The sequence below is a fragment of the Chlorocebus sabaeus genome, chromosome 28, assembly GCF_047675955.1.
Source record: "Chlorocebus sabaeus isolate Y175 chromosome 28, mChlSab1.0.hap1, whole genome shotgun sequence".
Lineage (NCBI taxonomy): Eukaryota > Metazoa > Chordata > Mammalia > Primates > Cercopithecidae > Chlorocebus > Chlorocebus sabaeus.
In genome coordinates this window covers 20,246,645-20,316,216 of record NC_132931.1, presented here as the reverse complement: position 1 = coordinate 20,316,216, position 69,572 = coordinate 20,246,645, and the positions used below count along the sequence as shown (strand labels likewise).

General features: G+C 60.3%; 1 protein-coding gene across 5 annotated transcripts; it reads right to left on the bottom strand.

Annotated features, from left to right (window-relative positions):
* Positions 1-31,097: 31,097 nt before the first annotated feature.
* On the bottom strand, positions 31,098-59,337 carry MICALL2 (MICAL like 2). Of its 5 annotated transcripts, none has more exons than XM_008018880.3 (17): positions 58,967-59,334; positions 49,712-49,760; positions 48,208-48,349; positions 47,122-47,312; positions 45,447-45,562; positions 43,825-44,607; positions 40,324-40,616; positions 38,610-38,703; positions 37,940-38,100; positions 36,306-36,461; positions 35,758-35,822; positions 35,566-35,689; positions 35,359-35,449; positions 34,922-34,995; positions 33,753-33,867; positions 31,745-31,791; positions 31,098-31,365 (listed from the first exon to the last, which is right to left on the bottom strand). In XM_008018880.3, the coding sequence occupies exons 1-17, from the start codon at positions 59,107-59,109 to the stop codon at positions 31,283-31,285; spliced, it is 2,727 nt and encodes a 908-aa protein (XP_008017071.3). In that variant the 5' UTR covers positions 59,110-59,334; the 3' UTR covers positions 31,098-31,282. The 5 variants fall into 5 exon arrangements, with proteins under 5 accessions (XP_008017071.3, XP_008017072.3, XP_008017073.3 ...); XM_008018881.3 differs by having other exon boundaries at positions 40,348-40,616; positions 58,967-59,333; XM_008018882.3 differs by lacking the exon at positions 58,967-59,334 and adding an exon at positions 54,773-55,917.
* Positions 59,338-69,572: the final 10,235 nt, after the last annotated feature.

The window sequence follows — 69,572 nt, the reverse complement described above, 5'->3', positions numbered from 1 at the left end:
CCACCCACCCAGGGCCCCAGGTGACTGCCACCGCCACCACCCAGGCCTCGCTGTCTCTGGGAGCCGTCCCGTCTCTGCACATCTGTGGAATGGGGGCACAGTCTACCTCGCTGGGCCAGCCCTCAAAGGCCAGGAGCCAGGGTGTGAAGAGCCAGACCAGTGCAATACACAGTCGGTGCCAAAATACAGGGGCTCAAGCATCTGCCGCCTGGGGGCCCAGGTGGACCCCTGGATGGGACACCCACCCAGACCCCTGGGATGAGCTGAGTCTTATAAGGGGAGGACACTTTTTGTGAATTTCAGATCAGGGTTATTCATTCCGGAGAAAAGGAAGCTGATCGACTTTGCTGTCACAGGCACCCCAGCCCCAATGAAGAACTCCTGTCCCCAGAGCGGGGCAGGGGACGCAGGCCCACTCTACATCTGCCACAAGCCCACCTTCTCACCTGCCTTGCGGAAACCTCTCTCTACCCGGTTCTTCCTTTCTCATTTCTCTGCGGCTTTCTTCCCTCACCGACACTTTTATTCCATTGGTTTGTTTTCTAACTTGTGGTTCATTTAAAATAGATCTGTTCCGGCCGGGCGCGGTGGCTCACGCCTGTAATCCCAGCACTTTGGGAGACCGAGGCGGGTGGATCACCTGACGTCAGGAGTTCGAGACCAGCCTGGCCAACATGGTGAAAAACCCCTTCTCTACTAAAAATATAAAAATTAGCTGGGCGTGGTGGCAGGTGCCTGTAGTCCCAGCTACTATCGAGGTTGAGGCAGGAGAATCTCTTGAACCTGGGAGGTGGAGGTTGCAGTGAGCCGAGATCATGCCACTGCACTCCATCCTGGGCAACAGGAAAAAAAAAAAAATATATGTGTTCCCATCCTTGTTCCAAAGAGAAAGCAAAGTACTCTTGCTTACCAACCTGCCAGCTGCAAGCTGTGCCCCTCATGGTGGGCACCTCACCTCAGAGACCCCAAGACCCCTGGCCTCTGTCCCTGGCTTTGCAAAGCCTTTCCGTGTGCTGCAGCAGCTGGGAGATGTATGTACTCCGGTGTAAGCGTGGGGAGTCTAGTGGGGGACATGAGCAGGGGACAGGGAACCTTAGCAACCTGGGGGTGTCGGAGGAGCGTCTCAGGAGGTGGCAGAATGACCAGGTGAGTACCCGGTCAGTCATCCAGCAGTAGGAAAGCAAGGGGCTGCCTGAGGGGCTGGAGAGAAGGGCTGGTAGGACCCTGTGCCCACCACACTACTGCACCCCAGGTCCAGGCTCCTCATGTCCCTGTGAGCTCACGGGGCCACAGAGCCCTGCAGATGGTGCTGGGCTGCTGAGCAAACCCCTAGCCTGGGAGAGAGGCCCGTCCCCAACCCCAGCCCCACCAGGCCGCGCCCATCCTCAATTCCTTTGGGCCTCCTTTTTTTTTTTTTTCTTTTTGACACGGAGTCTTGCTCTTGTTCTCCAGGCTGGAGTGCAGTGGCGTGATCTCAGTTCACTGCAACTTCCGCCTCCCAGGTTCAAGTGATTTTCTGGCCTCAGCCTCCCAAGTAGCTGGGATTACAGGCGTGTGCCACCACGCCCGGCTAATTTTTGTATTTTTAGTAGAGACGGGATTTCACTGTGTTAGCCAGGATGGCCTCGAACTCCTTGACCTCAAATAATTTGCCCACCTTGGCCTGCCAAGTGCTGGGATTACAGGTGTGAGCCACCGCGCCTGGCCTGGGTCTCCATTTTTAAACCTGCAAAGTGGGGAGATCACAAGCTGTGCTTTCATTCTATTTATTTATATTTATTTTTCATTCAGAGACAGGGTCTTGCTCTGCCTCCCGGGCTGGAGTGCAGTGGTGCAATCACAGGTCACAGCAGTCTCCATGCTCCCGGGTTCAAGAGATTCTCCCACCTCAGACTCCTGAGTAGCTGGGACTGCAGGCATGAGCTACCACACCCAGCTAAATTTTTCTTTTTTTTTTTTTTTTTTTTTTTTTTTGAGACGGAGTCTCGCTCTGTCACCCAGGCTGGAGTGCAGTGGCCGGATCTCAGCTCACTGCAAGCTCCGCCTCCCGGGTTTACGCCATTCTCCTGCCTCAGCCTCCCGAGTAGCTGGGACTACAGGCGCCCGCCATCTCGCCCGGCTAGTTTTTTGTATTTTTTTTAGTAGAGACGGGGTTTCACCGGGTTAGCCAGGATGGTCTCGATCTCCTGACCTCGTGATCCACCCGTCTCGGCCTCCCAAAGTGCTGGGATTACAGGCTTGAGCCACCGCGCCCGGCAAATTTTTCTTAAGACAGGGTCTTGCTATGTTGCCCAGGCTGGTCTCAAACTCCTGGTCACAATCCATCCTCCTATCTCGGCCTCCTAAATCCCTGGGATCCAGGTGTGAGCCGCTGCACCTGGCCAAAGCTGTGCATTTAAGGAAAGAAATCCTCAGAGTTTCAGAACCAGGGAGCCCTGCTGTCACCCAGGGCCACCCAAGCCACAGGCCCCGCAGATGGAGCCTCACACAGCGCTCAGGGCGAGTGGGTGGGGCACGCCCACCTCTGGGTCACAGCGTGTGACCACTGCGGGTCCAAGCTCTCAGTCTCAGACCTTGCTTTGTTTTACAGATGGGAGAGTGAGGCGTGGCCAGGGGCCGGTGACCGTCCGGGACAACTCAGGTCCACGCTGGCCTGCCTGTGGGTTTCTCTCGAATGCCAGGACCATCACCTTCGGATGTTGCTACAGGATTTCATCTCCCAGAGGAGAAACGGGATTGTTTTGCTGCAACAAGAACTCCTAGGAGCTTTTTACTCCCTGAGCGGGGTGAGCCCCAGGGGGCCGCAGGGGTGGCAGGCGCTGGGGCCGAGGCAGTGTGTGGAGCTAGCCATCCCCAGGACCTCCAGACATGTCCTCCGCCGTGGCCACCCGCAGCCTGCAACTCCCAACACGGGTCTTCTGTGGACAGGGAGAGCCCTGTGACATCACACCTGGCCTGCAGTGCAGGTGCACACCGCACACTCATGGCCACGTGGCCGGGCCCCGGGCCGGTGGGAGGGGAGGGCAGGCCAGGCCTTGGGGAGCTGGGCCGCCGCGTGTCAGGCACACACCTGGCGCTGCCCAGGCTCCTGGCCCATGCCAATTAGAAACTCACTTTACGTTATTTTAATTTATCTCTGGGGCCCTGGAACGAAAGTCATGCAATTATTATTATTATTTTTTTTTTGGCTGGAAACTCCAGTAGCCATTATATAAATTACATATAATTGAATACATCGGAGGCTGTTTCCTTTAAACAATCACGTTTTCCCTTCACCGAGAACGGGGCTACCCTTCCCTAAGAACTTGACTCAGGCCTACGATATGAGAAGGTCCTGACCCGTACGGGGAGAGGCCTCTGGGCCACCCAGGCCATGTCACCCACAGGCAGAGGCCCAATGAGGGGACAAGAGGTTTTGAAATTAGACCACCAAGGGCTCCAACCCCGGCTGCACCACAAGCCCGCTGTGTGACCTTGGACAAGTTGCCTAACCTCTCTGAGCCTGTTTTCTCATTAGTAGCAGCCTCTGCCTAAAGAGGCTGATGTCCTGAGACTATGCCTGGGGATCCCTCAGACTGGCACCCATGTTGAGTGTCCACTTGGCACACAGTGTTGGCACCCAGGTCATGGGTGTTTTAAGGGTACTTGGGACTTGTTTTAGTCTGGTGTGGTGAGACACGCAGATTTGGAAATGCTGTCACGGAGAGGAAGTTATGATGCTCACAGTCCCCCGGAAACAGGAGACAGGGCTCTCAGGGCCACCCGGGTAGCACCAGGCTGCATCAGAAGGTGGCAGTAGAGGGGGTGAGGGGACGAGCATTTCCTGGGGTTTCCTCGGGAAGAAAGAGACCAGGCTGGGGAAGCAGGTTTAGGACTGAATGGCTGGGATGATGTTGGCAGGTTTTGCCTGTAGGGGCCGCCTCTTCCTGCCTGGTGCCTGGCCCTGAGTGATTGGGGCAGCTGGGTGGTGGCCTGCGGGTGACAGCCCCACCGAGGAGGTGGTGGAGGTGGGCTCTGGACCGGGTTCTTGTGCATATCAAAGGTAAGTTTTTGAGGAGCTGTTTGCTGTCTCTAGGAAAAGGAAGCCCCTGAGTCCCCAATGCCCCAGGTGTCAGAGTATCAAAACATGGAAAATGGCCAGGCACAGTGACTCGTGCGTGTCATCCCAGCATTTTGGGAGGGGGAAGGATTCCTTGAGACCAGCCTGGGCAATGTAGCAAGACCCCCAATACAAAATTAGCCGGGCATGCTGACATGCATCTGTGGTCCCAGCCACTCGGGAGGCCGAGGTGGGAGGATTGCTTTAGACCGGTAAGTTGAGGCTGCAGTAAGCCATGATTGCACCACTGCACTCCAACCTCGGCGACAGAGCAAGACCCTGTCTCAAAAAACAAACAAACAAAAAACACAGAACGGAAGTTTATAGTTCCACAGTCTGGAGGCTGGAAGTCCGAAATCAAGGTGTTGGCAGGGACCCGTTCCTCCAAGCACTCTAGGGGAGCGTCTGTCCCAGGCCCCTCCCAGCTTCTGGCGCTGGTGGTGATGCTTGGAGTTCCAGGGCTGGCAGCCGTATCACTCCAGCCTCCGCTTCCACCCTCACGATGCCCTCTCCTCCCCGTGTGTCCGTCGACATGTGGCTTTTTCCTCTTATAAGAACGTCAGTCGTGTTGGATTAGGGCCCACCCTACTGAGCTCATATTAACCTGAAGACAGCTGCAATTGCCCTGTTTTCAATAAGGCCACATTCACAGGTATCAGGAGTTAGGACTTCAACATAGTTTTGGGGGGACCATTCAACACGTAACATGTGAATTACAGCACAAGAAAGCTACTCTTTAAAAAAGTTTTGCTGATGAGACGGCTCAGGCCTATCATCCCAGCACTTTGGGAGGCTGGGGCAGGAGGATTGCTTGAGCCCAGGAATTCAAGACCAGCCTGGTCAACATAGCGAGACCCCATCTCTACAAAAATTTAAACATTAGCCAGATGTGATGGTGCACACTTGTGGTCCCAGCTACTTGGGAGGCTGAGGTGGGAGGGTCCCTTGAGCCCGGGAGGTCGAGGCTGCAGTAAGCCGAGACTGCACCACCGCACTCCAGCCTGGGTTAACAGCAAGATCCAGTCTCTAAATAAATAAATATGAAAAATAGGCCGGGCGCTTTGGCCCATGCCTGTAATCCCAGCACTTTGGGAGGCCGAGGCGGGCAGATCACCTGAGGTCACGAGTTTGAGACCAGCCTAGCCAACACGGCAAAACTCTGTCTCTACTAAAAATACAAAAATTAACCAGGTGTGGTGGCGCATGCTTGTAATCCCAGCTACTCAGGAGGCTGAGGCAGGAGAACTGCTTGAACCTGGGAGGCGGAGGTTGCAGTGAGCCAACATCGTACCACTGCACTCCAGCCTGGGCGACACAGCGAGACTGTCTCAAAAATAAATAAAATAATTATGAAAAGTTTTTTTTTTTTTTTTTTTGAGACGGAGTCTTGCTCTGTCGCCCAGGCTGGAGTGCAGTGGTCGGATCTCAGCTCACTGCAAGCTCCGCCTCCCGGGTTTACACCATTCTCCTGCCTCAGCCTCGCGAGTAGCTGGGACTACAGGCGCCCACCACCTCGCCCGGCTAGTTTTTTGTATTTTTTTTAGTAGAGACGGAGTTTCAGCGGGTTAGCCAGGATGGTCTCGATCTCCTGACTTCGTGATCCGCCCGTCTCGGCCTCCCAAAGTGCTGGGATTACAGGCTTGAGCCACCGCGCCCGGCCGAAAAGTTTTAAGTAATAAACTATTAAAAGAGAGAGAGAGAAAAAAAACCAGACCCCACTGGGGGAAGCACAGCGTCCTAATCTACCCTGAGTGACCTCTTAGAGCAGACTGGGTTCTGCCCGGGGAAGGCTTTGCAGTCGTGGCTCCTGGGCTAATCTCTGGACTAATGTTCCAGGGAACAACAGTGATAATAATATCCTGAGCCTGTCTGTGTCCCCTCCCTCCCTGAATAACCCAGGCCTTCCTCTAAGCCAGCGCTGGCCTGGCCCTCAGCTCTAACCCCCAGCGCCCCTCCCCACGGCTCCCTGGGGGGTTCAGATTCCGCTCAGAGCCGCAGCAGGCAGGCCTGTCACGTGCCCACTTCCCCAACTTGTAAAGTAACAACCCATGGCACGCACAACCTCTTTGCACCCAAAATGTTCTCTGATCTGTGTAAACTGCAATTGATGCTGTGCCGCTTGATATTAATATCTTTTGTTTGTGTGTCAGGGTTCTGCAGAATCTAATTAAGAAGTGTTCTCTGCGTATCCGGGGTGTTCGAACAATTGTGCGGCGCCGACAATGCAAGCTGTTGACCTGCACAGATAAATGGTGCGTGCGGAGGATTCGCGGGGCGGCAGACGGGGTGGCGGGGGAGTGTATATGGCTGTTCGTTTCTGCCGGGGCGCCGAGCGGGGCCTGCCTGTGGTCCACCCTGCATGTGGGCGGCGTGGGCATCTTTGCTGCAGGGTGCTTGTCATAGCAGGGGTTCAATGTGTGTACCTCTTTGTTGACATGCGTGCACACCCTGAGCACATACACACGAGCGAGGCCTCCCTGGGCAAGCGACTCCTGTCTCAACAGCCCTTTCCCAGTGTACGTGTGCACCTCCCTCACAACAGCCCTGTAAGGCGGCACCACTGGCCCATTGCACAGATGGGAGGTTGAGGCTGCTGGTGTCGGGGAGGTCGCGTGTGCAAAGGCAGGCGCTCCAAAGGGTACCAGATAAACCCACCTATTGGGCTTGCCCTGGACAGATGATAACACAGGAACAGAGCCTGCAGTCCGTCCTCAGGGGTAGGCTAGGATAAGCACTGCAGTCCCACTGGACAGACAGGGAAACTGAGGCCCAGAGAGGGCAGGAGCTTGCCCACCCTGTGCTTTGGGCTGGAGGCAGAGCTGGGCCCTTCCTGACCTTCTAAGCCACACCCTGGGGTCCCTCTGGAGGGAATCACTTAAGCCCACGAGGGACCCAGAGGCCAAGGCCGAGTGTCCCTCCATCTAAGGTAACCTGGCTGTCCAGGGTGGCTTTGGAAGCCGCTGGACCTGGGGTCTTAGCCCCACCCATGGGTAACCCTGGCCAATGCCCACCCCTCTCTAACCTCAGTGGTGACCCCTGGGAAGCAGTGAACACCATTCAGGCACTTGGTAGGTGCAGGTGCTGGGGCTGATGTCACAGCTCTGGGGTCAGGGCCGCTGCCCTGGGATGAGTCTGATCTGTGCACGGCATTGCCTGGTGCCCTCCCAGCTCAAGGCCTTGCCTGACTACAGGTGCCGCCCCTGCCTCGGACCCGCCTTGCTGACAGCGGGCATCTGGGCCAGCACTGCAGTGCTGCCAGGTAGAAGTGCTCCCTCCAGGCTGGGGGGACCTGCAACTCCCTCAGACTTGGAGTGCTCTGAAGAAAGCCAGCGGCCAAGTGGGCTAAGGACCAGGTGGGGGAAGGCTCCAGACCCGGGGCTGCAGTGTTGGAGGAGGCGTGCAGCAAAGGCCTGGCGACAGCCGGAACCAGGGATTCAGGGTGGAATGGGTCTGGGTCAGGGAGCCAGGGTGACCGTGGGCTGCACAAGCCTGCGCGCGTGGGTGCACGTGCGTAATGGATGCGCACGCATTCAGCTTGTGTGCGTGCAGTCGGGCGCACCTGTAACCGGTGTGCACCCCACGTCTGGTGTGCACGTGGGAGCACCTGGTCCAGCGCCCAGCGGGGCCTCGCCTGCCGCGCGCTTAGGAAACGCCGCAGCGCCACCTGCCGGCTGCGCGGGATCAGCTGGACGCGGGCGGGGAGGGCGCCAGGCCACGAGGCCCCGCCCCTAGAGGCTATCCTGGTGCCCCGCCTTCTCAGACTCCGCCCGATTCCAGGCCACGCCCCCTGTGGGCGTGACCGAGGACCCTGGTACCCGGACCGGGACTTCGCAGGGTCTTGGAGGGGCGGGCAGTGGGGGGTCTCCTGGCTGCAAAGCAAGGACAACTATGAGCCTTAAACGCACACCAGGAGTGTAATAAGAGCATCTGCTGCGTCACTGACTCCTCCCATTTACAGATGAGGAAACCAAGACAGAGAAGTCAAGACACCTCTCCAGGGTCACGCGGGAGAAAGGCGTAGGCCGACTTTGAGCCCAGCATCCTAGTTGCAGAGTCTGTGCAATCAGCGTCTGCCTCCAACTCCTAGTAAATTCATCTTTATTTGTTAATTAATAGTTATTTACGAGTATAAACCCATGCAACCTCCCACCCCTTGCAATAGATACCTGGGAAGTGACGGAGACAGGACTCGCCCCCGGCATTCTTACCAGTCTTACACGGCCAGAAATGTGGAGTGCAGGGAGAGGAGTCTCAGGATTTCGGGGCAAAATGAGTTAGGAAACAGGACTGGAGTGGGCAGCCACGTCCCGGGCAGGCTGGGAGGCCAGGGTCCTGGGCTGCAGTGAAAATTCACTGAGCAGCCTTCAGCAGGTGCTTGACTCCCGTGGGCCTCAGTTTCCCCATCTGTACAATGGGCGGGGCGGGAGATAGAATATCTCTTTTCTCAGTTCTTCCCCCAACCCCAGACAGTACAGGATTCCAGGAATCCCTGAAGGTCTGAGCCAGTGCAGGGACTGGGGGCTCAGGGTGGTCCAGCCCCACGTGGGGTCCTTCCTGGTGCCTGTGGCTGTCTTGGGTGGGAATCGAGTGCCTCTGTCTATGGCAGCCGCATCTCCAGCCACGCCCCCTGCGCCCCGCCCCCTCCTCCAGAGTCTCACTCTAAAGGGGAGGCATCTTGGGTGGAGGGTACAGGGCTGCCAGGGACAGATGGCATTGGCTCGGGTGCCAACCCAGCAGGAGCCCCCGGACCAGCCGGGCAGAACCCACTGCTGTCCAGAGCCTCTGCCAAGCACAGTGACAGGCCCTGAACTCAGGCTGCACCTGCCGGGTAGGGATGCCTTGCCGGAGGACCCTGGGGCGGGGTGCAGAAAAGCAGCCTGGCTCAGCCATGTCCCTAACAACCATGACCTTGGGCAAGGGCATCCCCACCTCTGCCTGGCCTCCTCCCCACCTGCTCCCCACCAGGCTACTGCTGTCCTGAGTCTCCTGTCCTGCCCCCAGGACACAGTCACACACAGCTCTACACACACCTGGCTGTGCCCCCACCTGGCTGTGTGACCTTGGGAAAGTTGCTTCCCCTCTCTGAGCCCTGTTAGCCTCATCTGGAAAATGGGCCCAGGTGTGGAGCATAGGAGGGCAGATCTGCAGCCCGGCCTGCACACAGCAGGGTCTCAGGGACCCTCATGTGTTGGTGATACGCGGGATGCCACGTTACTACTTCATTCCATCCTCACAACCAGCCTGAGGCCCAGGTCACGTTGCCTTCTGTGGTCCCGTTGTGAATCTAGGGAAACTGAGGCTCTGAGAGGGGAGCCTGAAGTGGGCCTGTCCCCGAAGACCACAGCAGGCTGGACACGCCGTGGGCAGGAGTGGCCACCCCCACTCACTACCACAGGGCACAGGGCACCCACAGTCACACCCCCACGCTGACGCATGCACATGCCCCTCGGGGCCACAGTTAACAGCAGAAGCAGAGTCAGAAACTTCTGTTCTCCATCCTTGGGTGGGGGTGCTGGGGGCGTCAGACCCTCCCCACAGTTCAATCCTCAACTCTCCCCAGGGTGAGAAGGCCTTAGACCACAGGGCTCAGCACTGACCATGATGTCCCTTTGGGCTATCACCATATGCCTGACCCCGCCCCTCACACACACACCAAACACACACAAGGGTATCCAGGCTGACACTTGTCCACCCACTTGGTCTTGGTCAGGTGTGCCTGCTAGGCTGAGCTAAGTCAGGTACCTGCTTGTGTGTGTTCAAATGCTGGGCAGCCAGGATAACCCTGTGAACATCCACTGCAATTGCTGGATGGGGATGGATGGATGGATGGATGGATGGATGGATGGATGAGTGGATGGATGGATGGATGGGTGGATGGGTGGATGAATGCATAGGGATGAATGGATAAGTGGCTAGCTGGCTGAATGGATGGGTGGATGGGTAGATGGGTGGGTGGATAGGTGGGTGGGTGGATGGATGGATGAGTGGGTGGATGGGTGGATGGATAGATGGCTGGCTGGCTGGCTGGCTGGATGGATGGATAGGTGGGTGGACGGGTGGGTGGATGGGTGGATGGATGGTTACATGGATGGATGGGTGGGTGGATAAATGTGTGGGTGGATGCATGGATGGATAGATGGATGGAGGATGGATGGATGGGTGAGTAATGGATTGATGGATGAGTAGAGAAACAGAAACCAAGACAGTCTGAGTGCATTACCAGTAACTCCCCATTGCTGAGTAGTGGAGAGGGGTTGCTCGCCGGCTGCAATGAGCCGCACTCACCGATGAGGAAACTGGTGCAGGAGGCAGGAGGGAACTGGTGCAGGGTCACACAGTGGGCTCTCAGTGGAGCCCAGGACCCTGTCCTCATGGAGGTCCCTGCCTGACCCCAGGTGGCAGAAGGCATGCCAGTGCCACACAGACCCTCAGAGACCCCAGCTGAGATCCTGGCCTCAGACAGCCCAGGCTCAAATGTCATATACAGAAGGGGTGTTGGGGGCACCCACACCTACGCCTCTTGCAGTCCCACCGGGGGCTCCCACCTCCAGATCTGTCACTTCTCCCCAGCCCTCATTTCCAGCCTCAGTGGCCTTGGGGAACCAGCTGCCCCACCTGGCTCTCCAGACCCCCCCCCCCCCCCCCCCGTCAACTGGAGCTGGACACGAGGTGGGAGGGTTCCCCAGCCCCAGGTAATTAAAGCGCATGGTTATGTAGAAGTTTGTAATTAAACACTCGCACATCTTCAGACATCCCAGCATGGCGCCTGATGAAATAATTACGAGGATGCCAGACCCTCAGGTTTTCCTCCTCACTGAGTGTGGAGGGTGGGAAACGAGTGGGGGGCAGGATGTCAAGGGAGCGGAGCCAGCTTCCACCGCAGGCCCTTCTCCTGGCCTCTGGCTCTGCCAGCAGCCCAGCCCCACCCAAGTACCTAGACCAGAAACAAGACATCCTCCCCAACCGCTCCAGACTCAAAGCCAGAAGTTCCAGACCCGATGCCCTTGACCAGCACCCACCTGGCCACCACCCCAACTCCTCCTTCAAGGCCCTCCCACACCTAAGTCTTATCCACCCCACCCCTCTAAGGCGCCCACTCTCCCACCCCCTTACTACCCTTTCCTGTTGCCCCTTCTCCCACTTTCCCAGAACCCAGATCCGATGATGCGCTAGGAAGGGCACGTCACTTCTGTGGTCTGCCTCCCCAAGCCCAGAACCTCAGTCAGACCATGAGAAAAGTCTCAACAAATCCAAGTCCAGGGACATTCTGCAAAATACCTGACCAACACTCCTCAAAACCGTCAAGGTCATCAAAAGCAAGAATAGCCACAGAACAGAGAAGCCCCAGGAGACTCGACCATGCTATGTCGCGTGGCCTCCTAGAGGCGGAGCTGGAGCAGGAAATGGGTATTAGGAGACACAGGAAATCAGGAGAAAGTGTGGAGTTTCATGTGCTGATGTGGGTTTCTTAGCTGTGACAAACACATCCAAGGAATGTAAAATGTTAGCATTAGGGGAGACCGTGCTGGTGTACAGGAGTTCTCTGCGCTGTCTTTGCAACTTTTCTGTACATCTAAATATTCTAAAATTAAAAGGTTATTTTAAAAAGGGAGTTTGGGCCAGGCACGGTGGCTCACGCCTGTAATCCCAGCACTTTGGGAGGCCAGGGTGGATCACCTGAGGTCAGGAGTTTGAGACCAGCCTGGTCAACATAGCAAACCCTCGTCTCTACTAAAAATACAAAAATTAGCTGGGCCTGGTGGTGGGCACCTGTAATCCCAGCTACTTGGGAGGCTGAGGCAGGAGAATCCCTTCCTCTGGAGGTGGAGGTTGCAGTGAGCCGAGATCGCACCACTGCACTCCAGCCTGGGCGACAGAGCGAGACTCCGTCTCAAAAAAAAAGAAAAAACAAAAAAGGGAGCTCGAGTATGGTCCAAATAGGGCACAGTGCTCACATCTGCTTAGTCCTGGTGATGGGTAAACGGCTATCAGTTTTTCGGTTTCCTGTGCTTTTCTGCATTGAGCTTCATAATTAAACATGCAAGAAAGAACAAACCCAGATGGAACGTCACCCCTGCCTGATACTCTCCAAAGGCTTAGTCTTTAGAATCACGTCCAAAATTCTCACCCTGCGGACAGAACAGGAACCACCTGATCCTCCATTCACACTCTGTGTGATGTCACACAGAGCCTAGCCAATCCCTAGGGCTCCCACACTCTGTGCTCCACCCCCATCTGACGTCACACAAAAACCTGGCCAATCCTTAGGGCCCCCATCCTGTGCTCCACCCTCATCTGACTTCACTAAAAACCTCATCAACCCCCAGGGCCCGGCATTCTATGCTCCACCCCCAACTGACGTCACACAAAAATCTGGCCAATCCCTAAGGCCTGGTATCCTGTGCTCCACCCCCTAAGTGAGGTCACACAAAACCTGGCCAATTCCTAGGGCCCCCCGCACTCTGCTCCACCCCCATCTGATGTCACACAAAAACCTGGCCAATCCGTAGGGTCCAGCACCGTGTGCTCCACCCTCCACCCCCATGATGTCACACAAAAACCTGGCCAATGCCTAAGCCCGGCACTCTGTGCTCCACCCTTCTGACGTCACACAGAGCCTGGCCAATCCCTAAGTTCTGGCACGCTGCGCTCCGCCTTCCTCTGATGTCATCCAGAGCCCGGGGCCTTCCCAGTCTGCAGCTTCTGTGAGTCTGGTGCTGGGAGCCCTGTGGGTCGCAGCCAGCGCCCCCAGAGCGGTCACCACTGTGTACCTCACTGAACGTGAGCCTAATGATTCACAAAGCTCTCCCCACCCACCCAGGTCAGGGCTTAGGGCCGCCTGTGAGGTGAGCATCGTCCTCTCATTTCACAGATGGGGAAACTGAGGCAGAGGGCAAGGCATCTGCCCAGTCCATTGAGGTGCTAGCGTTCTTCCACACTGTGCTCCCAGCCCTGGCTTCTCGCCTGTGAACTGTCTCAGACCAAGAATCCTGCCTGTACACCCAGCCTGGCTGAAACAAGGCGCTCAGTGTTCCGGGTCCTGTTACCCCTCCAGCTCCCGTGCCCCCGTCTCCTCCTCCTCGTCGCCCTCCTCCTCCTCGCCGTCTCTGCACCACTTCCACCTGCCCGGGCCTTTGCACCTGCAGGTTCGTACCCTGCGGGGTGTGCCCTGCCCTGCCCTGCCAGCACTGCACAGCCTCTGCTCTTCTCCACCTGCCATGGGCCTTTCACCGGACCTGAGGCCACACACTCTGTACCTGTGTGCGTCTCATTGCCTGTTTCCCTCTGCTGAGAGGTAAGCAGGCCGTGGTCTCCATTGCTATACCTGCTCAGAGCAGCCCTGGCAGGTAGTAAGCACCCTGTTCTTGGAAGAAGCCATGTCAAGGTGATGGGGGCAGGTGTTGGGGGAAGCCTCTGATTCCAGCTAGGGCAGGGGCAAGGGTCTGGCAAGGCTAACCAGCGTGCCCACCCTGTGCCCCTCATCCCTGAACGCACCCACGTCCTCTGCCAGCAGGCCCAGGCCACCGCCTCAGCTCCTCCAGGCTTGATGGAGCAGCAGAGCCCAGAGCTGGCCAGGCTGCAGGAAACCCACCAGTATGGCCAGGTGACCCCCCTAGTGGCGGCTTCCTGCCCAGCCCAACCTGGCTGCCACCAGCTCCCTCCACACGCCTGCTCCGTGTGACCCTGGAGGGTCCCTGCACCTTCTCGGAGCCCAGGTTTTCTCCTCCATACAGTGCAAGTTCTTGTGTCCCAGTCCTGGTCTGGAAGAAGTTCCTTTAGCTGGGTCTGGCTGCTGTTCTGGGAGTTCATGGTCTGGGGACATTGCTACCACCTTGCTTTACAGGGCATGACCCAGGCTCCCTCCGGCGGCACGTGTAGTCAGAACTCGCTCCAACACAGACGAGGAAACAGAAGGCCAGGGGGAAGAAAGGATGACTCAGTGCCTCCCTGCCTATTTCTCTTGTAAGACCAGGAACATACATTTGCACTCACAAAAAACCCCCATGAGCTGGGCGCGGTGGCTCACACCTGTAATCCCAGCACTTTGGGAGGCTCAGGTGGGTGGATCACTTGAGCTCAGGAGTTGGAGACCAGCCTGGCCAACATGGTGAAACCCCGTCTCTACCGAAAATACAAAAATTACCTGGGCGTGGTGGCCTGTGCCTATAATCGCAGCTACTCAGGAGGCTGAGGCAGGAGAATCGGTTGAACCCAGAGGGTAAATGTTGCAGTGAGCCAAGATCGCACCACTGTACTCCAGCCTGGGCGACAGAGCAGGGCTCCATATTAAAAAACAAAAACAAAAACAAAAACTGTGCATGAATACATGTGTGTGCACAAACACCCACGTATAATCATGAGTGTGCACACACTCCAGGGTTGGGGATAACCCAGGCCCTGAGCCGGGCCTCCGTGACTTACATGTGTGTGATGTGACCGGTGTGTAACACATGTCCCGTGGGTGTCCCGTGCCAGGAGTTGAAGGAGCTACACCCTAATCAACGCAGGTGACAATCTCCAGGCTCCGTGGCTCATGGACGGGCAGAGCGAGTCATTTCCCGCATGTGACACGGAGTGCGGACTGTGCGGAAGGCGGCTCTGTGCCTCGGAAGGCAGGGTGCGGAGGCGTGCAGCGCCCACCATGGGGATGCGGCTGCCCCTTGGGACAGGACCTGGAACGTGGATGTGGTCGGCTGTTTAGTGTGTGCCATGCACGGCGTCTGACACGTCAGATGTGATGGACACCTCACGCAGAAACACTGTATTCATCAACAAAACAATTCAGTGACACTGCTGAGCAGTATACAGGTATACAGCAGTGAGCGGACAGATCAAGTCCCTGCCCTCGTCGGGAGTGGTCAGGGAGGTCCACCAAAGACTCAGGGAGGTCCGGGGCGACCACTCCAGGACAGAACATTGTGGAGAGCAGGGCCAGCAGGTGGAGTGTGCCGGGGCTGTCTGAAACCTGCAGAGGCCAGTGCTGCCGGAGTAAGTAAATGGCAGGGCGCCCCGAGGGCCGGTGGGCAGATCCCAGGCCTTAAAGCCACACGGGTGTCCCGTGCTCTGACACAGCCTTGGCCTCTGGGTGACAAGCTCCTGAGGGGCTGCCCGTAGTCCCAGGACACGGGAGGCCAGGCTGCTAGAGTCTGAGGACTGGCGGGGTTCTGGGTGCCCTAGTGCCCCTGCACAAAGCTGGTTCCCCATCTTTGGAGGTTTGCTAAATGACCCCCGACACCATGAGACTGGCTGACCCCGCAGAGGGATGGGAGTGGCACGGAGTGAGACCTGAGGGGGTGGCCAACGGTCTTCAGCATCTGTGCAGCCCAACTCTCATTGTACCAAAGGGAAACTGAGGCTCAGAGAGGACGAGGCCTGGCCCAGACCTTTCAGAAACGGGACGAGCTGCTGGGACGAGCTCTTGGGTCCGCAGTCTCCCTGGCCAGGTGTGCGCAGGTAAATAGGCAGGTGTGTGGTTCAGCTGGAGGGCAAGTGTCCCTGGGCTCAGCCAGAGCATTTGGGTGGCAGAGCTTGGCCAAAGCCACAGCGCCCAGCCAGTCCCCGCTGAAGGCCCTGTGAGGCCAGCTGGGCTGCCCACCCAGGCTCCCAGAAAGGGAACGTGAGGCTCAGAGAGGGCCGCCCCTCACCTAAGATGCTCCCGTACAGCTGAGTCAGACTGGATCCCCACTCTTCCCACCCTGTCCCCCCACCCCAGCCTCTGTGACAGAAAGAGACCAGGGCCCTGGCCAGGGGCCGAATCCCATCCCAGCCTCACCCTGCTCCAACCCCCAAGGAACAATTTACCTTTCGGAACTGGTCCAAGATATTAATTAAGATAAATCTACCTCAATTTTGAGATTCTCTTATCATGTAATTTATCAAAATTATGTTAATTATTTCTGTAGGGCAGCAAAATTATTACCTCTTTTGTGTCTGATTTGTATTAATATTCATAATTTAATAATTCAGCATCTTGGCCATCTGGTCCCGGAACAGGCTCCCTTCTCTCCCTCAGTCTGAGCCAAAGCTTCCCCATCACCCCCTCCAGTGTCCCCAGGGCCCCACCCGCCCTGTCCCCGGTGTCTTCCCTCCGTCCAGCCCTGCAGACGCTGCCCCCTGCCCTGACGCCCCGGCCCTGGTGGCCCCGCCGGCCCCGAGGCACAAACAGGTACCCACACAGGTACGTGCACACGCTCGCCACCCCCGCTTGGCAGGTGAGCCAAGCTGAATTGACATTTTCCACACTTTGTGAGTTTTACACTGTAATTTGACATAATTAATGCCTACATTACTGCTGATAATTTAGCTAGTTAATTAAACTCGGAGGAGATAATTAAGGAAAGGCTACTGCTTGGATTGCTAATTGTTTTTGTCATTATTTCAGGGGGCCGACAGCTGCCGGCTGAGTCATCCTGTTTTGTCAGCTGATGGGTCATATGACACAGGGGTCCCCCGGGGGCCCCCCACTTCCAGGGGAGGGAGGAGCGCAGCCGGCTACCTGGCTGCTGCCTGGAGCCTCGCCAAGCGCTGCTGGCTGCTCTGGTCTGGCCTCACCCGCTCCAAGCAATGACAGCCCCTCCGTGGCTTCTGGGGCCTTCTGAGCCCTGCTGAGCGCTCTGGCCGGAGGCACACCCAGGTCAGCCTACGCCGAGGAGGAGGGGGCGCCCCCAGCCCCTGCATCCAAGCCCAAGATGCAAAGTGGCACCTGGCGGCATCTCAGCCTTCTGCAGTGGTCAGATAAGAAGCAGAACTTTCTGAGCCTGCTGGAAGTCGAATGGATGAGCCCACATTGCAGAGAATGACAGGGAAATTGTGGGAGTGACAGGGAGGGAGAGAGAAGGGTGGGTAGAGGGGAGAGGAACAGAGAGGGGGAGAGAGAGAAAAAGACAGAGACAGAGAGAGAGGGAGAGAGGGAGAGAAAGAGACAGAGAGAGAGGGAGAGAGAGAGAGGGAGGGGGAGACACAGAGAGGGAGGGAGAGACAGAGACAGAGAGATGGAGGGAGAGAGAGAGGGAGGGAGAGACAGAGAGAGGGAGGGAGAGACAGAGGGAGAGAGAGAGAGGGAGGGAGAGACAGAGGGAGAGAGAGAGAGGGAGGGAGAGACAGAGAGAGGGAGGGAAAGAGAGATAGAGAGAGAGAGGAAGAGGGAGAGGGAGACAGAGAGATGGAGGGAGAGACAGAGAGATGGAGGGAGAGACAGAGAGATGGAGGGAGAGACAGAGATGGAGGGAGAGACAGAGAGATGGAGGGAGAGACAGAGATAGAGGGAGAGACAGAAAGGGAGGGAGAGACAGAAAGGGAGGGAGAGACAGGGAGGGACAGAAAGAGAGAGAGGGAGGGAGAGACAGAGAGAGGGAGGGAGAGACAGAGGGAGAGAGAGAGAGGGAGGGAGAGACAGAGAGAGGGAGGGAAAGAGAGATAGAGAGAGGAAGAGGGAGAGGGAGACAGAGAGATGGAGGGAGAGACAGAGAGATGGAGGGAGAGACAGAGAGATGGAGGGAGAGACAGAGATGGAGGGAGAGACAGAGATGGAGGGAGAGACAGAGAGATGGAGGGAGAGACAGAAAGGGAGGGAGAGACAGAAAGGGAGGGAGAGACAGGGAGGGACAGAAAGAGAGAGAGGGAGGGAGAGACAGAGAGAGAGAGGAAGAGGGAGACAGAGACAGAGAGAGGGAGGGAGAGACAGAGGGAGGGAGGGACAGAGGGAGGGAGGGAAAGAGAGACAGAGAGATGGAGGGAGAGACAGAGATAGAGGGAGAGACAGAAAGGGAGGGAGAGACAGGGAGGGACAGAGAGAGAGAGGGAGGGAGAGAGGGAGATGGAGGGAGAGACAGAGAGAGAGAGGGACGGAGAGACACATTGAGGTGGGAGTGAGGGGGAAGAGGGGGCAGGAGCAGCATGTGGAGAAGCCGCCAAGCCCACCTTCCCCAGCCCCATCACGGCCACCCTCTTGGGGGCTGGCAGACCCAAGGTCAGAAGAAGGGGATACGCCTGGGGAGGCGTATCGTTGTCACTGTTGTCCTCATTTCCGTGGAAAACAGGGTCCTACAAAGGTCCCACAACAGGGAAGTGGCCCCAGACCCCCTGCAGACCCCGGGAGGGCCGCGGTGCAGGAGGACGCAGGAGGCTGGCCCAGTGGCTCTGCCCTGGTCGGGGATGGGACGGCAACTCTGCTTCCTGGGCCTCAGCGTCGCCGCTGGCTTCAAGGGAGTGGACGGGACTGGACAACCCCCAGGCCCCGGTGTAGATGGTGTGGGAAGTTGAAGGACGTCAATGGAAACCACTAGGGTGTTGATTTGGCTCTCAGGAAATTCAAGTCAAAGAGGCTTACACAATGCTGGATTTATTATCCTTCCCAACAAGAAATCTACATGTAAGAAGGTCCTAGATTTGCTAATTCAGGGCTCAGTGACACCAACAGGAGGTCAGCAAAGACCCAGGAGCCTTCCCTGGTTCTGCCCAGCTCATCTCTGCTTGGCGGCCTTACCATCCCTCATGGTCCCAAACTGGCTGCTGTGGCACCGTGAGTCCCGAGTACCACCATGGCACCCCAAATACCAGATGGCATCCAGCAAAGTTGGGGGCCGTGTCTTCCACATAATCATAATATTTTCTCAACAAGAGGTTTCCAGGGGACCTAGAATCCCGAAACTTTCTTCTGCTAAGCCTTGATTTTCTTTCCTCTGCTAGTACCAGCTGTAGCTTGGACCACAAGAACTGCCTTTCTCACCACAGCAAATCACTGCCTCATGGAACCCTTATTCAGTCAGGTGTCTGGCTTCAGAAAGAAGGGTTCCCTGAAGCCAGAAAGAAGGGAACCCTTAGCAAATCCCTAATTCCTGACTTGAACTTTCAGATTGGCTACTTTCAATGCAAACTCAACTCTCTCTCTCTCTTTTTTTTTTTTCTGAGATGAAGTCTCACTCTGTCACCCAGGCTGGAGTGTAGTGGCATGATCTTGGCTCACTGCAACCTCCGCCTCCGGGTTCAAGCGATTCTCCTGCCTCAGTCTCCTGAGTAGCTGGGATTACAGGCGCCCGCCGCCCCGCCTGGCTAATTTTGTATTTTTAGTAGAGACGGGGTTTCACCGTGTTAGCCAGGATGGTCTCGATCTCCTGACCTCAAAACCCGCCTGCCTCAGCCTCCCAAAGTGCTGGGATTACAGGCGTGAGCCACCGCGCCCGGCCTGGAGACAGGGTTTCACCATTTTGGTCAGGCTGCTCTCAAACTTCTCTCCTCGTGATCTACCTGCCTCGGCTTCCCAAAGTGCTGGGATGACAGGCATGAGCCACCGCATCCGGCAACTATCTCTTATAAGACCTTACTGGCCAGGCACAGTGGTTCATGCTTTTAATCTCAGCACTTTGGGAGGCCGAGGCAGGCAAATCACTTGAGGTCAGGGGTTCGAGATCAGCCTGACCAATATGGCACGACCCCATCTTTACTAAAAATACAAAATGTTAGCATGGCATGGTGGTGCCACACCTGTAAATCCCACCTACTTGGGAGACTGAGGCAGGAGAATCACTTGAACCCAGGAGGCGGAGGTTGCAGTGAGCCGAGATCACACCACTGCACTCTGGTCTGGGTGACAGAGCAAGACTCTGTCTCAATAATAATAATAATATCTTGGCCAGGCGTGGTGGCTCAAGCCTGTAATCCCAGCACTTTGGGAGTCCGAGACAGGAGGATCACGAGGTCAGGAGATCGAGACCATCCTGGCTAACACAGTGAAACCCCATCTCTACTAAAAAATACAAAAACTTAGCTGGGCGAGGTGGCGGGCGCCTGTAGTCCCAGCTACTCGGGAGGCTGAGGCAGGAGAATGGCATAAACCCGGGAGGCGGAGCTTGCAGTGAGCTGAGATCCGGCCACTGCACTCCAGCCTGGGCGACAGAGCGAGACTCCGTCTCAAAATAATAATAGTAATAATATCTTACTGAAAGCCACAGGAAGTAGTCAATGATATCAGTATGCTGAATATGTTTTTGCTGCTTCCTCAGCCTTGATGAATATGACGTCTGGGACCCAAAGTACCATAGGTAACAGCTGTATGTAATTGTACATGAGTCCATCACAGTGACAGCCAAATTCCCAGCCAGGATGGTGGGGCCTTCACTGCCCAGTGCCCTGCGCCCTTCACTGCCCAGTGCCCTGCGCCCTTCACTCAGACAATTCCTCATCTTAGGTTCTGTGACTTTAACACCCCACTCCTGGAACCAAATTCCATATCCACTAGGATGTGCTCATCTACAAATATCAGAAAACCTGAGAAAGTTTAAACAAAGAGGATTATTATCCCATATGTAGTAGGTTGAATATGTCCCCCCAAAACTTCATGTCTACCTGGAACCTCAGGATGTGACCTTATTTGTAGGTAGGGTGCTTGCAGATGTGATTAGTTAAGGCTCTTGAGATGAGTTCATCTTGGATTTAAGGTGGGCTCTAATCCAATGACTGGTGTCCTTAGAAGAAAAGGGAAGTTTGGGCACAAAAACACAGAGGATGAGGCCAGGTGATGGTGACAGAGGCAGGGACTGCAGTGATGGTGCCACAAGCCAGGGACACCTGGAGCCACCAGGAGCTGTAAGAGGCAGGGAGAATCCTTCTCTAGAGCCTCTGGAGGGAGCGAGGCCCACATCTTTTGTTTGTTTGTTTTTGAGACAGGATCTTGCTCTGTCACCCAGGCTGGAGTGCAGTGGTACGATCGTGACTCACTGCAGGCCTCAAACTCCCAGGCTCTAGCAATCCTCCCGTCTCAGCTTCCTGAGTAGCTAAGAATACAAGTCCATGCCACCATGCCTGGCTAATCTTTTTTCTTTTCTTTTTCTCTTTTTTTGATACAGAGTCTTGCTCTGTCACCCAGGCTGGAGTGTGGTGGCCTGATCTCGGTTCACTGCCATCTCTGCCTCCTGGGTTCAAGCGATTTTCCCGGCTCAGTCTCCAAATAGCTGGGATTATAGGTGTGCACCAGCACGCTTGGCTAATTTTTGTATTTTTCGTAGAGACAGGGTTTTGCCATGTTGGCCAGGCTGGTCTCAAACCTCTGACCTCAGGTGATCCACCTGCCTTGGTCTCCCGAAGTGCTGAGATTACAGGCATGAGCCACCACACTTGGCCTAATTTTTAAAATTTTTTTTAGAAATGAGGTCTCATTATTTTGCCCAGGCTGGTCTCAAACTCCTGGGCTCAAGCGATCCTCCTGCCTTGGCCTCCCAAAGTGCTGGAATGACAGCCTTGAGCCCCCGCACCTGGCCTCGTGCCCACATCTCGATCTCAGACTCTGGCCTCTAGAAGTCTAACTGTTCCTTGAAGCTCCGCATTTGCGATACTTTGTCACTGCAGCCAGACATCACTCATGCACCCCCAATATCCATTCCCCACCTCCCCTTTTAGCCTCCACGGCAAGCCCCAGAGAGAACTACATTCCCCAGCATCCCTTGCAGCCCAGCCTGGCCATGTGACTACATTCTGACCAATGAAGATAGAGCCTTTGCTTCCCAGCATGGCCATGTGACCACATTCTGGCCAATGATAATAGATACCTTGCAGCCTTGCCTGGCCAGGTGACTATATTCTGGCCAATGAGGATAGAGCAGGCAACATCTGGTGGACCCTGGATGTCAGCGAGGGAGTCATGTGTCCTTGGTTTCTGCCCCCTGGACCTTCACACCCACAGCCAGAGCTGGCATAAAAGACCACCCTGGTCCCACGTCTCTCCACCTAATGCTCTCTGGGCCCCACCCCACCATCCTGCCCCTCTGACCTCTCCCCGCCTTTCCACTCGGACGGAGTCCATGCTTGGCCAGAACTTGCAACCTTCCCTGGCCTTGGGGCCCCTGCCTGGCTCAGCCGCAGCCATCCCACCAGACTGCCTCTCCCTCCCCTCCGCACCCTCCCCAGGGCCCCACGTCCCTGCAGAGCCCCGTCCCCCAGGACTGCCATCCTCTTTATGCCTCCACCAGGGTCCTCGAGGACAAGAGCTGGTGGGTCTCTTGCTGGCGTGGGGCTGCGGTACCAGCGGGTGGCCTGGCATGGAGGAGAGGCTCAATTAAAGGAACGGAACAAAGGGGCCGGGCGCGGTGGCTCACGCCTGTAATCCCAGCACTTCGGGAGGCCGAGGTAGGTGGATCGCCTGAGGTCAGGGGCTTGAGACCAGCCTGACCAACATGGTGAAACCCCATCTCTACTAAAAATACAAAAGTTAGCCGGGCGTGGTGGTGCACACCTGTAATCCCAGCTACTCCGGAGGCTGAGGCAGGAGAATCGCTTGAACTCGGGAGGCGGAGGCTGCAGTGAGCCAAGATCGTGCCACTGCGCTCCAGCCTGGGCGACAGAGCGAGACTCTGCCTCGAGAACAAAAAGGATGGAATGGAGGATGAAAGGATGAACAGACATTTCCGGGGAGATCGCCGATGGCAGGCCGAGGCTGCCCACCTGGACCTTCAGTGATGTGACCGTGGGCAGCGTCCACAGGATAAAATCTCCCTGCGACCAGCACCCACTAGTTTCAACCCATGGGGGGTGTGTGGGCCTGGGGGGACGGGGTCCTGGGGGGACGGGGTTCCAGGGGTACGGGGTCCTGGGGGGATGGGGTCCTGGGGGGACGGGGTCCTGCTGTGAAGCTGGACTTAGCCTGGAGTATAACAGGAGACCCCAGAGGGCTTCTGCAGGGGCCGCCAAAACACCGAACGCACTTGGGTGAGGACGGGAGGTTGGGGAGACAGGAGAGTCCTGGAGTCGGGGGCCAGTGGAGGGGAACGCTCAGACCCAGGAAATCGTGTGGGAGAAAACAGGACAGGGACAGAGGGAGGAGCTACCATGATAGCAGACACCCCAAAAATGGTGAGCAGGATCTCAGGAGACCCTGCAGTATGCCAGAACAACCCTGTCCACAGAAACGGAACCCGAGCCACAGTGAGTGGGCCACACCTGTCATTTTCAATTTTCTAGTAGCTGCATTTAAAAAAAAAAAAAGTAAAAAGAATGAAGCAAGAGCCAGGTGCGGTGACTCACGCTTGCAGCCTCAGCTACCTGGGAGGCTGAGGCAGGAGGATCACTTGAGCCCAGGAGTTTGAGACCAGCTTGGGCAACATAGCAAGACCCCAATTATTAAAAAAAAAATACAACAATTAGCCGGACACAGTGGCTCATGCCTGTAATCCCAGCACTTGGGGAGGCTGAAGCAGGAAGATTGCTTGAGTCCAGCAGGTCAAGACCAGCCTGGGCAACAGAGTGAGACCCCATCTGTATAAGAAGTTAAAAAATTAGCCAGGTGTGATGCACACCTATAGTCCCAGCCACTCAGGAGGCTGAGGTGGGAGGATCGCTTGAGTCCAGGAGGTCAAGGCTGCAGTGAGCTATGATCGTACCACTGGACTCCAGCCTGGGCAACAGAGCAAGACCCTGTCCCAAAAATAAATAAATGAATAAATACTTTTTTTTTTTTTTTTTGGAGACGGAGTCTCGCTCTGTTGCCAGGGCTGGAGTGCAGTGGCCGGATCTCAGCTCACTGCAAGCTCCGCCTCCCGGGTTTATGCCATTCTCCTGCCTCAGCCTCCCGAGTAGCTGGGACTACAGGCGCCCACCGGCTCGCCCGGCTAGTTTTTTGTATTTTTTAGTAGAGACGGGGTTTCACCGTGTTAGCCAGGATGGTCTCGATCTCCTGACCTCGTGATCCGCCCTCCTCGGCCTCCCAAAGCACTGGGATTACAGGCTTGAGCCACCGCGCCCGGCCACATTTTTGTAATTGGTAGCCTGACGGCTTCTTTTCATCTCAGGGACCTCGAAAGCCCCAGCAGCTGCTTTCGGCTACCAGGGAAAGGGCCTTGTTGAAGTGCAAAACTGAAGCAGAAAGTCTTTGCTTCCAAGCCCGCCCCTGCAGGCCGGATCCCCGTCCTCTGGGCCTCCAGGCCACTTAGCCTCAGACCCTGCCTCTGTGCCCTCAGCCCCGAGGGTGGTTTCCTGGGACTGTGTCCCCGGGCCTGCCTCCTCTGCTCTCCTCGGCTTTCAACTTGCTGTGACTTGTGTGACTGTATCCTCCTCCCTCTTAAATATTTAAGGTGCCCTGGCGCAGTGGCTCACGCCTGTCATCCCAGCATTTTGGGAGGCTGAGGCGGGCAGATCACCTGAGGTCAGGAGTTCGAGACCAGCCTGGCCAACATGGTGAAACTCTGTCTCTACTAAAACTACAAAAATTAGCCAACTGCGGTGGCACATACCTCTAACCCTGCTACTTGGAGGCTGAGGCAGGAGAATCATTTGAACTCGGGAGGCAGAGGTTGCAGTGAGCCGAGATGGTGCCACTGTACTCCAGCCTGGGTGACAGAGCGAGACTGTGTGGCAATTCTTTTTTTTTTTTTTTGAGACGGAGTCTCGCTCTGTCGCCCAGGCTGGAGTGCAGCGGCGCCATCTCGGCTCACTGCAAGCTCTGCCTCCCGGGTTCATGCCATTCTCCTGCCTCAACCTCCTGAGTAGCTGGGACTACAGGCGCCCGCCACCACGACCGGCTAATTTTTTGTATTTTTACTAGAGACAGAGTTTCACCGTGTTGGCCAGGATGGTCTTGATCTCCTGACCTCGTGATCCGCCTGCCTCGGCCTCCCAAAGTGCTGGGATTACAGGCGTGAGCCACTGTGCCCGGCCTAAGGTGGCAATTCTTAAAATGGGAACATGCATCCGCTGAAATCCCTCCACCGTCCCTGGTATATCCTCGGACCCTGATCCCAGCCACCGCCTGCGTGCAGACGAGGCCAAGTCCATCTTGTTGGGCACCGGCCCCGGGCCTGCTGCTCCTGCTCACAAAGCCAATTGCCCCTTTTCCGGAAAGTTCTCCCCCGTAAGTCGAGACTAGAAATGGCCCATATGGAAATATAATGTTGTTAAAACCCCTGATTAAGTTTTACACAACTGTGTGAGAGCAAACGAAAAGGTTTTAGCTTTTTAATTTAAGAAAAGAGGAATATGATATAATTTCAATTTGTGATAAGATAAGATGTTCTCGATATTGCAGTTTCAATTGGATTACATCCTAACGTGCTTTATAAGTGTCAGGCCGGCTGCCGACGAAGGTGTGTGTGTGATTATCTTTATTAATAATCCAGTGGGCTGGTGTTTTTTCTATCCGTCTTCATCAGTGTTTCCGGCCCACCTGGGAGACCTTGTTAGCGCAGAATCCAAAACTGTGACCTGAGACGGCAGGGCTGTGATCATCGGGGCAGGCCGGCCCGGGGGCAACACCTAGGTGGACCCACAGACAGATGGGGCGTCAGGACCCGTCACAGCCAGCTGGTCAAAGGCCTCTGCCAGGAGGGTCCCCGGGGAGCAGGGCCCTGGGAGTCCCAGCTCCAGACCAGTAGGAGCCAAAGCAGCTTCAGGGTGAGGGAGGCTCCCCCAGCATGAGGTCTGCAGACAGGAGTGGGGCCTGGATGCATGATCTGGCTGTGCCCCTCCTGGCGGGCTATGCAGGGCCGAGCAGGCCACCCAGAGCTCACGTCCACCTCCCACCTGATGCCCCAGCACCCAGGACCCCAGAATTCCCTGAGCACACACCCCTGAAACCCCCTTTGAGTCCTCCTGAGGCCTTCCCAGCCCTAGCGTGGAGGTGGGAGGCTCCTCCCTCCCAAAGCTAAACAGGGCGTCCAGGGAGAAGTTGGGGGAGCTTCGGGCTCAACTCTCACCCGGGCCCCACAAAGGTGAGGGTGGGTCTGACAGGGAATGGCCGCTGGTGACCAAGCCTGCATGGCAGCCGTCAGCCCCCTGCGTCTCGGGCCCCAGAGGAGGCCCCTTCACCCCCCTGCGTCTTGGGCTCCAGAGGAGGCCCCTTCTCCGTGATTCACCCAAGAAGCAGGGCATGTCTGGCCCTGGGGTCCCCACGAGGCCCTGGAGGGACGTGGAGGGGCAGGAAGAAGCCAAGAGGAGACCCAGGAAAAGCTCCTGCTTCCCGGACACCCTCACAGTGGCCGCCCGAGGTTGGAAGGAGGCCAGGCTGCGGAGGTGCAGGCCACAGACGTTGCTACCTCGGGGGTAACTGTGGGCTTCCCAGAGGCCCTCCCCTAGGGAGCCCCCAACTGGGGCCGTGCAGCAGAGTCACATGGGGGGCCCTCACTGTGGGAGTCTGAGCTCTGCTCCCTGCCTCCTCCCAGATGAAGGCCGAGGCACAAAAACCAACCCCTGCCTACTCCTGCCATGGGGCCCTGGGCACTCTGTGACTCAGTTTCCCCCCGTCACAGGGACAGAGTGTTGCCCACGAGTCCCTAGTTTCTGTGAGGGGCTTCATGGTACAGGGCGTGACCATGCCCCCATCGGAGACCCCTCCAACTCTTGCCCCAGCCAGAAGTAGCCCCCCTGTCCTCAGCCCAAGCCGGGCCTGCCCTAGGAAGGCCCCTCCCCTCTCTGGCCTCAACGCCCTACTCTGAAAAGGGGTCTGGGGGTAGCTGAGGTGCTGTCTGTGGGAAAAGCCAAGCCAGTTCCTGTGCATCAGGGGCGGGGCTGGAGGAGGAGGCCTGGGCAGGGCAGACGGGCCCGCAGGGGTGAGGGGGCCCCGCCATGGAAGACTGGGGTCTGCTCTGCGTGTCAGTCCCCGACTCCCTGCTGGGCAACCCAGTTATGACATTCCCAGGCCCGGGCCGGGACCCCACAGCCTACACAGGTCAGGGTTGGGGGTGGTCTTTAGGCCTCGCCGGGCTGTCCTCATCACTCGGGGCCAGGGCTGGGCTCCCTCTCTGGGCCCCAGGGAACAGGGCGGCCCCCTGTTCTGAGATGCCCAGAAAATCCCCCAAGAGACGTTGTGCCCTCTTTCCGAGTCCCTCCCTGTCCCTCCCCTGCTCAGCCAGTCCGGGTAGGGCAGGAGGTGCCTGGTGTGTGCCCACTGGCAGTGGCTCCACCACTCACGAGACCTAATTTAATCCTTCCACCCCGAGCAGGGCAGGGGCAGCCCCCGGGGTCCCACAAGTACAAAACCAGTCAGATTCAGGCAGGTCTGTCTCCCTGGACCAGTGGACCAGCTAGCAACTCTGGGCCGGGTGCTAGCCCCCTTGACAGGTGAGAAGACTGAGTCCTGGAGTGGCCTTGAGCCCTGGTGTCAGTCATTCATTCAACAAATCCTCAACAGGTTCCTGCTGTGTGCCAGGTACTGTTCTAGGCGCTGAGGACGGTGTGGCAGAAAGATGGAGGGGCCCGGACCTCCGGAGGATCCATCACAGAGAGGAAGCCCAAACAAGCGTCTAAACACAGGTGAGTTCCGAGTGTTGGAAATAAACCAAGGTGGCCGTGTGCTCGAGCCTGTCATCCCAGCACTTTGGGACGCCAAGGCAGGAGGATTGCTTGAGGCCAGGAGTTCAACACCAGCCTGGGCAACATGGCAAAACCCTGTTTCTACAAAAAAAATTTTTAATTAGCTAGGCTTGGCCGGGCGCGGTGGCTCACAGCTGTAATCCCAGCACTTTGGGAGGTCGAGGTGGGCGGATCACAAGGTTGGGAGATCGAGACCATCCTGGCTAACATGGGGAAACCCCATCTCTACTAGAAATAGAAAAAAAAATTAGCCGGGCGAGGTGGCGGGCGCCTGTAGTCCCAGCTACTCGGGAGGCTGAGGCAGGAGAATGGCGTGAACCTGGGAGGCGGAGCTTGCAGTGAGCGGAGATCGTGCCACTGCACTCCAGCCTGGGTGACAGAGCGAGACTCCGTCTCAAAAAAAAAAAAAAAAAAAAAAGCTGGGCATTGTGGTGTGGGCCGGGGGTCCCAGCTACTCGGGAGGCTGAAGTGGGAGGATCACTTGAGCCCAGGAGATCAAGGCTGCAGGGAGCCATAATCGCACCACTGCACTCCGGTCTGGGCAACAAAGTGAGACCTTGCCTCTAAAAAGAAAGAAATAAATCAGGGTGGGGGCAGGGAACCTCTCTGAAGAGGGCACAGTTAGGCAGAGATAGCATGATGCCTGCCGTGTGGAGCGCAGGGGTCCCAGCAGCAGGACCAGCAAATGCAAATTCCAAGGCCGGGAAGCCGGAGAGGAGGGGGCAAGGGTGACGGGGTGAGGCTGGAGGAACTCCTGGGAAGCAGCCCAAGCCTGTCCCGGTTTCCCGAAGGGTGAACATGAGTCCCCCACCAGCTGCCCCCACCCTCTCACAGACCAGTGCCCTGTAATGGCTGGGCTGGCCCCCTGTGCCCGGCCTGGAGGGGCCACTCAAGTCCACGTCCGAATTCCAAGCATCCCAGTGGAGACCCTGCTTGGCCCAGCCTTGCCTCCCTCCTTGTCCCTTCTGCTGCAGCCACACGGGGCCAGTGTCAGCTCCCCACCCTAGAGCTCACCAGAAGGACCACACTGGTCCCTGAGCTCAGAACACTCCTCAAGCCCTTGCTCCCCAGACTCGAGGCTGCAGTATTAAGACCAGCACAGATACAGGGACCGCCGGGGGTGCGGGTCAGGGAACAGTTCCTCCCCTTCTCTGCAGCCGCCCCCCCCCATATCTATTCAGGAAGACTGGCTGTTCCTGGCCACATCTGCAGAGAGAAAGCCACTGAGGTGCATGGAGCGCCTGCCACGTGTACATGCACGAGACGATGTCCCGGAGCCTCTGGCAGGTGTGGGTGACATCCAGCCAGGCCACTGGTGAGCTGCGTGCCTCTGCCCTCCCTGAAAGTTGTAGGGCGTCGTCTAGGGTAGGTGGGACCCGGGCTGAAACCTTTCCACACTGGGGTTGGGGCAGCCTCTGCAGGAACCGGGCGGCGGCACAGCCAGCCCCACCTGTGCCCGAGTGGCTGCTCCAGGGTCCCACGCCCATCCTCACAGCCTCCAGCAGCACGGACATCACAGGGCCTGGCCAACGCCCATGGCCCCAGGGCTGCATTCCTGCCTGCCTCACCATGACGTCACCGGGGTCTGCAGGTGCTGGGCCCCTGGGGGACAGCGAGGACGTCTCACAGCGCTGGCTTAGTGCTTGGGGGACCTGACCACTTGTTGCTGGGGCTCTGATTGCTGAGCACCAACCGTGTACCCAGCCTGGAGCCCACCTGGCAGCCCAAGGCTGCTTCTGAGGTTCCCAGATGCAGGGGGCTGACGGTGCGGGCAGAAGCTTCCTGGCCCTGAGGTGGGACACCCCGGGGTGTGAGTCCACAGCAGGACCGAGCCCCAGGTGCCCACGCCCCTGACTTGCTGGACAACACTCCCTTCCTGTTCCGGTCTCAAAAATGTTACGCAGCCACACGCCCCAGCCCCACCTCGCTCGCTGTGCGACGTGAGGCCGTAACCCTCTCCCAGCCTCGTTTTCCCTACCTGGAGAACGGAGCTATTCTGGTTCCCGGCTGCCCCTCGCCGCTAAGTGGCTCTCTGCCTCCCTCTGGTGGTGAAGAGGCCACACTGCCGTGGGTCCAGCCTCGGGACGCGAGCAGGGGGCTGAGGTCCCAGGGGGGACCCACAGTCTCAGCTCCGGGACCTGGTCCAGACCGCCCTCCACGGTGTCATGCTCCTAACACACAGAGGCCCTGGGGCTTCTGCTCAGAACCACCGGAGGCGCCCAGTGCTGGAGGAACGAGGCCACGTCGCTGCACCTGGAGAGTCGCCGCCAGCCCAGGCCCTGACAGAGCCCCTCTCCCTCCATCACCCGCCCCGCCCCACCGCACATCTTCAAGCTCGAAGATCATTGCCTGTGCTGTTCTTCAACAGGGCACACCCTGCCCATCCGCCGACGGACGCCTACTCCTCAACACCCAGGTGAGACCCCCCTGCAGAAGTCTCCTGGGGGCTCCAGGGTCCCCCTGCTGCCGGCCACCGCCTCCTGGTCCTCGGAAGGCACAGGGCGTTTCCACCAACACACTCCATCTCAGTGGCCTGACGCCAAGAGAGGCCTCGGGGCCAGGCAGAGCAGGGGCCCCACTCCCCACTCACTGCTGTGTGCCGGTGACCCATGGCCTCACCTAGGGGAGCCCCTTTCCCTCCACGGGGGCCCTGAGTGGCTGGCAGGAGCAGGGGGTACAGAGGGAGGCAGCAGGGGTCTCGCCGTCAGCAGAGGGCAAGAGAGCACCTCTGTGCTCCCCTACCCTCATCCCTGCCCCAGGCACACTGGTGGGCCCCTCCAGTCCTCACGTGGCCCCCAGGCAGCCCATATCCACCAAAGGCTCAGAGAGGGCAGTGCCCTAGCCCGAGGCCAAACAGCTGCCAGGAGCAGAGCTGTGACTGCAGAGACAGTGCTCCATCCGTGCCCCCCGGCCCACCCTCCCTTCCATGCCCCACACCCAGCTCACGTTCCAGGAGACCTGAGACCCTCAAAGGCACAGACAGTGAAGGCCACGGAACGCCAGAGGCCTGCCCAGCACAAGCTCCCCAGGGCCCATGTGCACACGGCAGGGGCTCCAGGCTCTGAACCTGCTCTGGCCCTGCTGGGACCCATGGGGGTCTCGACCCCACCAGCCACCAGGTGGAGAGCACTGGTGCTTTGCCACGGCTGAGGGCTCCCCAGGGCCGCTGCAGAGGCTCCCACAGCAGCTGAAATAGCGCAGTGACAAGCAGCTGAAGCCGGCCCCTCCCCGACAGATGGGGAGACTGAGGCTTGCAGGGAAGCTGCACTCCTGACTCAAGGCTCCTCCCATGACATCCACTCAGTGGGAGTCAGAAAGGATGGGGCGCACCACGTCCTGCCCCGGCCACCAGGAAGTCTCCCTGACCAGGGGCCACCACTCACAATCCCCCATCTCAGGCCCCAGTCCTGGGAGACTGAGGTCACACCTCTCAGGCCACGGATACGTGGCGACCCCAGCACCTAAGAGTTCCCAGGCTCCAGTCTGCACTCACGCCTCCTCTGAGGCTCCCACCAGCTCATCTGTGCCAGGAAACTGTTAGAGGGTCCACCTTCGAGGGCCAGGCCCTGAGACAGTCAGCTCCTGCCCGAGGCCACAGAGCACGTCCGTGCTGCAGGCAGAACTGGGAGGCAGCCGAGACCCCGGGCAGGTGCACGGCCGCCCAGGAACACCGAGGCAAACACAAGGATGGGCAGGAGGCCGGGGCCGTGTGGTCCGTTTCTTTATTGAGGCCACAGACGGTAGCGCAGGTCCCTGCTGTCCACATGCCCCTTGTAGGGACACGAGGCCCTTCCTGAGTCCAAGTCCGAATGCCGGGTCCGGGCCGAGCCCACGGCCCTGAGTCCAAGTCCGAATGCTGGGTCCGGGCCGAGCCCACGGCCCCACTGGCCGCTACTGGGAGGTGCTGCTTTTGCCTTTGCTTTTTGGTGACCAGATCTTGGACAAGCGGAACTTGGACTTCTTCCTCTGGAGGCCTAGGGCGCAGGTGGACAGTGAGGTCACGCTCATCGCCACATGGCCGCAGCCCACACAAGTCCCCCCTGCTAGAAACATCCTTCCCTTCCACTGGCCACAGTCCGCCCTGGGCCCCCGAGCCCGCAGGAAGCCCTGTGCCCTCCCATGTGAGAACCTGCCCCGACTGGGCGCCCTGAGGGCTGGTCCCCACCATGACCACACGGTCACCAGCCGCCCCTGGCTCTCTTAGTGGCGGGAGGGAGCTCTCACCCTCAGGGTGAACCTGCCTGTCCTGTCACCAAGGCTGAGGGGGGCCCCGACACCTGCCCCCCACCCCCAGCTGGAGGCCCGGCCCACCCAGCCAGCCAGCCCAGCCCCCAACATCCCCGGCCCAGTCACCCAGCTTCTCAATCATGTCCCGCAGCATCTGATCCTCCTCTTGTTCCCTGAAACGGGACCAGGGTGGCCATGAGTGACAACAGCAATAGCAATGTGCTCTGGAGGGGCCACCGGACAGTCTCCAGCCAGCCTCACCCCAGTGAGTCTCCAGCAGCCGTACCCCAGCCCTGAGCCCCACCTGGACCCCGCCACCTGCCCCTTCCTGCTGACAGGCCTCACGTCGAGACCTTGCTCCCAACAATGCCAGGTCCCTGTCCTCTGCAGGGCCAACCCCTCAACAGTGACCTCAACAGAAGGCCCGGGCTGACCACACCAGGGACCTGGACAGGAGGCCTTGGCCAACCACACAGGTGACCTGGTACAGGAGGGCCCGGGCTGACCACACCAGGGACCTGGACAGGAGGGCCTGGGCCGACCACACCAGGGACCCGGACAGAAGGCCCGGGCCGACCACACCAGGGACCTGGACAGGAGGGCCTGGGTCGACCACACCAGGGACCTGGACAGGAGGCCCGGGCCGACCACACCAGGGACCTGGACAGGAGGCCCGGGCCGACCACACCAGGGACCTGGACAGGAGGCCCGGGCCGACCACATCAGTGACCTGGTACAGGAGGCCCGGGCCGACCACATCAGTGACCTGGACAGGAGGCCTCGGCCGACCACACAGGTGACCTGGACGGGAGGCCCGGGCCGACCACACAGGTGACCTGGACGGGAGGCCCGGGCCGACCACATCAGTGACCTGGACGGGAGGCCCGGGCCGACCACATCAGTGACCTGGACAGGAGGCCCGGGCCGACCACACAGGTGACCTGGTACAGGAGGCCTCGGCCGACCACACAGGTGACCTGGACAGGAGGCCCAGGCCAACTCATGCTAAGGCCCCTTCCTGCTCCCAGAGGGTCTCACAGAGGTGGACTTCAGCTGCTGACCCTGCGTGCCATGTGCTGGACCCCTCATGAGATGAGATAGGAAAGCTGTCGGGGACAGTCACACAGTCCGTGCAAGAGCCAGGAGACGCACGTGGCCTTGGAAGTTCAAGTTAAAAACTAAGACTGTGGCCGGGCGCGGTGGCGCATGCCTGTAATCCCAGCACTTTGGGAGACTGAGGCGGGCGGATCACGAGGTCAGGAGATCGAGACCATCCTGGCTAGCACGGTGAAACCCCGTCTCTACTAAAAATACAAAAAAATTAGCCGGGTGAGGTGGTGGGCGCTTGTAGTCCCAGCTACTCGAGAGGCTGAGGCAGGAGAATGGCGTGAACCTGGGAGGCAGAGCTTGCAGTTAGCTGAGATTGCGCCCTGCACTCCAGCCTGGGCAAAAGAGTGAGACTCCTCTCAAAAAAAAAAAAAAAAAATCTAAGACTTTATGGCCAGTTACAGTGGCTCACGCCTGTAATTCCAGCACTTTGGGAGGCCAAGGCAGGCAGATCACCTGAGGTCAGGAGTTCGAGACCAGCCTGGCCAACATGGTGAAAACCATACAAAAAATTAACTGGGCATGGTGGTGCGAGCCTATCACCCCAGCTACTCGGGAGGCGGAGGCAGGAGAATCGCTTGAACTCGGCAGACAGAGGTTGCGCTGAGCCGAGATCACACCACTACACTCCAGCCAGGGCAACAGGAGCAAAACTCCGTCTCAAAAAACCAAAAACAAAAAAAATTAGCCGGGCATGGTGGTGTGGGCCTATAATCCCAGCTACTTGAGAAGCCGAGGCAAGAGAATCATTCGAACCTGGAAGGTGGAGGTTGCAGTAAGTCAAGATCGCACCACTACACTCCAGCCTGGGGGACAGAGCAAAAGTCCATGTCAAAAAAAAAAAAAAAAAGACTTTGAAAAGTTCCCAATGGCCACATGTGGCCCCTGGCTGCTGTACCAGTCAGCACAGACGATAACCGCCTGGACAGAAAGTTCTACAGGGCCGGCTGACCCCGAGGGCTGGGAGCATGGACCAGGTGACCAGTCCTGGCCTGGCTGGGAGGGGACCCTGGCGCCTGACCCTCACCGGAGCCGGTCCTCGTCCAGTGAGTCCACGATATCACTGCGGTCATTCACGGTGTCCACGTACCGCTCCAGCAGCTCCTGCTCCCGCTGCCGCTCCTGTGGGGACTTCAGAGCCTCTGCGGGGACGGCTCTGTCAGTAGGAGCCCCCCCGCCCCGCTGCCACTGCCATGACCCCACAGGACACAATGTCCCTGCCACCCAAGTGCCAGGCTCCTCTTTTGGAGGAGGAAGGTGTGGTCTTGGGGACACCCGGAGCAGAATGAATGAGTGAATGAATGAGTGAATGAATGAATGAGTGTATGAGTGAATGTGTATGAGTGAATGAGTGAGTGCATGAGTGCATGAATGAGTGAATGAGTGAATGAGTGAGTGAATGAGTGAGTGAATGAGTGAGCGAGTGAGTGAATGAGTGAATGAGTGAGCAAGTGAGTGAATGAGTGAGTGAATGAGTGAGTGAGTGAATGAGTTAGTGAATGAGTGAACGAGTGAGTGAATAAGTGAATGAATGAGTGAATGATGAATGAGTGTATGAGTGAATGAGTGAATGAGTGAAGGAGTGAATGAACAGATGAGTGAGTGAATGAATGAATGAGTGAATGAGTGAATGAATGAGTGAATGAATCAGTGAGTGAGTGAATGAGTGAATGAATGAGTGAATGAGTGAGTGAAGAAAGGAACCGCCATGTCAGAGCCCGAGTGTTGGGACCCTTCCCCGTCATCTCGCAGAAACACCACCCGCTACAGAGATACGGACACTGAGGCCCAGGGCATTGTTGTCCCCGCCACACAGCAAGGAAAGGACAGAGGCGGATGGCCACAGCCTGCGCCCTCAGCCAGGGCACCGGGCATCACAAGACAGATGCCCACGGCTCACCCTGACTGTTGCTACACTGAATATCTTAAGTGAATTGATGTGTTTAATCCTCACAACAGCCATGTGAGGTGGGTACTGCGAGCATTCTCACTGTGCAAGGGCTGAAACCCAAGCACAGCAAGGTTAAGTGCCTTGGCTGAGGACACACAGCCAGGAGGTGGGAGAGCTGAAACTCGAACGCAGGCCCGCCTGGCTCCAGGGAAGGTCTCACCACGGCCCCCAGGCACTCTGGGCTCCGCGGCATCCCTGGCTGGGGTGGGGCCCCTTGGCTTTTGGCTGGCGCACGGGGGACGCACCGGGCTTGGCCATGAGCCGGCGCAGTTCGCCCTCGATGTCCAGCTGCTGCTCCTCCAGACGCTGGTCCTTGGACCTGCCGCACAGACATGCGTCTGAGGTCTGACTGCCGCCCCGTCCCCTGCCTGGCCTGCCCAGCCCGCAATGAGGGCCTGGACCTGCCGCACAGACACGCGTCTGAGGCCTGACTCTGCTGCTACTGTCCCCCACCTGGCCCACCCAGCCTGCACAAGGGCCTGGACCTGCCACACAGACACGCGTCTGATGCCTGACTTACCACCCGTCCCCCGCCTGGCCCGCCCAGACAGCACCATGGGCCTGGACCTGCTGCAGAGACACGCATCTGAGGCCTGACTCTGCGCTCCTGTCCCCGGCCTGGCCCGCCCAGACAGCAACGAGGTCCTGGCCTTCGAGGAGGGGCACGCGGCTGGGCTCTCACTTGTACATCAGCTCTGACTCCTGTCTCAGCAGAAGCTGCTTCTTGTGAATAAGCCAGAACCAGTCCACCATGAGGCCATCCTCAGCATCATCTGGGGAGAGGAGCCAGCTGGGGCAGGGGGGCCCACCAGGGTTCACGGCCCCTAGCCCCAGGACTGAGGGTGTCTGTGGGAGTCGGGCTGGCCCAGGACCAGGTCGAGGCGCTCACCTCCCTCGGCTGCCCGCAGCCGCTTCTCCAGCTCCACGCCGCGGAGCTCCAGGGCATCCAGCCGCCTCTCGATGTCCTGCAGCCGCCTCTGTATCTCCTCCGGGCAGAGGTAGTCGGGGTGCAGCTGGGGATGGAGGGGCGGTGAGGATGTCGGAGGGCTGGGCCCCTGCCCGGCTCCCCACCGCTACTCACCCTGACTGGGGAGGTCACCGTCTCGCCAGGTGGAGCAGGGACATTGGCCGGGGACAAGGGTCTCCCTGGAAAAGGGGCAGGGTGAGCCTCCGGGGCCTCGGCCACCAGGCCCTACGCGACCAGGACACAGCTTGGAAGGGTCCTGACCTCAGCACAGCTGGCCTCAGCCCTGCCTCCCTAATGACCCGCACGCCCACTGGGCTGCCCTGCCCCAGCCCCACCAACATCTGAGTGGCCTCCAGGCCCAGCCCCACCCTGCACCCTGCCTTCCTCCGGGTCAGCAACACCCACCCAGCCCAGTCCCTCAGGCTGCCAGGAGCAGACACTCCATGATCAGGAGTCTGTGTCAAGGTGCCCTGAGACAGCTGGGGTCTCTATTCACAAGGGAGGGCCTGGGACACAGGGCTGGGTCCTTCCTCCAGGCTATCCTTCCATTCTAGGCCCTGTGAGCTCCTATACATCCTCCAAAGCCCCAGCAGGCATTACCTCCTCAGAGGAAAGCTCCCTTCACCTACACTCCAAACAGCAGTAGCGTCTCTGGGGCTGACCTGGTTTGCCCTGAAGGTGAGGTTTCTTCTCCTCCTCCTTCCAGCTCTGCGCTTGGGCTTCCTGTTCAGGGGGCTCCGGACGAAGCCAGTTGTCAGAAATGTCAAGGCTGGCAGGGATGGCCAGTCTCCTGCGGCGGGGTGGGGAGGGGGACCTGGCTGCCCCCAGGTCGGGAGACAGAGCCACGTGTCAGAGCAGGGCCACTGGGAGCCTGGGGTCTGTCCCGGCACAGCCAACAGCTTGCTGGGTAGCCCAGTCATCCCTGTGCCCTGGGCCTCCTGACTGGCACAGGGTTGGCATCACAAGGCCATCACCACGTCCTGCCCAACCTTAGCCATGTCTCCCCAGGGGGCTAACCCAGGGGCATGCTGGCTGCTCAGGGTCACACAGGAAGTGGCACGAGAGCTGGATATGGATCTAGGGCACCTGTGAGTGCTGGGAATACACAGAGAGATGTGTGCACACACATGCATCACACATGAACACGGGCGCACACACAAACACACATGCATCACACATGAACACGGGCGCACACACAAACACACATGCATCACACACATGAACACGGGCGCACACACGAACACACATGCATCACACACATGAACACGGGCGCACACACAAACACACATGCATCACACACATGAACACGGGCGCACACACAAACACACATGCATCACACACATGAACACGGGCGCACACACACACATGCATCACACACATGAACACGGGTGCACACACGAACACACATGCATCACACACATGAACACGGGCGCACACACAAACACATGCATCACACACATGAACACGGGCGCACACACAAACACACATGCATCACACACATGAACACGGGCGCACACACAAACACACATGCATCACACACATGAACACGGGCGCACACACAAACACACATGCATCACACACATGAACACGGGCGCACACGAACACACATGCATCACACACATGAACACGGGCACACACACGAACACACATGCATCACACACATGAACACGGGCGCACACACGAACACACATGCATCACACACATGAACACGGGCGCACACACGAACACACATGCATCACACACATGAACAGGCATGCACATCATCACACATGCACACATGCATCACACACATGAACACGGGTGCACACACGAACACACATGCATCACACACATGAACACGGGCGCACACACGAACACACATGCATCACACACATGAACAGACATGCACATCATCACACACACATGCATCACACATGAACACGGGCGCACACACGAACACACATGCATCACACACATGAACACGGGCGCACACACAAACACACATGCATCACACACATGAACACGGGCGCACACACGAACACACATGCATCACACACATGAACAGACATGCACATCATCACACATGCACACATGCATCACACACATCAACACAGGTGCACACACGGACACATGCATCACACGAACACAGCTGCACACACATGCACACAAGCCTGCCCAGGACCACCAGCCCCTCTGGCTGACTACAGCCCCTCCCCACACACCCCAGGAGGTGGCACTACAGGTCCAGTCCCGGGGCCGCACCAAGGGGGATGGCCAGCTAGGCACCTGGGGGCCCCTGGGTCCCGTCCAGCAGTACCTGGGAGGCTGGGTCCTGGGCTGGCTGGGTGTGGCGTCCTCTCAGGTCTCATGGGGGTCAGGGTGATGTGGACACTCCCCGAAAAGCTGCCTGAGACCTTCCCGGGGGCCTCCCCCGCCCTCAGCTCTGCCAGGGCCCGTGGTTCCTTGGGCTTCAGAGTCCTGGGCAGAAGGCACGAGGTCGGAACCCGAGCTACCAGCCCCAGGCCTGGCCCACCTGGAGGGGCTCCCAGGCCATGTGTAGAGCAGCTCGAGGGAGCAGGTGGCCTTCTGAGCAAATACCACCTCCCAGCCCACCGACTACACCTGCTGGGACCCTCCCACAGACACAGGTGTGTGCACCACTACCTGCTGTGGTGTGAACCAGACTCCAGGCGTGAGCTCTGGGCCCCCACGGGACCCACACACGGAGAGACTCCACCCCAGCTGCAGGCGTGGTGCGTGAACCCACACGGGGGCTGCCGTGCCCAGGTGAGACACACAGCAACACTGCCCCCAAACCAGGGAGAGCGGCCCCCCTGTCCCTCAGGTGGGGTGACTTGGCCTCTGCTACTCACAGGGAGGTGCGTCCATCCCTGGATGGCCGTGTCAATCGGTCGATCACATACTCACTGCATTTATTAAGCACCTATGGTGTACCAGGCCCTGGGCCAGCCCCGCCCATCCCTAACCTCTCAGCTGGGCTTCTCCTGTCCACAGGCTTCAGATTCGCTCTCCATCCTGCCGGCCCATCCTCCTGGCCTTCCTGGGGGCTGGCGCTCCTGTCTGGGTGGGAGGCAAGGGGTCTGGGTATAAGGAGGGAGTGTCTGCAGGGAGGGCTGTGCCTCCCCCTGCCATCTTCCCACAGCCACTCCACCCTCAGACACCCCCACAGCCAGCTGGCCTGTGGGCATCCAGAGCACCACGCAGGGAGTCAGGGGAAGGGGCTCCCAGCTGGGTCTCCCGTGCTGTGTCCCTGGGGGAGTCTCTCCCTGCCTCTGGGCCTCAACTTCCCCTTCTGCCAAATGGGTGGGGACATGGCAGGGTGAGCCCCGTGGACTCTGATCCTCTGTCCGCCTGTGCAAGGGGAACACCTGAGCCGTGGCTGCCCGTCTGCAGGCTTTCTTGGCTCCTGGGTCCTGTTCAGCAGGGCTCAGGGCGTGGCTTTAACCATGAGAACTCAGTTGAAGGGAAGGATCTGGAAAAACCCTTTGCAGCCCAGTGTGTTCTCAGCCCAGCTCGATAAAGCCGCGGGATCCTCTAGCTTTTTTCTAGGCACCCCCAGATGGCAGGGACGGCCAGTTTCCCATGGTAAAGTGGGGAGGGGGACCTCGGCTGCCCCCAGGTGGGGAGACAGAGCCATGCATCAAAGCAGGACTGCCGGGAGCCTGGGGTCTGTCCCGGCACAGCTGACAGCTCGCTGGGTAGCCTGGCCATCCCCGTGCCCTGGGCCTCCCGGCTGGCACAGGGCTGGCCTCACAAGCCCTACACCCACATCCTGCCCAAACTGGCCATGTCCACGCAGGGGGCTAACCCCTGGTGGGTTACCCTCAGGTGCCTAGAAAAAAACCTAGCTCCCTGTTCCCAAAAACATGTGAGCCCATAAAATAGGACTGTGTGGTCCAGGGAGCCCCCAGGAAGAGCTCCCAGCCCAGGAGGCACCAGAGCCCTCAGGACACAGGGCATCGTCACCAGAACACCACTGGGGGGACAAGGCACAGGGCACCATCACTGGGACACCAGCGGGGGGAGTGGGGGACGGGGCACAGGGTGCCGTCATCAGGACACCAGCCGGGGGGCAGACAGGGCACAGGGTGCTGTCACCAGGACACCAGCGGGGGGAGACGGGGCATAGGGCACTGTCACCTGGACACAACCTGGGGGGCGGAAGGGGCACAGGGTGCTGTCACTGGGACACCACTGGGAGGTATGGGGCACAGGGCGCCATCTCCAGTACGTGGCGACACAGTGCCACAGCAACAATGCAACGTCGTCAAACAAAGCAACAGGCAGGAACCGCAAAACACCACGAGAGAACAGGAGGCCCAACCACGGCAAAGCCAGGCCACTGTGAGCCGCCAGGTGTCACTGCCAGACTGAGCTGAGTGGGACGCTGCAGGGACGGGCTGCAGGCATCAGGAGGAGGTGCGGATGGGGTGGGGTAGGCTGGGCAACAGCGCCGGCGGACAGCATAGCCCTGAGGACGTTTGCAGCCACCGCAAAGAGAGAGCGCCAGGACCCCAGGAGGCTGTGAGCAGGTGTCACGGAGGACAGAGACGGAGACGGAGATGGAGAGGAAGGCGGGAGGGGCTGATGGTGAAACGGCACGTGCTGCAGAGTGCGGCCAGGGGAGAGTCCCAGAGCCGCAGGCTCCCGTGGCCTCCTGCGTCCCAGCCCCTTGCTCACCCTGCGTTAAGGTGGTGCTTTTACCCTTTGCTGTCGGCGCCTCTGGCTTCGGTCTGGAGCCAGCACCCACCCTGCCGATCCCCGAGGGTTCGGCCAAGCTCCTCCTGCCTGCCGGGGGCGACACGGATGCCTGAGAGGTGCTGCTCGTGCTCAGGGGGGCTGGCGGGTCCGTCCTTGAAGGGAGGCCAAGGGCCTGGGGAGACGTGGGCTGTAACGGCTTGGCTAAGGGACTTGCTTGTGGTGTTTCAGTTTTGGGCTGAGAACTGGGAACGGGGGCAGTGGCTGGGGAGGGCCTGTAAGTAAAAGAGCATGTATCAGGCACAGCTGGATCCAGGCGCCCTCCCACCATTACCCGAGGCTGCCCCTCTGCCTCCCCAGCAGCTTGCTCCCAATGCCCACCCTCCGGATGGAGTCCCACTATCACCCCAGGCCACCCTCCGCCTCCCACCATCACCCCAGGCCACCCTCCGCCTCCCACCATCACCCCAGGCCACCCTCCGCCTCCCACCATCACCCCAGGCCACCCTCCACCTCCCACCATCACCCCAGGCCACCCTCCACCTCCCACCATCACCCCAGGCCACCCTCCGCCTCCCACCATCACCCCAGGCCACCCTCCGCCTCCCACCATCACCCCAGGCCACCCTCCGCCTCCCACCATCACCCCCGGCCACCCTCCGCCTCCCACCATCACCCCAGGCCACCCTCCGCCTCCCACCATCACCCCAGGCCACCCTCCGCCTCCCACCATCACCCCAGGCCACCCTCCGGATGGAGTCCCACCATCACCCCAGGCCACCCTCCACCTCCCACCATCGCCCCAGGCCACCCTCCGCCTCCCACCATCATCCCAGGCCACCCTCCGCCTCCCACCATCACCCCAGGCCACCCTCCACCTCCCACCATCACCCCAGGCCACCCTCCGCCTCCCACCATCACCCCAGGCCACCCTCCGCCTCCCACCATCACCCCAGGCCACCCTCCACCTCCCACCATCACCCCAGGCCACCCTCCACCTCCCACCATCACCCCCGGCCACCCTCCACCTCCCACCATCACCCCCGGCCACCCTCCACCTCCCACCATCACCCCAGGCCACCCTCCACCTCCCACCATCACCCCAGGCCACCCTCCACCTCCCACCATCACCCCAGGCCACCCTCCACCTCCCACCATCACCCCCGGCCACCCTCCACCTCCCACCATCACCCCCGGCCACCCTCCACCTCCCACCATCACCCCCGGCCACCCTCCACCTCCCACCATCACCCCAGGCCACCCTCCGCCTCCCACCATCACCCCAGGCCACCCTCCGCCTCCCACCATCACCCCCGGCCACCCTCCGCCTCCCACCATCACCCCAGGCCACCCTCCGCCTCCCACCATCACCCCAGGCCACCCTCCGGATGGAGTCCCACCATCACCCCAGGCCACCCTCCGCCTCCCACCATCACCCCAGGCCACCCTCCACCTCCCACCATCACCCCAGGCCACCCTCCACCTCCCACCATCACCCCAGGCCACCCTCCACCTCCCACCATCACCCCAGGCCACCCTCCGCCTCCCACCATCACCCCCGGCCACCCTCCACCTCCCACCATCACCCCAGGCCACCCTCCGCCTCCCACCATCACCCCCGGCCACCCTCCACCTCCCACCATCACCCCAGGCCACCCTCCACCTCCCACCATCACCCCAGGCCACCCTCCACCTCCCACCATCACCCCCGGCCACCCTCCGCCTCCCACCATCACCCCAGGCCACCCTCCGCCACCCTGACCATTGCGCCAGGCCACCCCTCTGCCTCCCTGCCGTTTGCTTCCAATGCCCAGCCTCTGGCAGCAGGATGGACCACCCTGGCAAGGGACGGGCCACAGACACCTGTTTCTGGCATGAGCATATGCGGTGGCTGATTCTACTTTCCCGTGAAATCCAGTGTTGGCTGAGATTAAAACATCCACCCCCGAAACACACCACACACCCAGGCTGGAAGCACCTGAGGCTTTGTCAGAGCCTGGGCCGGCCTGGGCTGCCAGGTTCAGTCCTATGTGACACAGTCTCTCCGGCCCGGCCAGACACACAGACACAGGGCCAGACACCAGGCCTCCGTGCCCTCCTGCTTTCCCTCGGGCACATGCCGGGAGTGAGGCTGCCAGAGCTGAGGTGGGGGCAGCAGGTGCCTCCCCAATCCCGAGCCAGTGCCTCCATGTCCCCACCCCCCCTTGACAACCAGGTTCCCTCCCCCCTTTCCTCCAACACCGGGCTCAGGGGTGACCAGACCGGCTTCCCCAGAGGAGCTGGGCTCCTCCCCGGCCACACGTGCCCCCCGCCCCACCACCCTGGAGCCCCCCACACTCATCCTCAGTCCCTAGGATGCCCTGGACACCCGCCAGTGCCAAGAGGAGCAGAGTGAACTCGCTCTTCTCCTGCCTGTGGCCACCCTGGAGGCTCTGGGCACGCCCTGCTGCCCAGTGCGGGGGGGCAGGAGGCAGTCCTGAGCAGGGGAGGCCTGCACCGCACAATACGGGGCAGCAAACGGCGTTGCCAGCCAGACCACGACAAGCGTCCTCACTCGCTCAGTGACTGTACTTGGTTGAACGGTGACCCCTAAAATTCACGTCCCCTGGGAAGCTCAGAGTGTGACCTTATCTGTAAACCATCTTGGCAGCTGTAATCATGTTAAGATGCACCCACGCTGGGTTAGGGTGGACCCTAGTCCAACGACCAGTGTCCTTAGGACAGACAGAAGAGGAGAAGACAGACAGAGAGAAGGCCACGTGGAGACGGAGGCAGAGACTGGAGGGAGGCGGCCACAAGCCAAGAACGCTCAGAGCCGTTGGGAGCTGGAAGAGACAAGGACAGGTCCACCCCTAGTGCCCTGGAGGGTGCGCGGCCCTTCCCACGCCTCGAGGTCGGACTTCCGGCCTGCGGAGCTGTGAGGGAGTGGATTTCTGCTGCATAAGCCGCCCAGGGAGGGGGTCTTTGGAAACTGACGCAGCGCCCCCTTCTACCCGTCCATGTCATCTGCCCAGGGTCCAGGCACGGGCAGGCGCGGGGCCCAGGCATGGAAGGTCAGGGCCCGGCTGGACTCAGACAAGGTGACGCTCAGCCCAGCCAGTGTGGGTCCTGCTTGCAACCTGTCCCCGCATCTGTGAAATGGGTGTAGGGCCCTTGGGTTCCAAGGGAGTGCGGCACCGTGAGCCCTGGAGGGGCAGCGCCTCCTCACCCATGACGCCCTTGAACACAGGTAGACACCAGGTTTTCCGTAAGGACCCAGCTCCCACCACCCTGACCACAGGCACTGCCACCCTGGCTCCTCCTCCCCATTCCCCAGAGGAAGAAACAGGCAGGGGAGGTGCAGTCCCCAGGGTCACACAGCCAGGGAGGGGCAGTGTCCCCAAGCCCTCTGGCGGCCCGGGGGCCCTCTGGCTGGTGCGTAGAGGCCGCACCCCCCACGCCACTCACCTGGTGCATAGAGGCCGCACCCCCCACGCCACTCACCTGCCAGGCGTCGGAGCGCCAGCCTCTTCCAGTGCCGAGAGGGCCTGCCTGAGGAAGTCCCGTGCCTGCTCCTTGCTGCTGTCCCTGGAAGGAGCAAGTGACGACGCGGGACCCCTGCCAGCAGGGCTGGTGCCGGGGGGCACCGCTGATGTTTGGAAAAACTTATTCCGGGCCTGCTGGGTCCTGGAGGCAGATGGGGTCCAGGCTGGGGGGTCCACGGTGGGTGCAGACGTGGAGCTTGAACTGAGCGTAGTTTGAGGAGCTGCCACTCGGGGGGCTCCCCCGCCCTGGGGTGTGGCCGGGCGAGGGTCTGGGGCACTCGGGGGCACAGCGGGATGGGAGGCGGCCGCTGCTGTGCGCTGCGCAGCTGAAGACCAGCCCATCGGGGAGCTGTTGGTCACACGAGGGCGGACTTTCCCCTCCAGGGGAGTGGGGGCCAGGCGGCTCTCAGAGGGCCTGGCTGGGCTCCTCACACGGATGGACGCAGCGCTGGTGGCTGGAGGGTTGGGTGCGGTTGGAACGGAAGCCCTGGCAGGCGAGTTGCCCGCAGCAGGCTCCCAGGCCGACGGTCTGGCCTTGGGCTTGTTCGCCTCCTGGGCCTTCTGCGGGGAACAGGGGGTCCTGGAATTCACAGCCATGGACCCTGGCCGTTGGGGGACCAGACCGGGCAACTTGGGGCTTGCAGAGGTAGTCGTAGGGAGGTGACTGGTGCAGACGAAGGCGCCCGGCTCTCCGGTGGCCCTGTAGGCCCCCGAGTGCAGCGTGCAGGAGCACTGCTTGCACCTGGGGAAGGAAAGGCACAGGAGCCCCAGCTCAGCACCGCCCGCCCCGCCACGCATTCACCATGTGCTCCCACAGCAGGCATGGCGGACTCCAGTGTCCACTCGCAAGGTCGCCGATTCATTCAACAAATGCCTCTTCTCAGGGTTCCTAACCACTTGAGTCACAGACCCCACCAAAAACCTTGTTTGGGGTACAGACCCCAGAGAGTGCTCACGCATGTCAGCAGACACGCACCCACAGGTCACCCCAGGCCCCGCTTCGGGGCCCACCCACCCTGGCCCCACAGACTGGGGGATGGAACTGGGGGGACTGACCCACCCCAGCCTTGCAGAGCTGGGGACAGAAGGGGGGGAACAGCTCGTCCTTAAGAGCCCCCATCTGGTGGCAGGGAGGGGCTGGGGATGGCCACTGAGTAAAACACCCCAGTGGGATGGGCTGAGGCACAGGAGGGAGACCGAGGCAGTGTGTGTGGAAGGACACTCGAGAGGGTATCTCGACAGGGGCACTGGAGGATACTGGGGCTTCGTGAGGGGCCTCAGGCCCTGGGTGTCTGGGAACAGCAGAGCATCTTGGGCTCTCAGCAACAGAGCCCGGGGTGGGGAAGAGGGTGAGGAAGGAGAGCAGTAAGGAGAGAAGAGTGAAGAGGAAGCGGGGGAGGAAGGGGAGGAGGAAGAAGAGAAAGAGGAGGGAAAAGGGGGAGGAGAGGGAAGGGGGAGGAGGAGGGGGAGGAAGAGGAGGAGGAGGAGGAGGATGCGGCTGGGTGGGAGGCAGTGGGAGCTGTGGGAGGGTTCTGGGAGGGGAGGTGCACACTCAGGCATGCGGGTGGACAGCGGCCCCACCTGAAGCAGCTGCGGTGGTAGAGTCTCCCATCGGCCAGGTGCCGCTGTACCAGGTGCACGTGCTTACCGCAGATCCCGCAGATGCTGCTGACCGAGCTGCCCACTGACACCTGGCCCTGGGGAGGATGCCAGCACCTCTCAAAGCGGCCGTCCACCCAGCCCTCCCTCCTGGCGGCAGCCTACAGGCGGCCAGAAGAGCCCTTTTCTTTTTTTTTTTTTTTTTTTTGAGACGGAGTCTGGCTCTGTCGCCCAGGCTGGAGTGTAGTGGCCGGATCTCAGCTCACTGCAAGCTCTGCCTCCCGGGTTTACGCCATTCTCCTGCCTCAGCCTCCTGAGTAGCTGGGATTACAGGCGCCCGCCAACTCACCCGGCTAGTTTTTTGTATTTTTAGTAGAGACGGGGTTTCACCTTGTTAGCCAGGATGGTCTCGATCTCCTGACCTCGTGATCCACCCGTCTCGGCCTCCCAAAGTGCTGGGATTACAGGCTTGAGCCACCGCGCCCGGCCAAGAAGAGCCCTTTTCTTTTCTTTTTTTTTTTTTTTTTTGAGACGGAGTCTCACTCTGTCGCCCAGGCTGGAGTGCAGTGGCACAATCTCAGCTCACTGCAAGCTCTGCCTCCCGAGTTCCTGCCATTCTCCTGCCTCAGCCTCCTGAGTAGCTGGGACTACAGGGGCCCGCCGCCACGCCTGGCTAATTTTTTGTATTTTTTAGTAGAGACAGGGTTTCACCGAGTTAGCCAGGATGGTCTCGATCTCCTGACCTCGTGATCCGCCCATCTCAGCCTCCCAAAGTGCTGGCATTACAGGTGTGAGCCACCGCGCCCGGCCTGGAAGAGCCCATCTTATAGACGGAGAACTGGCCGGGAGAGGAGGTGCCAGCAGGGCTGCGGTTGGGGTCACACCCAGGTGGGCAGCAGCCCCAGTCCAGGGACTCTAGCCCAGCCCTGGGGAGGGAGCTGGGGCCTGATGCTAGGGGTCCTTCAGTGGGGGTGGGGGCCAAGAGACAGATTCCAGGCCTCCTGCCCCATCGAGGGGCATGGATCCCATCCAATTCCCATCATCCTGGGAGCCTGGAGTGGCAGTCCAGGGGTAGCAGGGGGTGCCAATCACCAGCTATTCGCCCACCACCTTCTACCCTAACTCCACTTCTGAGAAGTGGGGGTGCCTGGGTTCACTGCAGAGCTGCTCTTGGGTACAGGGCATAGCCCAGCAACTCTTCTCTCCCCAGGAGGGAGGCATCCTGGGCCTATCTAGGTTCAAGCTCTGTCCCACCTTTGTGTCCTCCCTGGGGCTCAGTTTACCCATCTGTACAAAGTGGGATCACAACCCCTGGCTTGATGGAGCCCTGGAGAACCGGTCCCGGTGGCTCTTGCTAAGACTGAGTCCTGGACTGGGGAAGCCGCACCCTCCTCCAGGTCCCATGGCTTAGGGGCCGCACCCCCTTCTGGGTCCCATGGCTTAGAGGCCACACCCCCTCCGGGTCCCGTGGCTTAGAGGCCACACCCCCTCTGGGTCCCGTGGCTTAGGGGCCACACCCCCTCCGGGTCCCGTGGCTTAGGGGCCACAACCCCTCTGGGTCCCGTGGCTTAGGGGCTGCACGTAGTCCCACAAGACCCCTCTGCACCTGCAGGTGGAAAACCCGGGGAACCAGGGGGAGGGCAGGCTGGGAGCTTACAGTCTTGGGGGGTGGGCCCTCTGTACCCCCATTCCTCCTCTGGACCACAGGGTTTGTCTGGGCTGGAGATAGTGGAGGCTTCCGGGCAGGGGTGGGCGACGGCAGCGTGGCTGCCTGGACTGGAGCCTTCTTCTCAGACGGCTCCTCCTCAGAGTCCTCCGAGGCCCTCTTCACGCCTGCCATGCCCCCAACTGGCAGGAAACAAGCAGGGGTTGGGAGGGTCCCAGGCCTGGCTCTGAAAAGGTCTAGGTCCCTCCAGAGGTCCCAGTGCCCGGCACAGGCCTTGGTGCCCGGGGGGAGACCTCGGGGCCCAGGGCTGGGGAGAGGGAGCCCTGAGGGCACATTTTTCTGGCACAACCCCGAGTAGGTCCCCACTCCTTCCCTCCCCACTCAGAGCCCCAGCTGGGGTCAGGGAAAAGGGACTTTTCTGTTTCTCCAGCAGGCAAGGCAGGCCCTGTGCCCAGAATGGTTCCGGGGATTTCTAAACCCTAGAAGAGGAATGTGGGGGTGGGGGGTGGGGAGCTGAGCTCTGCACACAAAGGCGGGGCCTGTCCCTCCCCTGCCCAGTTCTCTCTGGGGGCCCCACCCTGCCAGGCCAGCCTGGCTTCCATAGGGTCCAAACTCAGGACAGATGAAGGCAGGCCCAGGAGCTGCCCCTGGTCGGCCAAGCCACCCCCGTGGGCACAGAAGCTCAGGGGTCCAGATGGGCAAACAGGCCCGGCGAGGGGCAGGGCGGCAGGAGCTGCTGGTACACCTGCACCTCGGGGAAGCAACAGGGGCAGCTCAGCCTGCTCTGGGCAGGTGCCTGTGTACGTCAGGGCCTGGGGATCACCTGCGGCAGGACGAGGGCCCCCGTCCCTCTTGGTGAAAACACAGCCTAGGGCTTTGCATGGGGCCGGGGTTGGGATGGGGGCCACCCGGCAAGGCCTCTCGCTGCTTCACAGCCAGTGCACAGCCCCAGTGCCCATGCCAGGAGCCATTCTTGGGGGGGCTGGGCATGGACCCCAAAAGGTCCACAGGCCTGGGAGTCGGGCCAGGGGTGGAGGCCTGGTCCTGTCTGGCCTGGCGGGCGCAGCAGGGACTCACTGGGGGAGCGGCCGTGGAAGTAGTTGTAATACTGGGACACGTAGGTCAGGATACTCAGCCGGTCAGGCACCTTCAGGGCCACCATGTCCTCAGCGTCCAGCAAGGCCGGAATGCCCAGGTGCTCCTCGGCCACGCAGAAAGCCTGTGGGAAGTGGGAGGGGTCAGCAGGGCAGCTGGGAGCCCCCTCCTCCTCCTCCAGGCCCCAGCTCACCTCGACTCAAAGATACAGTCTTGGAGCCCAAAGAGGCGTGGGTTCGAGGCTGGAGCTGGGCTCCGCCCGTGTGGCCTCCCAGCCTCAGTTTACCCATCAGTGCGGTGGGGGTCACGGCGCCATCTGCACAGGACTGAGGTCGCCAGGCCTGTGGGCGCTCGAGGCCCTGCCCGGGTGAAACCTCGGGGGATCCTGCCCCTCACCAGGAGAATCCCGAGCCCCACCTAACCCAGACTTATCCGGTCTTGGTTGGAACAGCTCCCCCCAGGAGCAGGTGGCCAGGACCATTCCTGCGAGTACGGGAAGTGTGGCCGGCACACCTGAGGAACTGGACTTGTTTATTTATTTATTGTTATTTATTATTATTTTTTTGGAGACAGAGTCTCACTCTGTCGTCCAGGCTGGAGCACAGCCTCACCTCACTACAACCTCCACCTTCCGGGTTCAAGCGATTCTCCTGCCTCAGCAGGAGAATCCTGAATAGCTGTGATTACAGGCGCCCACCACCACGCCCGGCTAACTTTTGTAATTTCAGTAGAAACGAGGTTTCACCGTGAACGTGTCATTTTAGTTCAATTTAATTAAGTTAAAGCTTAAATTCAAACTGTCCCTGTGCTGGCTGGGCAGGTCTGACCATGTCTTCAGTGCTGACCGCTGGCCCGGCTGAAGGCCAGCTCCAGGGGCAGGGACGTGGCCAGGGCCTGCCTGGCACAGCACAGGACATGCCTGCAGGGTGGATGGTGAGTCTGCTGGTGCCTCTGCCCACGAGGGAGCATGGAGCTTATCCTGTAGCAGGGAAACTGAGGCTGCACACAGGGAAGGGCCTGGAAGCTGGGGAGGGCAGGGCAGGACTGGAATCCTGGCAGGGCCGGGAGGCGGGTCCTATGCGGAGGGAGTGGCAGCTGGCCCACTAGAACCCATCCACAGCCCCCCACAGCTATCCTCAGACCCTTGCTCTGCCTGCGCAGACTGGCTGAGCCCCCTGCAGTGAAGTAGGGTCCCCAGCCACCTCCTGCCACCTTGCTCCCCAACTGAGGAAAAGTGGGGACCAGTATGCCCTGGACGCCAAGATAAGAGGCTATTTCTAGAACGCTAGGGTCACCCAGCCCAGGACGCGCTGCAGGGCTGATCAGAGAGCCCCCGCTTCCCAGGCAGGACTCCCAAGGCAGATGCAGGGTCTGGGGGGGGGGGTCCCTCGGTCCCTCGGACGTGGGTGGGACTTGGCGGGCCAGCTAAGCCTGCTGTGAGGCCAGGCCAGGGAAGGAGGAAGGGGCCGGTACGGGGGCCACTCACCAGTTTATTGTTTTCATAAATGTTTTCCTTCTTGAGAGCATTGAAGTTTCTGGAAAATAAAAACATGGTGTCCAAAGCAGCTCAGAGTCCACGAAGGGAGGGGCTGGAGGGCCTCGGAGGCCATCTTGCCCAAACAGGAAAACTGAAGCCAGGAGCAGGGCTGTGAAGGAATGAGGTGGCATAGGAACACAGGTGGGCAGAGGCCACGGCTCCCGGCCCTGCTCTGGCTACAGTGATGCTGCTGGGACCTGGTAAGGCATCAGACGACCCCAGCTTCACCTCCTGGGCCCTGGACACGCTGCCCCTCACCAGGGCTCCTGCACAGTCAGAGGTGGCAGGAAGCAGGCCTGGGAGGCGAGGTCACCAGCCCAGGGTGGTCCAGCACAGCTCAACTCGGAGGGGGCTCCTCCCAACACAATGCTTGGTGACCAGGTGGGTCGCAGAGGCCCGATGTCCCCGGAGGACCACAGGGAATGGACAAGAGAGGGTCCCGGGGCAGAGGACGGTGCCACACGCAGAGAGGGCCGGCCACACTGCCCCCGAGGGCAGGACGGGCCCCGCATCCGCCTCGCCCCAGCCGTCATCACTTCTGTCGTCGGAAGGCTCACTGCTGTTCACCCTTTGGTACCCTTCTCAGCGCTTCACAAATACCAACCTAAGGCTCACATCCGACGTGTGGAGCAGACACCGGTTACGACCGCATCTCACAGAGACAGCGGCTCGGGGACCTGCCCCAGGTCACACAGCGGGGAGACAGCCGCCAAGGCCACGGAGGTTACACGGTTCTCTCTTTGGGTGGTGAAGTGGCCTTCCTGGGTGCTCAGCAAGGGCCCAGCCTCACCCCCAACTCACACACTAGACCACAGGGATGCAAGGGTCCCAGGGAGTTCCCGAGGTGAGGTCCCCGGCCAGCCCGGACAGCAAGGCTCTCCTGGGGACGCCAAGAGGACAGCCCCACGTGGCCTCCAGCTGGTCCTGGGACTCCTCATGGGCACCTTGGGAGGGTGCTCTGGGCAGAAAACATACCGAGATCCCACACAGGAGGCCCCAGCCCAGCCCCAGGCCCTCCGACAAAACCCGCCAGGCTCCCAGCACGGGCCGCGGCTTCCGGAAGGGAGGGCTGGTTAAATCGTGATTTGGAAGCCGGGTGCAGTGGCTCACGCCTGTAGTCCCGGCTACGCAGGAGGCCAAGGCAGAAGGATCGCTTGAGCCCAGGAATTTGAGATCAGCCTGGATAACACAGTGAGACCCCGTCTTGGAAAAACAAAAATACAGTGATCATGACCTGTCTGTCCACATTGCTGCCTGTGGGGTCCTGGACAGCAGCTGCTGCCACGTCAGCGTGAACTGGACTGTTCTAGAAGCTTCCGGCCCCACAGAGGGAGCTGGGACTGCAAGCTGTGTCCTGCCTCACCCCGGCCTGCATGTCTGACCCCAGCAAGCCTCAGTCTCAGGGCCTCAGTCTCCCTGTCTGAGAAGACAACCGCAGCTCCTGGTGGTGAATCTGATGGCCGTGGCTGCAGCAAACAGGAAGGGTGGGCAGGTCTCAAACGGAGAAGTGGGGACTGAGGGCCCTGTGGCCACGCGGCCTGCACAGCCCTTGCCCGGCCCTGATCCCCGTAAGAACACTCTGAGGCCTGGACAGTGAGCCCACTTTACCCATTTCACAGATGGGGAAACTGAGGCCAGGCAGCTGCCATGCGGTGGCGTGGGAGGAGCGGGATGGGGGCTGCAGGTTACCCACCTCCCTCCTTAGGAAACCCCTGCCCCGTCCGCCTCCAGCCCTGCCGTCCATCAGTGTTCTGCTAGGCTCCCTGGGAACCCTCCACCGTTTCCAGCTTGGACCACCTCCCAGGTAACAGGTTTCAGACGGCAGAACCACCCATCTGCACAGGCAGAGCTTCTGCATGCAGGAAAAGAGGGGGCGCGGACTCCTCCCCGGCTGGACGGATGACGAGGAGCCCCCTCCCTGGGCTCAGTGGCAGGGAAAGGGGTTTCCGTCTCCTCAGGCCTGGGCCGATGCCTCTGTCTGCCTGGGCTTGTCCCCAGATGGGGTGTGACACAAGGCCACGTGGGTGGTTGTCTACGCTCAGGGACTCTGCAGCCATGCTGGGCCTCAGCCTCAGCCCCCAGAGCTTAGGAGCTGGCTCTCCCTCCCTCTCTTCCCGTCCCCAGCCCTTCGAAAGCTCAAGCTGTTCTGCAGACCTTCCCCAGCATCACCAACCAAAGCGGCCGTGTCCCCGGAAAGAATGTCCCGATGACCAGAAGGGCCGTGTCATCAGCGGCCAGCAGGGCAGTGTCACAAGTTCTGTTTTTTCTCTAAACAAGCAGGAGGAGGAGGAGGCCGTCTACCTCCTGCATTTGCTTCTGTCCACCCCAGGGGCCGGCAGCGGCTCTGTCCAGTGGGTTTCCCTGTAGGGCCTTCTCTCCCCCAGACCCACAGTCAAGCTCTCAGAGCTCCAGGCAGATCAGGGCACCCTAGGCCTTCTGGACACATCAGAGCCAGTGCCCACACGGTGCACAGGTCTGGGCTGCTAATTCAAGTACCACGGCCTCAGGATGAGGTTCAAGCTGCATCCCGGGCGTTTGAGGCCTCTTCAACTGGGCTGCACCACCCTGGCCAGTCCCACAGCCACGACCTGTCCTGCCCCAAGCTCTTTCCCCAGGGCCAGCCCTCCAGCCTCCAGACCATGGCTCCACGCTGCTGGCACAGAACAGCTTTTCCCGCACTCTGCCCAATGCACCGGCCAGGCCCTCCCCAGAAGCACCTTGCCTCGCCGAGCTCACACCCCCGGGATCCCTGAGCAGCTGAGCTCAGAGGCCCGATGCTGGCAGAAATCGCCACCAGAACCGCCTGGCAAGCCCACCGAGATATCGCCAGGTGCAGACCCCACTTGTGTCTCCAGGAGCACGCCCCAGAAAATGACGCCCTGGAGCCCTAACCTCCAACTCCCCTCACGCGACCTCATTTGGAGACAGGGTCTTTCTGGAGGTGAGAGAATTCATTTTGTCTCCTTTGGAGATCAGAGAATTCAAACAGCGTTCTTAGCGGGGAGCCCTGGCCCCGTGACTGGTGTCCTCATAAAAGGGAAAGGTGGATGCAGATACACACTGACAGGGAAGAGGAGGTGAAGGCACAGGGCGAAGACAGCCACCCCACAGCCAAGGAGAGAGGCCGGGCACGTCCTCCCTTCCACCCCCAGGAGGGCCCAGCCCTGCCCACACCTCCATCTGGGACGTTGGCCTGCAGAACTGCGGGAGGACACTTTCTGTTGTTGAAGCCACCCACTTGGGGGACCTCATGAGGGCAGCTTGAGCAGGCGGACACCCCTGGCCTTGCCGGACAAAAATGCATCAGCTTCCCCCCAACTCAGCAGGTGACCAGCTGCCCATGGTGAGACGGCCGGAACTGGGACACAGCCCCAGCCACCGCTGCAAACCTGCAGGTTGATGGCCCGAGACATGGCACCCTCCGGGGTTTAAATCTCTTATTTGAAGCCTCAGAATTAAAATCAGGTATGCCATGGCCCGGCTCCAAGACACGCACCTTGGGGCCAGGCACACAGTCGGTGCCCTATAAATGCTTGTGATGCATTTGTTCTGTGCTTGGTGAGATTTCTGTGGCCGTCACTTATTCTTTCAACACTGGCTGAATAAATGAATTTGCCGAGTCTGTGTGTCGGTCACAAGATTCGCCCTGGGCAACTCTCGCCGTGCGTGCCCCTGCCCGGCCACGCCTGCCCCCACCACCCCTCTAACTGACCCACAGCCATCAACTTCAGCCCCTGCAGTGCAGACGGCCTCTGCCCGGGCGCCTCTGGGGGCTCTTGGGAATGTATACCCCCCTCCAAATTCCTGGGTGGCCGACATCACACTGTTTATTTCCTGGAACAAGATTCGGCCATGGAGTGGGGAGGGTGGGTCGGGGGCGGGGTGCACGACTTGGAAGGGAAGGAGCCCCAGCCGAGGCACATCCAGCACCGAGAAGGGAGCAGAGGGAGTGGGGAGAGGCAGGCAGATGGACAGCAAGAGGTGGAGACAGAGACGAAGACCCCAGCGAGATGGTGGAGGGAGGCCCAAGAGAGACAGGGACCAGACGGCACAGTCAGGACGGCAGAGAGGGGACTTGGGCAAGGAGCAAACCTCAGAGACGGTGAGGACATGGCGAGGCAGAGCTCAGGAGAGGAGGGAGTGAGCAGGGGACGGTGACGACTGGGGCGGGGGAGGCCACAGAGCCCCCACCTTGCACACCAGGCCTCTGGAAGGAAAGTGTGGGGCCCTGGGCGGTCCCCCTGCAGTAAGTGGACAGGGAGCCCCCTCCTGTGCCTGTCCTGGAGGGTTCCGGCCAGAGGCGGCCGCAGAGGTCTGGCTACAGGCCCTGGGGCAGGAACAGAAGGCCTCTGTCCACAAGCAGCTTCCTGCTGACCCAGCCCCGCGTGGGAGGGGAGGTCAGCCCACCCTCAGCTCCGGCCCAGGAAGCGAGGACACTGCCTGGGAGCTTCTGAGTGGGGGCCTCTGCGTGAGTCTCTCCCCTAGCCCCCAACAATAGTGGTGTCTCGGGGAGCCCCACCACCCTCGGGAGTCACTGCCGGAGGGCTCCACGCACCGCACAGTGGCCGCCCCAGCCAGCCCTACTTCCTGGCCCAGCCCTGAGCTGGCCTCCAGAGCTGCAGGGACCAGGAGAGAGTTCAAGGGACCCTGCCCTGGAACTGAGGGTGCAGCAGAGACCCAACTTCACAACACCCTCCCCAGACCCGGCCACAGATCCAACAAATGCCCCAGCCACGACCCCCAAGACGGAGGCCAGCAACGTTCTCCTGCCTGCTGGATGGCTTCCTGCGCCACGCACGCCTGCCCTCTCTCCAGCCCCGCTCCCTCCCAGCCCAGACACGCCGTACCCACTGCCCCATCTGCTCCGGGGCTGTGCCTGGAGACCTGCTTGGGCCCAGGAGTGAAAGCAGCCAGCCCATGGCCGAGCCGCTCCAGCCCCGACAGGCTGACTGGCTGAGGGAGGCGAGGCGGGAGGTGGGGTTGTTTGTTCTGGGTGGTTTCTGAGCTCACCTGGCTGCCCGGACGCCCTGTGGCACCAGCATGGAAACAGCACCCGGGGGCAGGTACCCTGAGGCCTGGCTGCAGAGAACCCACAGCCGCAGGTGAGACGGGGCAGGTGGGCACAGGCGGGCTGACCAGGCAGGGGACCCGTCCACCCTGCCACCTCCTGGTGGGCGTGGCTGTGCGATCCTGTTTCCTGGCTGTAAAGCGGAGATTCAGACACCGCTGTGTGCCTGTGGGGCTCCCCAGTGTGGTCACACATGGCTCAAGGATCCAGGACGTGGTACACAGGAACGCCCGGATCCCCGCCCCCTCCATCCGGGGTCAGTGAGGCAGAGGCAGAACCAGGAGCCCGGGTGCCCCACCTGGCTGGCCTGGCGCCCGAGCTGGTTCCTTCACAGCTGCTCTCCCCTGAGGGCCAAGCGGAAGCACACTCTGTGTGCAGCAGGAAGGACTAAGGCCAGACAAAGGGAAGGCCTTCCTGGTGGCAGAGCTAGAGACACAGAGACAGGACGTCCACCCTTCTGCTATCAAAGGGTCTTCACTGGAAGAGGAGGGGAATGAGGTGGCAAGGGCGGGGCCTCACACAGAGTCTGACTTCAGCGCTGCCTTGAGAGGACAGCCGGTCTGTGCCTGTCCTTCACCTGTGTTTCCTCCCTTCCTGAAGACTATTGGAGACAGGAGGGACAGCCGAGGGCTGCATGAGGAGACCCCCACCCCAGCCACCACCTCACCCACAGGCACGGCAGGGAGCAGAGGCTGAGGGCACGGGATGGGGGTGATGAAGGTACAGCAGGCATGTCCAAAGAGCCAGGGGCCAGGCGTGGGGGCTCACGCCTGTAATCCCAGCACTTCAGGAGACTGAGGCAGGAGGATCACTTGAGGCCAGGAGTTCAAGACCAGCCTGGGCAATATAGCCAGACCCCATCTCAATAAAAAAAGAAAGAAACAATATGTTGAGTGAAAGTAGTCAGACATAGGCCAGACACAGTGGCTCACACCCACAATCCCAGCACTTTGGGAGGCTGAGGCGGGCAGATGGATCACTTGAGGTCAGGGATTCGACACCAGCCTGGCCAACAGGGCAAAACCCTGTCTCTACAAAAAATACGAAAATCGGCCGGGTGCGGTGGTGCACCCCTGTAACCCCAGCTACTTGGGAGGCTGAGGCAGGAGGATCGCTTGAACCTGGGAGGCGGAGGTTGAAGTGAGCTGAGATCGCACCACTGCACTCCAGCCTGGGCGACAGAGCGAGACTCCATCTCAAATACACAAATAGAGAAAATAAAATTAAATTAAAAATAAGAAAATTAGCCAGGCATGGCCCCAGCTACTCGGAGGCTGAGGTGGGAGGATGGCTTAAGTCCAGGTGTTCAAGGATGCAGTGAGCTAGGATGGTGCCACCGCACTCCAGCCTGGGCGACAGAGTGAGACTCCAACTCTGGAATAAAAGAAAAGGGCCCAGGCACCTGTACGAGTGCGTGTCCTCACACCCTGGTGCACACCCAACCCCCATGACGCTCTTGGTTTTCCATCAGCCAGGGTCTGCAGAGGCCCCCACACCCCAACACCTGTGGAAGCCTATACTAGCTTCCTCCTGTTGCTATAACGAATTTCCACAAACTCCAGGGCTTAAAACACAGGAATTGCCGGGCGCGGTGGCTCACGCCTGTCATCCCAGCACTTTGGGAGGCCGAGGCGGGCGGATCACGAGGTCAGGAGATCGAGACCATCCTGGCTAACACGGTGAAACCCGGTCTCTACTAAAAATACAAAAAATTAGTCGGGCGTGGTGGCGGGCGCCTGCAGTCCCAGCTACTCGGGAGGCTGAGGCAGGAGAATGGCGTGAACCCGGGAGGCGGAGCTTGCAGTGAGCCGAGATTGCGCCACTGCACTCCAGCCTGGGTGACAGAGCGAGACTCTGTCTCAAAAAAAAAAACCAAAAAACAAAAAACAAAAAACAAAAACACACCAGGAATTTGTTCTCTCACGGCTCTGGAGGCCGGACTCCGACGTCAAGGTGTGGGCTGGGCCTTGCTGCCTAAGGGGGCTCTCGGGGAAGGTCTTTCCTGTCTCTTCCAGCCCAGGACACCCTTGGCTTGTGGCTGCACCTCTCTGATCTCTGCCTCCAAGGGCACATGGCCTTCTCCTCTGTCCTGCACATGGGCACCCACTAAGCTCCTATCATACCTACTAAGCCCCAACTGAAAGGCCCTTATCTGCAGAGCTCCAACCATGTGCTGGTATCTTCCGAGCCCAGCTCCAGGCACTGGGGATGTAGCAGTGAAGAAAACAGAGCCCCCAGCCTCTGCAGCTGACAGTCCAGTGGGGACAGACAGATAAGAACCAAGTCAGCCACAGCTTGGGCAACTGCACACCTGCTGGAGCTGGGGGCAGAGGGCCTCCTCTCTCTCCTGCCTCCTTCCTGTTCTGGCCTCTGCACTCTCCGGAGCCACCCTGCACTTTTATTCATTTACCGGTTCCCTGTCTGTCTCTGTGACCAAAACATTGCTCCCTGCATCTGGAGACTGAGGGGAACAGGTACAGGACTCAGTGCTGGGTACACAGCAGGCGCTCAATAACTGTCAGTGCACTGAGGAAATATACAGCGCCCACTGTGCCAGTGCATGCACACACACGTGCACCTGTGCTCACCCCTGGGCACGGCATTCAGGCACACCTGAGCCGGCAGGGAGTGGAGAGAAGCTCCCCAGGACCAGAGGGCCCCAAATCTCCGGCAACACCAGTGATCCATGAAGCTGGTGGTCAGCAGCCAGCAGCAACAGCTCTCCCCGCCCTGAAGGCTCTTCAGGCTGGCCCCAGCTTGGATGCCTGGGTTCAGCCACCAGCCAGTCTCACCCAGGACCCTGAACCCCCGGGGGTGGGGTCTTGCCTGCCTTCCTCCCCATTCCAGGTTTCTCCCAGTCTCCAGGTCCCTGGCTCTCTCCTTCTAAGCTCAGTGTCAGGCTTTCCATGTGGAAGTACGTACCCTGCGCCCAGCATCTTCTGCCTGCAAGGGCAACAGAGGCACGTTCCTGACAAGGGAGAGAGGCTGCTGCCCAAATGCCACATGGAGGCCTTCGACAGCTCCACAAATGCATGTCACAACCTCAGGGCAGGGGTTGAGGCTGTTGCTCAAGACCCCAGCTTCCTGCAGAGTGGGACTGGCGGGACAGTGTCCAAGGCACAGATGAGGAGCACCAGATCTGCACAACAGGCTGGGGCTGTGTGACCTGAGCAAGGATCCCTCCTCTTAGCTTCGGTTCTCTGGTGTGCACAGCTGGGGCCTGACAGAGGCCAGCATCCCCAGGTGCTGCCTGTGGCTCCTCCCAACCCCGAGACCTTCCCACCAAAAACACACCCAGGAGAATGCTTTGCCCAGAAGGTGCCTGAGCTGCAGGTGGCCTTTGAGGGCCCCCCTTCCTGAGCCTCTGTCCCCCTGCCCCCACGCACAGATCTCTGTCCCAGCAAGCCTGGTCCCAGTCATTCAGCCAAAGAGCGTTTGCTGAGTGAACAACCGACAGAGCAGATCCAGGCTCCAGCCAAGATGAAGCAACGGGCAGGGCCAGCTGCCCAGCTACACACGCCAAGACCCTCCTGGGGGGAGACAGCCTAGTCCTCATCCCCTGCCACCTCCTGCTGCTCCCAGAGATGGGGGCTGTTCTCCATCTCGGGCCCTATCACCCGGGGCCTCAGAGGCCCAGCCGGCAGCAGCACCAGCGGTCTGGGGGCTTCCTGCCCTGCACTGGCCGCTCCCCCACTGTGGCCCTGGCTGCATCCCCCCAGGGGCCTGAACAGGATGGGGGAGGGGCAGTGCCCACACGAGGGGTAACCCAGGGACCCCATCTGGTGGCCAGGCCCCAGGGCAATGAGGGCCTCAGAAGGCCCAGCGAGGCAACTCTGCTCGCCTTTCCCAGGGACACAGAGGGGGACTGGACTGAAGCCAGGGCCCAGGAGCCGCCCTGAGTCACGGCTGACTCAGCTGGCGGGCGGGGGAACCCAGCTGCATTCGCTGTCCGGGCACACTTGAGGCCACTGGGGACAGCCTTGGGGGGCGCACGGTGGGCTGTGCCTGCAGTGCCCATTTCCGCCCAGTCCCATGCCTCGGCTCCCCATCCCCAGCCGCCCGGGCCTCAGTTTCCCCGCCCGTGTCGGGGCGCAGCCGAACAGCAGAGGGGTCAAAGGGCGCCGGGCGGGACTCACATGAGGTCGGGCCGGTGGCGGTGCAGGATGGCGCAGAAGGCCAGGCCGTCGCGGAACGACGTGGTCATGTTGCAGATGTTCACGTCGCGGTAGCCCTCGCACTGCTGCCGGCACCACTGCTGCAGCGCCCTGATGGCCGCCATGTGAGCGGCTCGCCCGCCGCTCGGCGGAACTGCCCTCCGACACCTTCCCGCGGCTGTGTCGCGCCCGCCCGGCCAGTGACGCTGGGGCCGCTACCGCACCGCCAGACCCGCGGCGCCCAGCCCGAGCTGAGCCGGACTGAGGGCGACAAGCGCCCGGTCCCGAGAGAAGCCGAGCCCGGCCCAGCCACCGCCAGACCCGCCTCCTGGTAGGCCCCGCCCCAACCGCCAAATCCTGCCTCCGGATAGGTCCCGTCCTTATACCTCCCGGCCCCGGCATTGGCTCCCGCCCAGGCAGGCCCCACCTCCCAGCAGGCCCCGCCCCCACCCGCCAGGTCCTGCCTCCCGACAGGCCCCGTCCCCAGCCGCCGGGTCCTGCCCCCACACAGGCTCCCGCTCCAGGCAGTCCCCGACTCCTGACCGGCCTCGCCCCCAGCCTCCAGGTTTTGCCTCCTGATAGGCCCCGTCCCCACACCGCCCAGCCCCGGCACAGGCTCCCGCCTTGGGCAGGTCCCGCCTCCTAATAAGTCCCGCCCCCACGCCGCCGGGTCCCGCCCCAGACAGGCCCCGCCTCCCGCCGCCTGACCCCCTACCCAAGCCCCGCCCCACCGCTGCTGGCCCAGACCTCCAACCGGGGAAGGGGCGCGGGCTGTTTGGTGGTCCTGGCGTTCTGGACCCCTGCGGAGACCTGGGATTTTCTTTCTTTTCGCCGCCCCACCTCCCACCACCATGAAGAAGATGCAGGAAAGGCCGGTTGACAAATGTGGACACTGAGGCTCGAACAGCCCTGCCCTGTCTGGGGCCTCAGCCCTGAGCAGCCCGGCCTCCCCGGGAGCAGGAGGCGCCCTGTATGTCAGGGTTTCAAACGACGTCCGCATCTGGTTTCTCTTTCTAGGCCACTACATGCCAGCGGGGGTTCCAGGCAAGGCAGAGGTGAGGCCTGGGCATTGCCAGAGGAGAAACTGAGGTCAGGAAGGGGGCCATGGAGCCGGAGTTGCACAGCTGGCCTGTGTTTTCCTTCTGGAGGCCCGTGGGCAGGATCTATTCCTGGAGCAGGAGATTCCTCAGGCTGACCTGCAGGGTAGTTCCCAATTTTCCACTCTGAGATGTGACACAATAAGGAAAGTCCCTCTGGTGGGGCCTTAAATTATCCCAGACTGGCCCCTGGCCCCGTTCTCCTTGGGGAACCTTGTCTGTGGCCAGGACTGGACGAGGGTGGAATCACTGACACCAGCCATGTGAGGGGGCCCTACCCTGCTGGCTGTGGGGCCAGGGCTTGTCCGGGCAGGGCCTGCAGGAAGGAAGGTGTTTTCCCGCAGTAGCCCCTGGCAAGGAGTCAGGGCAGCTTCTCCGTGCCCCTTGGGAGGAGCAGAAACTGAGGTCTTCCAACCCCATCCACGGCACTGGTGCTGTTCCAGCTCTTTCTGAGGCTGGGCCCTGGTGAGACACCGTAGTATGCATGGCTGGCTGCCTGTCAGTGAGGTCTATGTGTAGGTGGTGAGCTCCCCGTCACCAGGGGCATGCAAGCAGCTGCTAGGCAGAGAGCTCTTGTGGCCTGGGATTGTGGCTGGCCCTAACCACTGCTCCGCCACAGTCCCTGACCTATGGATATCGCACCAGGACAGCTGGAGCCGGTCCTGGCACCGGGTTTTCTTGACTCCCAGGGCAGCGGTTAGGAGAACCGGAAAAGCTGAAAAAGAAGGGAAAGATCAAGAAGCAGAAGCAGTGGGGTAGTGGGAGGGGGGAGTTAGTGGGGGATGGGGGACACAGGGGTGGAGAGGCACTAGGGCCCAGGTCCCTTACAAGGAGTGGCATGGGAGGTAGCCTGAGTTTCACTTTCATCGTGAAGTTTTACTGCTGCACGCTTAAAAAGCCATCTCACTGGTCACCCCGTGGCCCATCCTGCACGGCCCCCCTCTGGCACCAGTGAGCTGGGAGGCAGCATTTGTGGTGTTTTCCCACCAGCACCTCACACAGCACGTCCCTCCAGGGTCCCCGAAGCCAGGAGCCAGGACACCCCCAAACAAATGGCCCCTTCTCCCCACTGCCCACGGCTGCCACCCTCCTATCCAGACCTGTCCCCCAGCCTCTGCCCACAGGGCTGCCTCCTGCCCCTCTGGCCACCACAGTCCACCCTCCCCAGCAGCCCGAGGGATCTTTCTAGAAGGCCTGACCAAGCCCTTCCCCTGCCAGGAGCCTCCCCGGCTGTCCTTCGAATAAAGTCCAGGTTGCTTATCAGACCTTCAGCAGGCTTATCACGCTGCATCTCCCCCGCCGCACCCTGCCACACTGACCCCAGAGCTTCGCGCCCGCACTGGCCCCCAGCACCCGCCCCTCCTCCTCGTCCTCCAAGACCCCCACCCTGAAGCCCCTCAGAGTCACCGAAGGCTCCCGGGGTCCCCATCTGTGCTCCCCAGGGCTGCCATGTGGACTCTGTCTGCACACGCCTCCCCCATCCAACACGGAGCCTCTGCCCGGGGAACCTGCTGCCTTCCAGCCTCACCGGGAAACTGCCTTCTCTTGGGCTCAGTTTCCTCATCTGCAAAGTGACATTATAGCCCCCTTCCACCAAGGATTACCCCATGGCCAGGCACACAATAAATGCAGCATCATGTACCCAGGGGTGGGGAACAAGTAAGAGCGGTGTGAGCTCAACAGACCCCAGGACGGGGACCCAGATAGGGGCCCAGACTTCGGGCCCTTTAGAAATGATGATGACCTCAGCCTGAGACCAACAGAGAGACAGAAAAAGGGGAGAAAGAGAGAGGAGAGGAGAGAGAGAAGATAGAGCAAGAATCTCCCTAGGAAGGACCATGAATGAACTGAGACCTGGAGGCTCAGTAGGAATCACTTTGTTGGAGAGGAAGGGGAAAGGGCAAAGGGAACAGGAGTTGCAAAGGCCCTGCGGCAGGAAGGAAGACTTGAAGGTAGGCTGGTGTCGCTGGTGCAGGGTACCAGGAGGAGGCGCGGGGGCTGCGGGAGGAAGGGGTGCAGGCAGCAGGGCCCAGCCAGGCCCCTACTCCAACCTTCCCCACCAATTTCCATGCCTACATTCTCATTTGATACTTAGCCACCCTTTAAAAGTGGCTCTGGGCCAGGTGTGGTGGCTCATGCCTGTAATCCCAGCATTTTGGGAGGCTAAGATGGGAGGATCACCCAAGGTCAGGAGTTTGAGACCGGCCTGGCCAACATGGTGAAACCCCGTCTCTACTACAAAATTAGCTGGGCGTGGTGGCACATGCCTGTAGTCCCAGCTACCTGGGCGGCTGAGGCAGGAGAATCGCTTGAATCCGGGAGGTGGAGGTTGCAGTGAGTTGAGATCGCACCACTGCACTCCAGCCTGGGTGACAGAGCGAGACTCTGTCCCCTTCCCCCACCCCCTAAAAAACTGACTCTGGGCCAGGTGTGGTGGTTCATGCTTGTAGTCCCAGCTACTCAGGAGGCTGAGGCGGGAGGATCACTTGAGAACAGGAGGCTGCAGTGAGCTGTGATCACACCAGTGCACTCCAGCGTCGGTGACAGAAACATTAATGTGTGTATATTTGTGTACACACATACATATATGGGTGTGGGTTGGCTATGGGTTTAAAACCCAAGATGGGCTGGGTGCAGGGGATCATGCCAGTAATCCCAACACTTTGGGAGGCTGAAGTGGGAGGTTTGCTTGAGGCTAGGAGTTCAAGACCAGCCTGGGCAAAATAGCAAGACCCCACCTCAACAAAAATACAAAAATATGAGTCAGGTGTGGTGGTGCACACCTATAGTCCCAGCTCTCCGGGAGGCTGAGGCAGGAGGATTGATGGAGACTGAGAGGTCGAGGCTGCAGGGAGCTGTGATCATCTCACTGCACACCAGCCTGGGTGACAGAACAAGATCCTGTTTATGATCTATAAAATAGGTGGTTCTATTGATTCTGCAGCTCAATAAACAGGTTCTGAGAGGAGAGGAGGAGAGGGGAGGGGACAGGAGAGAAGAGGGAGGAGAGAAAGCCCCCTGATCGGCCTGCCGTCTCAGGCAGCGGCCCTGACTCTGACACCAGGTGAGGTCCGGGAGGTCGGCCCAGCTGGTGTCCTGCCTGAGTGGCCACCCTGGTCCAGGACAGGACTTCCAGACCAGACGACCTCCGTTTCCCCACTTCCAGTCTCCACGTGTTCTGACCCCCTCAAAGACATGGAGGCAGCCCATTAGGGTGGCAGGGCCTGTGCTGGGGACCCAGGGAGGACACGGCCCGAGGCATCGTTCATTTCAGTTCAAAATGTCCACCTGGGCTTGCATTAGCTTAGCTCCCAGAGGACGAACTGGCTGCTGGGTCCGGAGGGGCTGCAGAGGTGGGGACTCAAGCACCACAACTGGAGGGGTGGGGCGGGCTTATGAGGGGTTGACTCCCTCCACCAGTGTGGACTCAACCCTGAACGTCACCTGACCAAGGCTGCTGGGCCAAGCTGGAACGGAACTGGCTCCTCGAGTCCGGGAGGCGGGGCGGTTCGGGAATGCAGAGGGCGTGAGAGAAAGAACCAAGGGAGGTGTCCTGGCTGAGGGGCGTTTCCCGCGGGACTTCTCAGAGCCTTCATCGCCTGATCTGCACCTCCTCTCCCCCGGCCACACTGCACAGTGGTTCCCAAACTGACTTGCCCACAGGACCCCTGCGGACGGTCGTGGGGGACCACGTCGGCCCCACTGCAGAGCGTGGAAGGGACGTTGCCCTCTTCCCCACCCCCGAGGCTGCCGTCAACCAAAACGGCATCCCTACGGCCCCCGGCAGGACAGGGAGCGGGAAGCTGTGACACCCCATTTTAAGGGGCCGCCCATTAATTAATTAGGCTCCATGAATAATGCATGCCACCTTGGGTATATTAATAGCATATTTATATGGTGTGCTATGGGGAATATACATTCTCGTCTGAACACCTTACAAATAATTCACGACGCCGCTCCTTCCCCAGTCTCCAGGAGAGCCTGGCCGGTGCTGCGGCCGGGGCCACTGGGCTGCTTCCCACAGCCAAACTCTACGTTTCATTATAAATGGCTTTGCTGGGCATGTCGGTAACTCGTGCATTTCCATCCACTCTATTATTAATGGCTTTCCTGAACTGTAGCAGCCCGACGCCGTGCACAATGCGTTATAAATATTTGATCCGGCATCTATGGTCTGCCATTTATCATTTATAACGGGTTACAAAAACATTATAAAACATTTACTGCACATTTATAGATCATTTTCGACTACCACCACGATGTGTTATAAATACATTATTAATCCTTTCCACGCCATTTATAGGAATCCCTTGTACCAGGGCCCAGCCCCGCCCTGCCACCTTCGAGGAGCACAGGGCTTGCACGGGGGCTGACGGGTGTTGCTGGGTGGCAGGACCGGGGCAGAGAAGCCAGCCTGCCTCTAAGTGCTGTGTGTCCTTGGCTGGATCATGGCACCTCTCTGTTCAGAGGAGAGAGAACAGCACAGATGCCTGGTCCTCGGCACCTGCTGTGTCACACAGGTTGTTCACTGCCCCCGAGTCTCAGGCAGTTTTTTGTTTTTATTTTTTTGAGACGGAGACTCACTCTGTTGCCCAGGCTGGAGTGCAGTGGCATGATCTTGGCTCATCGCGACCTCTGCCTCCCGGGTTTCAAGGGATTCTCCTGCCTCAGCCTCCCAAGTAGCTAGTATTACAGACATGCACCACCACGCCCAGTTCATTTTTGTATTTTTAGTAGAGATGGGGTTTCACTATGTTGGCCATGCTGGTCTCAAACTCCTGACCTCAGGTGATCCACCTGCCTCAGTCTCTCAAAGTGCTGGGATTACAGATGAGCCACCGTGCCCAGCCTTGTTTTTATTTTCTGAGACGAAGTCTTGTTCTTTCACCCAGGCTGGAGTGCAGTGGCGCTATCTCGGTGATCTCAACTCACTGCGGCCTCCGCCTCCCGGGTTCAAGCGATTCTCCCACGTCAGCATCCGAGTAGCTGGGATTACAGGCACACACCACCATGCCTGGCTAATTTTTGCATTTTTAGTAGAGACGGGGTTTTGCCATGTTGGCCAGGCTGGTCTTGAACTCCTGACTTCAGCTGATCTGCCCACCTCGGCCTCCCCAAGTGCTAGGATTACAGGCATGAGCCGACACACCCGGTCTCAGGCATGACCTTGATGCCCATTTCACAGGTAAGGACTCAAGCTCAGAGAGGGGCAGCAATTTGTCCAAGGCCACAGTCAGCGAGTAGGGAGCAGGCGTCAGAACCCTGGGGTCGGTCCTGCCTTGTGTCACCCACCTGCCCGGGCCTGCAGCCACAGGCTATGGCCCACGCGACTGGACTCTGTGGACAGGGCCTCCAGGGTCCTGGCTGGAATGCTGACTGGGGATGAAAGAGGCCTAAAGGGTGTTTGGGATGCAGCAGCCCGTCCACCATACCCCAGCTCTGGAGGCCCCGGGCCCTGTGTCCCCAAGGACCCTGTGTCCCCCACAGCTGGGGCGCCACCAGTGGCCTGGTGTGCAGAGTACTGTGGTCAGTGCTGCCCTCACCAGGCCCCTGCGTTTTCCATCTTAGGGACGGCGCATGGCCACCTCCCGGCTCCCTCCCCTCCCAGGGCCCCCGTCTCCCTACTACGGGATGAGGGATGAGCGCCCAAGGAGCCCTGTGTGCCAGGCCTGCCCCCTGTGTCCCGAGGCTTACAGGCCTCTCCAGGCCTGGCTCCATAGCAGGAGGGCACCAGTGAGTAAAAAAGGGCTATGGGTGCCGGCCCCTCCCCTCCACCTGCCCTGCTGGTGGTCAGCCAGAGCCCTGTGCCCCACTGCAAGTGGATGGGCCCAACTCCTCCCCACCGCTCCAGACCCACCCGCCATGCCACCTTCCCCCAAGAGCCCTTCCTAACCCCCGGGCAGAGAGAGGGTGCCCACCACACCCTGGCACAGGCCTACTGGGGTCCAACCCTGGGTCCCCGGTGAGCCCAGCAGGGCCTGGCATGGGGTGTCCTTTTGGGCCTGGCCCAGTGAGGGGGTTTGGAAAGAACCGGGATGTCTAGTTCTGCCTGCCCGTGCTCCTCAGCTTCCTACAGGCCACCTCCCAGGAGGGGCCACTGTCCCTGGGGGAGGCCTCAGTCACACCCCCCTCTTCTGAAGCAGCTGGAATGACCCCAACCGCTGGCTAGGCCTGGGCCTAATTGGGTCAGGGGTCTGAGTTGCTCTGAGGAAGGGAGCTGGGGGAGGCCCAGGTCCCCCAAGCAGCTCCTGCCCGGCACCCTACCTGCCACGTAACCTTGGGCCACTGTCTGGGCCTCCCAGGGTGAATGGGGGAGACACCTCATGGGGAGACCTGCACTCTTGCTGCCGAGGGCGCTCAGGCTCCAGGTGCCCACACTCAGCCCTGTGGCCACCACCGTCTGGCCTGTTTGAAGGTCAGGGTCCATCCCCAGCCACAGCTGAAACTGAAATCCAGAAGCACTTGTTTTGAGGCTGAAGAAGCAGGTGAGCTTGTCACTATGGCATCCCCTGGCCCCGCCCCATCCCCACCTGGAGGAGCGAGCCCAGGACTGCCAGGAACCACCGGGAGGGGCTGGCACCCTGCCTGGCCTGGCTCGGACATGCTCCTGGAAGGGACCTGTGGGGTCCGGGCCGCACTCTCTGAGTCCTGGGGCCATCTCGGCTCCAGTGGTGACCCAGGGCGAGGGGCTCAGTCACAGCCACGTGGGAAGGTGCTGATCCCAGATCCTCTACTGTTCCAGAACAGACGGCCTGGGACCTGCCCGCAGCCACCCAGCAGCGCAAGAGTCCTACTGGGTGCCCCGCATGGCTGGTTCCCGAGGTCCCTGGGCCCAGTGGCCGTGGTGAGGAACTTGGGGAACCAGAGGGAGAGAGAGGCCAAGCGTGGATCACGGCCTGACCCAGGGCTTCCGCAGCCCCCTGTCCACCCTGGGGTCGGCACCATCATTCCAACACCCACACTTCTGCTCACACGGCCTCTGCCAGGCGCCTGCTGCAGGCACAGATTCCAATCTACTCATTTCTCTGTCCAGCAGCGGTCAGGTTTCCCTCCCAGCCGTCTTCCCCATCTTCCCCAGCACAGATCACAGAAGCCTCTCACCTCTGGGACACAGGACCTGGGGTCCACCCCAGCAGCCAAGGCCAGACATGCCCCCTGGGGTTCCCTCTATGGTGGGGACAGGCCCAGGCCACCCTCTAGAGATTATGGAAGCACTTGGCCAGGTGGGGGCTAAGTTTGCCCCACGGGTGCTACAATTTTGAGCGACCAAGTCCCTGAGCCCTGGGGTCAGCACCCTGGGGTGGGTGGGAACTCGGGCACGCCTGGCACATCCCAGTCAGCACACACACCAGAGCCGATACCCCTAGCCTGAGCCCTTGCCACCTGCCAGGCCAGCTACTTCCCCCAGATGCCTCTGCTTAGCTTAACCTCCGCTGCCTTCTGGGTGGGAGTGAACACAGGCCCAGGCAGCAAGAGGCCCAGAGAGGGTCCCAGGCCCCAGGATCAGGGCCCCGCCCTCAGTGCCCTCCCCATTCCCCTTCCCCATGCCTGGCCCATGACCCCAGCCAATGTCCTGGGGCTCCACCTGTCACAGGCTGCTCTGAGCCAGACACAGGCACCCCTGTGAAGGGCCCAGGCTTGCACCCAGCTGGGACACACACACTGGCTTCCAAGCCTGGCAGCAGCGTCCTTCCCTTTCCCTGTCCTCAACTCAGACACTGGGTTCTGAGCCCACAGAGCTCGGACTCCACTCTCCCTCTCTGATCAGACCCTGAGGCAGGCAGGCCTTGGCTGGAAGGACCCCCACCCCACAGCCTGGCTGGAGTGACGTCAGGAGAGCAGAGGACCAGAGGCTGGCGGGATGCAGGAGGCTCCGGACTGTGGGGTGCGGGAAGCCAGCCTTGAGAAGGTGCCTCGGGAGCCCATAGGGGGTGTAGCGTCAGGAAGGGGTGGCTCCTGGCTGGAGGGGACGCGGTGCCGTGGCTCAGGTGCTGCACCTGGGGAGAGGGGTTGGGATCCCGAAGGTGTGGACTGGCAAAGGCCCCACATCCAGGACTGGGAGAGACAGCCTGGCCCTCAGGAGGCTGGGGTTTGGGTGTGGGGCATACAGCAGGCACTGGGGGCCGGCGGACTGAGTGGGCCCGTCCTCACTCGGTCTCAGATGAGACTGGGTCATGTCCCCACCAAGCTGTAACATGCTTCTGTCCTCTAAGACTTGGGTGGACACGGGCCCTGACCTTGACCCCTGAGCCCGCACAGCCTGCACACACCCACCCCCTGTGAGGAGGCCTCCCTACATCCACACCCCACCCCCGGGGCCGGGGAGGCATCCAAATCCCTGCCCTACATCTGCTGAGCCTCCCGGGCCTGCCCGCCGCACAAACCTCGGGCCCTGCTTCCGCTCAGCCCAGCCCTAGGGCCTCTGGGCCTCCCAGGTCCCACCCCGGGGCAGCCCATGGCTCCAGGGCCCTAAGGCTCAAATCTCGGCCCTGCTCCTCATCTGTGCAAAGGTAGGAGAGCCAGCAGCAGAGCAGAAAGGGCCTCATCCCACACCCAGGCCTGTGCTGGGCGCTCCTCACTGCTGTCCCTGTCCCTAACCCTAACACACACTCGGACCCAGGGCAGAGGTGCTGCCACCAGGGGCCTGAAGGCAAGGCACTAAGGGCAAGGGTGGGGGAGGACGGCCCCGCACAGCTGGGATGGAGGCTGCTCGGTGGCCCATAGGCCTCCCAGTCACTCCCAGAGCAGCCTCCCAGTCCCCTGGAGCCACAGGAGCCAGCTGCAGACAGGCACGTCTGGTGTTAGACCCGGCACTGGCTCATCCTACCGGGGACCTGGTCCCTGGACCTCTGCAGCCTGGAGAGTCCGGGGAGGGTGCGCAGGAGGGCGCAGGGGCCTGGGCGGGTGGTGCAGGTGTGCAGGCCACGGGCTGGGCTGGGAGGCTGTGGGCCTGGAGCCCGGCTGCCCCCGTGCTGGGTGCTGTCGCGGGGCATCCCCCAAGGCCACGGCATCACTAGAACCTTGAGGCCTCCAGCTACCTGGGCTTGCAGGAGGGCCTGGGTCCGCTTCTCAGCCACAGTGGCCCAGGCAGAGGGCGGCCGGGGCGGGGCTGACCTGGGGGCACTCATAGGAAACCGGGAGAGCACGGGTCCCATCTATGTGCTGGGAAGACCCCACTACGGTGAGGACAGAGGGGTGGGCAGCTCTAACCCCAACCGGGCCAGCAAACGGGCCCCACGCCAAGCTCCACCCCGCATGCACTGGGCCCCTCCCAGACCCTCCCCTGTGAGCGGGTGCTGGGAAAGGCAGGACGAGCAGCATCGCCGGCTACTCAGACTCTTCCGGAATGGGACCCCCACTCAGCTCCCACAGGGGGACACCCACAGTTGAGGCTCTCAGGGCCTTGTTGATCCTTTTAGCGCAGGAGGGAGAGATCGGTCTGCCGGGTCAGTCCCCCACACAGCCTGACAAGGCTGGACTCACTCAACACA

Bases quoted from the DNA above. Each gene is read 5' to 3' on its own strand.
- MICALL2 (XM_008018880.3), bottom strand. From the start codon at position 59,109: ATGGCGGCCATCAGGGCGCTGCAGCAGTGGTGCCGGCAGCAGTGCGAG. The intron at 47,313-48,207 runs GTGAGTCCCTGC...GTTTCCTGCCAG, and splicing joins CTTCCACGGCCGCTCCCCCA to TTGGGGGCATGGCAGGCGTG. The intron at 35,690-35,757 runs GTGAGTAGCGGT...CTCCATCCCCAG, and splicing joins CGGTGACCTCCCCAGTCAGG to CTGCACCCCGACTACCTCTG.